At 38.6% G+C, this 72089-nt stretch overlaps 1 protein-coding gene and 1 long non-coding RNA gene across 2 annotated transcripts; both read right to left on the reverse strand.

The window, feature by feature from the left end:
- Positions 1 to 10476: 10476 nt before the first annotated feature.
- On the reverse strand, positions 10477 to 19634 carry LOC148210054 (uncharacterized). The gene is made up of 3 exons (XM_088126237.1): positions 19423 to 19634; positions 19071 to 19342; positions 10477 to 10675 (listed from the first exon to the last, which is right to left on the reverse strand). The coding sequence occupies exons 1-3, from the start codon at positions 19597 to 19599 to the stop codon at positions 10477 to 10479; spliced, it is 648 nt and encodes a 215-aa protein (XP_087982363.1). The 5' UTR covers positions 19600 to 19634.
- A 41173-nt stretch (positions 19635 to 60807) lies between these two features.
- On the reverse strand, positions 60808 to 65718 carry LOC111019854 (uncharacterized). The gene is made up of 2 exons (XR_002602585.2): positions 65529 to 65718; positions 60808 to 65436 (listed from the first exon to the last, which is right to left on the reverse strand). It is a non-coding gene; the product is annotated as an uncharacterized LOC111019854 (long non-coding RNA).
- Between the last annotated feature and the right edge of the window lie 6371 nt (positions 65719 to 72089).

Raw genomic sequence — 72089 nt, forward strand, 5'->3', positions numbered from 1 at the left:
TGACAAAACAACAACAATGACCAAAATAATTACTTTTTGAAAGAGCTAAATTAAATATTTTGAACATTCTATTAACAAAATGATATTTTTTATAAGTATATGGATTAAAATAGACATTTTAAAATTTTAGGGATTAAAATAGAAAGATTTAAACCTAAATCTTCAAAATCATATGTTAGGTTTAAATCCTATTGAAAAAAAAAAAAAACTTAAACAACCTCTGCTGTTAATTTCTTAATTTTTTATTAAATTATTATAAGACTACAAGTTTAGGGTTGTGTCTATTAACTTAGTATACATTAAAAATTTTATAATAAGTTAATTGGACTATAAAAGTTTTGTGTTTATTAAGTTTCTGTATTTCAAAAATAGAAAGTGTAGAGACTAAAACAGAATATTTGAGAGTTTAGAGACTACGAATTTGAAAACACACATTACATAGCCTTAATGGCATATTAGTTGTTATGTCTTGATTTTCCTTTTATTTCAAAAAAATAATAATAACTCAATACTCAACCAATTAAAGTTTGATGCAGAAATTTGGCCTTTCACGATTGTGCTAAATTTCCACCAATTGTTAATAATGAAATCGAGGACAAACGTCAACCTGCAAAACAAATAGCACTGAACACTGGTATGGTCTAGCCACACTGGCTCCGATGTCTAAATTAGAATCGAAAGTTTGTCGAGTATTGAGAATAGGGTTTTCAGTGTACTTTTAAGGTTCGACTTACTGTTATATTTATAGAGGTTGAATCCTGATGTCCTTAAGAAACATACCCTGTTGGGCTGTGGGCATCTTGTGGACCGAATGTTGAACCAAGGGACCAGTGACCTGTAGTAGACTTTCTAATAGTCGGACCTGATCAGCTGGATCTGGTCGGTTGAGTCTTGGTTGACCAGGACCTGGTCGGTCAAGACTTGGTCGGCCGGGACCTTATAGGACCCTGGACTTGATCATGACCTAGATTTGGTCATGCCCTAGATCTGATCATGTTGTGGACCAAATGCTGTGGATTTTGTACATCTGCCTTAGATCTGGTCATGCCTAGATCTGGTCATGTTGGACTGTGGGCATCTTGTGCACTAAATGTTGAACCAAAGGATTGGTGGTCTGTAGTAGACTTTCTAGTAGTCAGACCTGGTCGACTGGATCTGGTCAGTCGACGAGTCGTGGTCGATCGGGACCCTGGACTTGGTCATGACCTAGATCTGGTCATCCTCGGATCTGGTCATACCTACTTTGGGTCTAGTCATGTTCTAGCCCTGGTCACACCCTAGATTTTGGGTCATGAACTTTTGATGTAGTTTGCCTATCGGGTCTAGCTTTGTCTTCCTATAACATATCTTTTTTTATCTTTTTCCCATAAAAGATCGAAAAAAATGTTTGGAGAAAAAAAATACGAAAAAGTAAAAACTAAAATAACATTTAACCTTTTTTTTTTTAACTTTACATTTTAATCTTACTTTTACTTCTTGTCTCGTCTATCATACCTCTATCTAAAAAATTAATATTTTTCTAAAACTTTTCTTTCCTTTTCTGAAGCTTTTGTTTCTTTTTACCTCTCTCCCTCTGTATTTTTCTTTCTTTAAAATTTTTTTCTCTGCATTTTCTCTCTTTTCTAATTTATTTTTTTCTCTAACAAATATATTCTCATTTTTTTCTGTAAAAAATTTTTATTTTAAAATTTTCTCTTAACTTTTATTTTTGATTGTAATTATTTTGGATTCCCGAGCATACTTTTTCTCTTAGTTTTACTATATCTTCTCAATTTTTTCTTTTTTCTCTCTCTTAAACATTTATTTTATAACTAATATTCTCTCGGTTTGATCAAGATTTTGACCAATCTTCGACAAAGTTGCGATTAAGGTGTTGCCGATGAACGAGCGAAACTACACAAAGAAAGTAAATAGTTCCAATATTCAAATCAGTAATATTCTGTTCTATTACTTGAAAGAGAATATTTCACGTACCTGAGAAGTGAGGTGCAACTCTATTCGAGCACCTTGTTCGAGTAACGGTTGTTAGTTTGTGACAATAAATCATAGCAAGTGTCTGCTCATCTTTTATGAGGTAGAGCTGCTAGGACCTTTGTTGGTCAGCTCGACCTTTAGGAAGTTTTGGACAACCAACAAAGTTTACCTCGACTCGACCTTTATAGAAAGGTCCAAACGATTTATTTTACTCATTTTGATTCAATATTCTAAATGTGCAATTAAGATGGCTCGGTATCTTCTGACGTATAATACATTAACACGTGGCTGATGAGACTCTAACATATTTCTAAATCTCTAATTTTTTTTCCTCTCTAATCTTTTCCTTTATCACTCTAATTTTTTTTTGGTCTACAAGTTTCTCTCTATCACTCTAAATTTTTATTTGATGCATTTACATGGATTTTTCGGTCTCTAATTCTATAATTAAAAAAAATAGAAAACAAAAACGGTTCTTAAACATATTTAGTTTTCTAAAAAAAAAAACAAAAAACAGCTATCAAATAATGTATGATTTTTTTTTTATAAATAGAAAATCAAAAACAAAAATACCAAAAATAAGAAACAAAAATGTTACCCAAAAAACCTACATAAACTAACAAAAAATACCTAAGAAAGTAAAAATTTGGAAAACAAAAATTGAAAGGAGAAAATGTTTTGTTATACTTTTTTTTTTTCAATTAGAAGACAACTTTTGGATGTTAAGAAATTTCCCATATATATGAAAACAGGAGAGTGCGTGAGGAGTTGGCCATTGGCAAAGTCTCGTGAATTGAAACGACACATCGTTGGTTTGGATAGGTCGATTGCTTCTTTAGGTAACGACATTACAAAACCATGCGTTTGTACTTTTTTACATGATTTTAAGTACAATTTTCATGTGCAAACACTTACCATTGTTTTAGATTCCGATATATGTATCACAGGCAAGGTGTTATGTTATTATCGACTTGGGTTAAGAGAGATGGTTATTCAATTATCGAAAGATTCGAGATATAAATTCGTCTACTTCAAATATTTTTTCATTCTAGTCTATTATATATTATAGTTTTAGTTCTTAAAATTTTCCATAAGAGTTTCTACGCCTTCAAATATAATTTCATTTATGTATTCGTCATTAAAATATTGTTTAAATTACAAATTTGGCGATAGAGTTTTAAAAGTTTTAATTCAGTACCTATGATTTAAGCTTAATTTTAATTTAGAGATCTATCATTAGGGTGAAATGTAACAAGTTCACTTGAAGTCAACCAAAATCTAAGAGATGTGAGTCGAACTGTTCGAGTGAAGTCGACTGGACTAGACCACTCAATTAGGCTGAGCTGACCCGGTTGAATTTGTTCACCTGAGCCAACTAGAGGAGAGTCTTCCTCTGTAAATTGTTTGGAATTACAATCATGTTTAGAATCTTTTTTTTTCACATTAGGAAGATTCACAATTGGGACAGGGGATTGTTTGGAAAAGCGACTTGTAAATGATGTTAGATCTAGGAAGGTGCTTCAAGATTTGTCCTAATTGGAACCACTCACAAATCCAATTATCATCGCTAGTCCCATAAACTTCTAATCTTCTTCAAGCACTTCGGGAGTGCCCATATTTTTGGTGCTACTATTTAGACTGATCTTGACAAATCAAAAGTCAGTACTGAAATTGACCCTGACAAATTTGAGAAGGAACACTACAAGAAATTACGCTTTCAGAGACACAAAGAAAACGTTGCTTAAAGACAAAAAATGTCGCTAAAAGTTTTAGCAACGAAACTCGGTTCGTCACTGAGTCGCTAATAACGTGTATTTGTAAATTTTAGCGACTACATGCCTGCGTTGCTAAAAACTTAATTTCAATGACATGCTTAGTACTAATTGAATGCTCTTTTCAGTGATGCGACTAGTACTATACAAGGACATTAAGATGTATGAAATTCTTTAGGCGAATGTACTGCTCGAGGAGTTTCCTTCTTCCTAGAATGACTATTTTGCAACCATCTGAGAAAAAAAAGATTTGACTCTACAAGAATTGATCAGTCACATGCGCACAGAAGATGCTAATAGACAGAAAGATAAGCTAATTTCTCAGTCTATAAATTCTGTTAATGCCAATTTTGTTGAGTCTTCTAGTGCAATAGGCATGTTAAAAAATAAAAGAAAACATATTGCTAAGGATAGATTGCAGTAACAGTGGGATTTTAATTCAAAAACTCTGCTGGAAGAATTGAGAAGTCCAAGTTGATATATTATGTCTTGGAAATTCGGGACACAAATTCAATCAGTGCAACTAGAGAAATGGAAGCTAGACCAAAAACATGCTCTACAGGCCAACCTTGCGGAGACAGATGAAATCATTGTTGTCGTGGTCGTGGAGGCAAATCTGGTGGAGAACAAGTGTGGATGGATTCTCGACACTGGGGCTTTCAAACACTTTTGCTCGATTTGTGACCTTTTTCACGACTTCTTGGATTCTGCTGACAACGAGTGTGTTTTTATGGGTAACTTGGCTACTGTTAAAGTACCTGGGAAATGGAAAGTTCTCTTAAAACTTACCACTGGAAAAACTTTATTATTAAGTGATGTTCTGTATGTTCCTTCACTGCGTAGGAACTTAGTGTCCAGGAGTTTACTGAATAGGGTTAAGCTTAGGATTGTATTTGAGGTTAACAAGGTTATCATCACAAAAAATTGTGACTTTGTTGGTAAGAGATATTTAGCTGATGACTTATTTGTTTTAAACATTGTTTATGTTTTTGCCATGATGAACGAAAGTACTTCCGGTTCTGCTTATATTGTTGAATCTATTAATGTGTGACATGGTAGATTAGAACATGTGGATGGTGCATCAATTAAAAGGCTTAAAGCATTAAATCTAATTAATGCTTCTAAACTACATGAAATTGAAAAATGTCATGTTTGTGTGGAAGCAAAATTTGGTAAAAAAACCTTTTAAACTGGTTATGACAAGATTATTGAAATACTTAAATTAATTCATTCTAATTTAACTGATTTCAAAAACACCACTAGCAGAGGTGGTAAAAAAAATACTATTGTCATTTTGTTGATGATTTTTCTAGATATACAAAAATTTATCTCTTAAAATTAAAAGAGGAAGCAAGTAGGACGTTTTTGAAATACAAAGCTGAAGTAGAAAATCAATTGGATAAAGAGATAAAAAAGATTAAAATCCGACAGAAGTGGTGAATATAGTGATAAATCTCTTAAAGAATTTTGTGAATTAAATGACATTATTCATGAAGTTATTGCTATATATTCACCTCAACAAAATGGTATAGCACAATGTAAGAATAAACTTTAAAAGAAATGATGAATGATATGATTTTGAGTTATAGTTTATCTGAAAACATGTGGGGAGAAGCTGCACTTTATGCATATTTTATTCTTAACAAGGTTCCTCATAAAAAGCTGGATTATAGCTAGATTAGACACAATATGAACTTTGAAAAGGTTATTCACCTAACCTAAACTACTTGAGAGTGTGAGGTGCTTAGCAAAAGTGGCATTTCGAGAATTCAAAAAACCTATGGTTGAATCTAAAACTTTTGACTGCGTTTTTGTTGGTTATACTCATAATAGGCCTACTTATATATTTATGTTTAAGTGATTTATCAATCTGAAAGTACAGAGAAGTTGTATTCTTCAAAAATATTTTTTCTTTTGTTTAAGAATGTTGGAGAGCCTGGTGGTAATCAGGTATTTATTTCTTTTACCTCTACTCCCCATATTGTGACTGATTCTAAACCTGGGAGAAGTGGGAGACAAAAGATTAGTAAAGTCTTCCTATAAGAACACCTTATGATGTTAGCATGAGTCCTAAGAAAAATAAGGGTGATAGTGTATCTCAATCTAAATATGCAAAAGTTATAGGTAGTGTTATACATATTTTTGATGAACTATACTAAACCAGATATTACATATGCCGTGAATATATAGATCAAGTAGATATTACTCACAACCCTGGACTGCTCTTCATCGTTTATTAAGGTATCTTAGAAGTACAATGAATTATTGTTTGCATTTTAACAAATTTCCTATTGTTAGAAGGTTATTATGATGCAAATTGGGTAACAAATAACGATGAAGTGGAGCTATTTTATGGAAATCAGCAAAGGAGACCTATATAACACGTTCCACGATGGAATCTAAGTTCATAGCACTTGAGCTAGCAGGACAAGAAGCTGAATGGTTGAGAAGTCTTCTTGGAGACGTGCCATTGTGAGGAAAATCTGTACTAATATCCATTCATTGTGACTCACAAATTGCCATAAGAATTGCCAAAAATAGCGTATACAATGAAAAAAGAATGCATATACGCTTGAGACATAGAGGTGTAAAACACCCTAATGCTTTACATTTATGTTGTAATGTACTATATAAATTCATAGCCCTTTATTTTGGGTGTGATTTGTGTGGATTTGATGGATAACTTTTAAAGCTTTTACATCTCAATTTTTGAATGATTGTAAATATGAGGCCGCCTTTTATGAAAGAGTAAAAGGGTCTCCTTTTAGAGCATTTAGGATAACCTGAGATTTTATGTGCATGGTCATTAGTAGCACTTGAATTTATATCGTAGAATCGAAAACAAGGATTAAAACGCGTTGTGGGGGCTCAATCATACTTATTGGAAGTTTAAGAGGTAATTCACTTTCATTACTTAAAGTTGTTGTCTTAATTCACTATGCACTAATTCACTAATTCAAATTGAAAGATATTAACGCTTAAGTTTGTTTTCTTTTCTTTGCTCAGAAGAAACTTTTATTTTTACTATTTATCATTCGTGGGAGACGGTTGGAAATGACAATTATCTTTAGAACATTTTTTATTTTTATTTTTTGCACATCCATTGTCCGTGAAGATTCACAATTGGGACAAGAGTTCATATGGAAAAGCCTTTTAGTGGGCTTGTAAATGATCTTTGGAGTAGCTCAAAACATCTCTCTACACAAGCGTTGACGTCGACTTTCGTCATACGGGTTTGGGTAACCCATGCTTGCACGAAAATATTTTAATTATTTAAAATTAATTTCATTAACTTTATAATTAATTTCCTTCTTCAAAAAATTTTAGAACTTCTTCTTCTTTCTCTTTTCTTTTGAGCTTCTATTCCAATCCTATCTGACGAGTGCACATTTGAATAAGGTGTTGTATTGATCCTGGAGAGCAACCGACATATGTACGATTTGGTAACAAGGTCATGTTGAAATTGCTTTCAAGGTAGTGGTTCTTCCACAGCACAACGACATAGTTTTCTCCTATGTTTTCTACATCATTTTTCTTATTCAACATAAATAAGAGGAGAGAGATGTTTTACGCAACCTTAATCTTTGCTACCGAACTTAACCAAACCATTTGTTTGACTTTGGTATCGGAGCGTGTGTTGGGAATGCTTAGCACCACATTGATGTGCAAATCTCATTTTTTGTGCAGGTGTTCGTTTGTAGCATTCGACATTGGAACTCGAATCCAAATCTTGCATCAACACCTATTATTCTAAAAGTTTCAATTTAGTACATAGTTTGGTTAAAAAACCTAACAAATGGTCTCTAAACTGTTTTTTGTCCATCTACAATCTACTCATTTTTCTCTATTTTTTTTTTTACATAAATTTAGACCCTAATACGTCCATGCAGCTAACACAATCAATCAAATTATAAAATACAAGCTCATTATCAATATAAATAAATAAATAAATATCACAACATATAATTGTGTGTACTTTTTAAAATATTTTAAACTGAGATATATTTCTCACATGGAAGGTGGTTCCAAATAGGCTTAGGTTAAAAGACGTTTTTAATTCATCGAAATGTTTAGAGTATGAACTTTGTCTCATTCATATGCTCTTAGATAATGGACCAAGTTAAACTAACCATAATAAAAATATAATTTTCGTATATATTTGATAACATCTTCGTTTCATGTTTGTCGTTTCTAATTTTTAATTAAGAAAAACAAGAACGTATTTGTTAACTATTTTTTGTTTCTTGTTCTTTATTTTTTATTGAAAAAAAAACTGCAATGTATTTAATAATATTGTTTCTCGCTGTTTAAATTAAGCGATGTCATTAAAATATTTAATAAAGAACAAGTAACATAAATATTTTTTTAGCCATTGAAAATATTTTTAACCCTACCTATTCTTTGAATTTATATGAAAGTGACGTGTGATATATAATTATGCGTGTGTTGTCATCTTCATGTAATGAAATGTTAGTTATATGTAGATGTTAATTAGTTGGCAACAAAATAAATTGTCTATTAATTTGCTTAATTCCTTCTCATATTTTAATAGTAAAATATGAATCTTAAAACTTGATAAATCTTAAAACTTGATAAAGTAAAATGAAGCCTTTTGAATTTTTGAGGCATAATTAGACATAAAGGTAAACCTTTAGGGATTAGAATTATAATTTAACTTATTTAATATTTGAATTGAGATAGCTTGAGTTGTTGATAAATCATTTAAAAAAAGCCCCTTGAAAAGAGCATAAGTTAACCTTTGGTCAAAATATTGAGTTCATCAAACACCCAAAATAAGATATATGGGATGAAAAGGAAATTTTTGGGATTCTAACCTTTCTTAATTTTTTATTTTCTAATTTATGAGAATTAGGGACATGAGGTTGAAATTTGGATTAGGATGTTGTTACCTATAGAATTGACTTTAGAGTGGTGGTGAAATAAGGCTTTAAGCAAAATTTTGATAGAGAGACATTAATATATAATATATCAAGATTTTTAACGATAATAATTTTGATTAATACTTTATTCCAGTGTTTTATTTATTTATTAATTAATTATTAAATATCTTTATCAATTGTTTTATTTTTTAACAATCTAATTTGTAAATCAAACCAAACATTCATATTTGTGTTCATTACTAGATTCATGACTTCTAGAGAACTCAGATTGATCTTTAACTTCTTCATCCCCTAATGGACTGTATTAGATTTAGTACTAAATAACTTACAACAAAAACAATAAACTTTATCAAAATCCTTTGGGTAAACTATCCCATTTCTATAATGGTGCCGTTAGATAATTTTTTAGTGTGTAATGAATATTAGGAATGTCTAGAAATTTCATCCTTTGAAAACTTAAATAACTTTTAAATAACTTTCTCTAATGAGATATTTTTCTACCAATAAATTAATTAATTTAGAATCAATATTTTCTTATCTTCATGGATCATATATATATTATAATTAGAATGCATCATACATGATATTCTAATTAAAACTTTCATATACATTACAATAAGTTTTTTTATTCTTATTTTCTTCTTAAGCTTTTCATATTTAGATTTGTTATAGGAAGAAAATGGAGATCAGATTAAACAACCGAAAAGGAGGAATGAAGCCGAAGAAGAAGCGGACCCACGAAACAAGGTACGTGGGTCGGGACCCGACAACCCGGGCAGACCATAGCTGACCCGGGGTCGGCGCGGAGCAGTTGCCGACCAGACATCAACGTCGAGACCTTCTCGACGCTGAGGAGTTCTAAGTCCAATGGTTGAGAACCTCATCGGTTCTTCCCGACCCTCGCACAGCCCGACTCGAGTTGACTTGGTCTCGACCTTGAATGTAGCATGAGACCCACTTTGTATAGATTTTCTCAATGCACTAAGATTCGACTTATGTAAATTCTGAAGAGAATAGGATTCGACTGATGTAAATTCTGAAGGGATAGGATTCGACTTCTATAAATAGGAGGGTGAACCAAACCTAAAGATATGACTAAAGACCCTACTCTTTACTATGCTACAAATCTCTACTATTTGCCACGCTAAAATACCATACTCTCCATACTCGACTACTCCGATCCTAACTTAGGCATCGAAGCCTGTGTGGCAAGAGTCACACCGGTTTTTAGTTCTAGTATGTTTTGTAGGTCCCATCGATCCATTTATTTTAGAAGATTGATGTGAATTTAGCGAGATCCCAGGAGGTCAAATTTCTGCATCAACAATTGGCGCCGTATATGGGGACGACTAAGAACTAAAAGTCAAGACGATTGACAAAGAATTGACCGAGAACTACTTAGATCCAAGGAGATCTTGGGAGAAACAAATTGACATGTCTTCTGGAGGCAGACGCAACTTTTTGACGACGAATGTCGCACGACTCGGGGGCTTCGCCTACCTGAGGTAGCCAAGAAAAAGACAAATCAATAAGTTATGAGGCAGGACCCAGAATGAACAAATCAACAAATTCTAGGATAGATCCTAAATGAGATAAATCGACGGATTCCAAAACAGAATCTGGGATAAACGAGTCAACAAATACAGAAAAGAAAAAACAACCTACGCTCGTCCGAGGTCCATAGAAGAACAAAGCTACTACAAAGACCTAACAAGCAAACTATATAACTGGTCATGACCCAATCCAAGACATGACCAGACTCCAGGACATGATTGGATCCAAGGAATGACTAGGTTCAGGGCATGATCAGGTTTCAGCAGAGCAGGTCTCTACTGACCAGGTCTCTGCCGACCAGGTGTCTTCGGTCGACTAGGTTTCTTCGGTTGGTAAGGTCTCTTCTGCCGACCAGGTGTCTTCGGCCGACCAGGTTTCTTCCATTGGTAAGGTCTCTTTTGCCGACCAAGTCTCTTTCGCGTACCAAGATTCTTCGGCTGACCAGGCCTCGTATTCTGACCAGGTCTTTTTCGCCTACCAGGCAGATTCACTACTCGTGGAAAAGATAGTCCCTCTAAAGGTCAAAATTTTCTGCTATCATACAATACAACGACTCAACAGTTCCTACTGATCACCTAGATGCATACAGAGGATGGATTGACATCTACGGAGTGACAAAAGTTGTTAAGGGCAAGGTATTTTCATTCACGTTAACTAGTATGACTCACGTCTGGTTTCGACAATTGAGGAGGAAGTTAATTTTCTTCTTCAAAGAGTTGGCTAGGGCATCTGGAGGATGTGGCCTACTTTCTTACCATAAAATAGAAATTAATGGAGAGCCTAAAAAAATATGTGGCTCGCTTCAACGAGAACCTCTGGAGAGGTATACTCCAACGACAATCCCACTCGAATAGATCTTGATAAAAGATAAGGACCTACCTAGATGGCCCAAAAAGATAGAGGTGTCATCTCACAAAAACTAAAGGAAAATATTGCCTCTTCCGTCCGGGTCAGAGCCATCCAACACAAGGATATCATGGTCTCAAGGAAAAGGAGAAAGATCTCATTCGCAACGGTCTCCTCAAAAAATTTGTTGAAAACTCCAAGGTACTCCCAGCAACAAGCCACAACAACAAAGTCTCCCACCAAGGAGATAAGGATAATATTAAGAGGACCTGCAGTATGAGAATCTAGTTAAAAAAAACGAGAATAAAAAAAGAATGACGAGTATCACGAGAAGGCTATTACACTACCTTGAAAAGCAATTGATTAAAGTATGGAGTTTCTACTTCAGACAATGGTAAGTTTGCTGTGTAATTCTGGTTGTTTGTGATTATGAAAGTTTAGGTTTAATTTTCTGGTAATTGCATATTTGGTCGACCGCATAATTTATGACTGATTTTTTGGCAACTGCATGTTGATAAAGTCAAATATTATGTTTCCAAAGATACTTACTTGTTTGTGATTTAAAAAAGCTCATACCATCTGAAATTTAATTAATTCCTTATTACTTGAGCAATTATCTCTTAACATATTCTGAATAAGACTTTTGACATTTGAAATGTAACTAAACCTTTATTACTTGAGCGCTTATCTTTTATTCTAAATGAATATCTCTCAAGTGGGGGCATGGGTAAGTAAATTAATAGCTGGTCAAGGAACTCGAACTGGGACAGACTTAGAAGTAGGCCGAAAAGCTAGAAGCCAGTCAGTAAAACCAGGGAAAAGAATCCCAAAGATGCTAAAAGGCACGTGTATAGGCCCAACAAGGTTAAAACAAAAGACAGGCAAACCTAACCAATCAATAAAACCGAGGAGTAGAAACCATTTGGTAAAAATCAAAATAGGTTAAAAACCCAGGGGCATTAATTAACTTAGGGTAAAAAACCAACAAAAGCCAAAAGGTTAGAAACCTAAGGTCGACTAGACTCAGAGTATAAAATCATTGGCAAAAGCCAAATAGGTTAGAAACCCAAGAGTGAATCCTGGGGTATAGAATCATGGGCAGAAGCCAAATAGGTTAGAAACCTAATGAATTACCACCGGCCCTGCTGAGAAGTTAAATCCCAAGGCCAAAATCTAGCGGTAAAAACTAACCGTATAGTAGTGCCTAAGAGACTTGATTATAGCCAACTACAACAAAAGAGAATGGGGGTTAGGATAGCCAGCCCATAATGATGACAACTGACAGCGACAAATACTCTTAATATAGAAGTCCTAACGTGCTTTATGCCTTCTATTTTGAGAGTTGGGGCTATTGTTATAGGAAGAAATTGGAGATCAGATTAAACAACCGAAAAGGAGGAATGAAGTCGAAGAAAAAGCAGACCCGCGAAGCAAGGTAAGTGGGTTGGGACCCGACAACCCGGGCTGGCTATAACCGACCCGGGGTTAGCGTCAAGCAGTCATTGACCAGACCTCGGCTCTGAAACCTTCTCGACATTGAAGAGTTCTCGGCCATCGATTCTTCCCCACCCTCACACAATCCCAATCCGAGTTGACTCGGTCCTGAATGCAGCATGAGATCCACTCTGTCTAGATCTTTCGAATGTAATAAGATTCGACTTATGTAAATCCTAAAGGGAATAGGATTCGACTGATGTAAATCTTGAAGGGATTAGGATTCGACTTCTATAAATAGGAGGGTGAGCCAAACCTAAAGGTATGCTTAAAGATCCCACTATTTACTATGCTACAAATGTCTACTATTTGCTACGCCAAATTACCATACTATCCATACTCGACTACTCCAATCCTAAATTAAGCATCGGAACCTGTGTAGCAAGATTCGCACCGGTCGTTAGTTCTTATTCTATTTTGCAGGTCTCGTCAATCCATTTATTATAGAAGATTGATGTGAATTTGGCGAGATCCCAGGAGGCCAAATTTCCGCATCAACAAGATTCATATTTTCTTGTAGAAATATTGATATTATAAGTAAACTAATGTAAACAAATCTCACATATTAAGGTATTCAACAATCAACAATATAAAATATATTATAAAAATAAAAAATAAAAGAATTTGAACAAAAAACCTGAAACTTTGAAACCACTAGATTGATTGAGCAAATAAGAATTTATACTATAGCAATTTATGATCAATCATGTTTGGGGGAAAGAATACCCTGGACACGTGGAGGACCCCTATTGGTTCTCCAAGATGACTTATGAGTCATGCCCAGCTCGGACTGCCGAGATCACCACCGTTAGCGTTGATGGGTGCTAAGTATGAGGGCCGAGGTGAACCTGGCCAAGGTCCGACCTACCGGGAAGCTCGGTAGGGGCCGATGTGAGCTGCTGTCAGCGGCGTGATTATCGGGTGTAACCAACGGTCCCGAGATTATCGGGTGTAACCGACGGTCCCGAGATTACCGGGTGTAACCGTCGCGAGATTAGCGGGACTACCACCCATAAGTAGAGGACCTCACTCCACGATCAGGTACGATGATTTCTGACCTCGAACTAAACTAAGAATCCGACCTGTACTGACTTGATCGTCGGAGTGCTCACCTTTTTGTGCAGGTCCGCCCCAGGTATTCAGATCGGTCCGGGGGCCGAGTTCGAGCTGCAATCGGAAATACACTGCTGTGCATATCCTTGCATAAACATTTGGCGCCGTCTGTGGGGAACGACAATCTAAGTCATCCCAATCCTTTTAAACCAATACGCAAGCGAAAATGGTTCAACCAGCAAACTCGACCAATACGGCGGATCGGAGGACTCTAGCCGCCAGCGATGCCCACCAGAGGGAGGTCGGAGCGGCAGTGGTAGAGGGGCAAGGCCACGGCGGCCCGGCAACAGAACCCCTCCGCAGGTCGGCACGAATCACCGCGCCTGTTCTGCCGCCTGCGCACCCGAGGACATCCAAGACCACCCGTGGCCGAGGTGGGACCTCTAAGAAGGGCGCCAGGGGTCCAGCCCCGGCTCCAGCGAGTGAGGAATTTGATGCACTCCAGAGAGAAATGGAGGCAATGCGCACACAAATGCGGTCCATGGAGGAAATGTATAATGAAATGATACTAGCCGCAGGCGCAGGGTCCCGATCTGAAAATCGAGTGACGCGCGTTGACATACGGGAGCAAAGGGGTTCCCACCTCGGCCCAGCCGAGGAGGAACATCCCGAGGACAACGAGAGCGAGGGGCACACTCGCCAGAGAGGAGACCTTCGTGAGCACCTCAACAGAAAGAGAGACTCATCCCTCCGAAAAGGACAGTCACCATCCTGCTCACACCGGAGCTCCAACAAGCAGGCTGAATCCTCTCGCAACCCAGTAACTCCTGCAGGAATGATTACCAGGGAGGAGTTCGACTAGCTGAGGGGCCAGCTCGACGCTCAGGTGGAGGCCTTAAAGGCTAAATGTGAGCAGAAAGAAGGTCCACTGAACGATGGCGACTTGGGAGAATCGCCCTTCACCTCGGACGTTTTGGAAGCACCGATCCCTCCGAAGTTCAAAGCTCCTACTGTGAAACCTTATGATGGGTCGAAAGACCCCAAGGATTATGTTGAGGTCTTTGAAGGCCTCATGGACTTCCAAGCGGCATCAGACGCAATCAAATGCCGCGCCTTTCAGATCGCGCTTACTGGCAGCGCGCGATTGTGGTATCGGAGACTGCCAGCCAGGTCGATCTCGACCTACTCTCAGCTGAGAAGGGAGTTCCTCGCCCAGTTCTCTTCTCGGCATTATGACAAAAAGACAGCGACCCATCTCGCCACCATCAGATAGAAGGAGGGTGAGACGCTGCGAGAATATGTCACCAGATTCCAGGAGGCGCAGTTGAAGGTCGCACACTGCTCCGACGACTCGGCCATGTGCTATTTTCTCACCGGTCTAGCCGACGAGGCCCTCATGGTGAAACTCGGAGAGGAGGCCCCGGCCACCTTCGCCGAGGTGCTTCAGAAAGCGAAGAAAGTCATCGATGGACAGGAGCTCCTTCGAACCAAAACCGGCCGACCAGAACGAAAAATCAGCCGAGGCAGAAGTGGAAAAGATATAGAAAAGACAGATCCCAAGTCCAAGGACAAGGGATCCTTTTCCAGCGGCCGGACTGAGTATCGGAGGGCGGAGAACGGACCTACCAGAAGCCGACCTTACGAACGCTTCACCCCGACCACGATTCCAATTTTCGAGATCCTAACGAACATCGAGGAGTCTGGAATGGAAAAACTACTCAAACGTCCTGAGAAGCTTCGGAGAGGCCCGGAGAGACGCAGCAAGGACAAATATTGCCGCTTCCATCGGGAGCACGGCCATAACACGTCGGACTGCTGGGAGTTGAAGCGCCAAATTGAAGATCTAATTCAGGATGGCTACTTCAAGAAATTTGTGGGAAAACCCAGGACCAGCTCGACAGAAAAAAAGGAAGAGCGGAAGCGTTCGAGGACGCCGCCCCGGCGCACTGACCGAGCTGCGATCATCAATACCATTTTCGGAGGGCCAAGCGGGGGTCAGTCCGGACATAAAAGAAAGGAGCTAGCTCGTGCAGCCAGGCGCAAGGTGTGTATCATCAGGGAGCAGAGGCCGACCTGCTCAATCACCTTCGACGGTGCAGACTTGGAGGAGGTTCACCTGCCCCACAATGATGCACTTGTGATCGCTCCCTTGATTGATCATGTGGTGGTCAGGAGGGTGCTGGTAGACGGAGGCGCATCTGCTAACATCCTATCCTTACCGACCTACCTCGCCCTGGGATGGACGAGGTCGCAATTGAAGAAAAGCCCGACACCGCTGGTTGGGTTCTCCGGAGAATCAGTCGTCCCAGAGGGTTGCATCGACTTGCTGGTCACGCTTGGACAGGACCAAACTCGGGTCACCCAAATGGCCGAGTTTGTGGTGATTGACGGTAGATCGGCCTATAACGCCATCTTTGGAAGGCCCATCATCCATTCATTTCGGGCCATTCCCTCGACAATTCATCAAGTTTTGAAGTATTCCACCCCCAATGGCGTAGGCACGATCCGAGGAGAACAGACCGCTTCAAGGGAGTGCTATGCCTCCGCACTCAAAGGTACATCGGTCTGCGCCCTTGAAACTCTCACCAGTAGGGATGGGACGCTCGAGTCTGAGGCCGACCCGCCGAGGAGGGAGTTTGCCGCACCCACTGAGGAGCTCGAGCTTGTTCCTCTGCTTAGTCCCGAGAAGCAAGTGAGCATAGGAACCAAGCTGGGGGCCACCAACAGAGAGGAGCTAATCCACTTCCTCCGGTCCAACTCGGATGTCTTTGCGTGGTCCCATGAGGACATGCCTGGCATTGACCCGAAAATTATGACGCATCGCCTCAGCATAGATCCGTCATTCCGACCTGTAAAGCAAAAAAGAAGACCGGGCACGAACTACTTACCTTCATGGACACCTACTCTGGGTACAACCAAATCAAGATGCATGTCCCAGATCAAGGAAGAGTACCAAGCGAAAGACTCTCGAATGGAGAGGTATTTGGGCAAGGTCAGATCGTACCTCGCCCAGTTTCGAACTTACGAAGTACGCCGGGTTCCCCGAGCAGAAAATTCTAATGCTGACGCCTTAGCCATGTTAGCATCGGCGTACGAGACCGACCTGGCCAGGTCGGTCCCCGTCGAGATCTTAGATAATCCCTCGATCTCAGAGCCAGATCTGATGAAGATCGGCGCTCCAGAGTCCTCATGGATGGACCCGATTGTGGACTTCATTAGGGGCAACTCACCACAAGACCCCAAGGAGCGCAGAAAGTTGGCAAGGCGAGCAGCTCGGTTCGTGGTCCGAGGTGGAGTGTTGTACCGACGCGGCTTTTCCCTGCCTTTATTGAGATGCCTAACCCCTGAAGAGGGCCTGTACGTCCTCAGAGAAATCCACGAAGGAGTGTGCGGCAATCACTCAGGCGCCCGGTCGCTGTCAGCCAAAGTGATCCTACAAGGATACTATTGGCCGACCCTCAGCCAGGACGCCAAGAAATTCGTTAGAACTTGCGACAATTGCCAACGCTACGGAACCATAATCCACCAACCTCCCGAGCTGCTCACCCCCATCTCGGCCCCGTGGCCATTCGCGCAGTGGGGGGTAGATATCATTGGTCCTTTCCCTTTGGGCAAGGGCTAGACCAAGTTTGCTGTGGTTGCTGTGGATTACTTCACAAAGTGGGCCGAGGCCGAGGCGCTCTCCCACATAACGGAATCCAGAGTCACGTCCTTCGTATGGACAAATATCATATGTCGCTTTGGTATACCGCAGGCCATTGTGACGGACAATGGGAGGCAGTTCGACAACGGCAAGTTCAAAGACTTTTGCAGCAAGCTTGGCATAAGTCACCTTAGCTCGTCCCCCGCACATCCGCAAGAAAATGGGCAGGTGGAGGCAGTCAACAAGATCATCAAGCGAGGCATCAAACTTAGACTGGACTCCAAGAAAGGCCGGTGGGCCGAGGAGCTACGAGAGGTTCTATGGTCGTACCGGACCACCCAAAGAGAATCGACGGGTGAGACCCCGTTCTCCCTGGCCTTCGGCTCCGAAGCTGTCGTCCCGGTTGAGATCGGCATGCCATCTGACAGAGTCGAGCATTACGAGCCTACGGTAAATGCGGAAGAGCTGCTCCTCAACCTCGACTTGTTGGAAGAAAGAAGAGCAATGGCCCAGCTACGCCTGGCGGAATATCAGGGCAGAATGGCCAGACATTACAACGCCCGCGTTCGACCTCAGACCTTTCAGGTCGGACATCTGGTCTTAAGGAGGGTCCAAACCCATGTGGGTGCCCTTGATCCGACCTGGGAGGGCCCATTTGAGGTCAAGGGCATAATCCGACCTGGGAAGTACGTATTGGCCGATCTGAAAGGAGACGTCCTCGCGCACCCGTGGAACGCGGAGCACCTGAAGCGTTACTATCCTTGAAATGCCAAAAGGGTATTCAATGGATCTGTAACGACTGTTTCACAAGAATTATGATCAGAATAAATGAGATGATTTAATTTCATGGTTCCGAGTTCGACCAGAAATTAAATGGGGGCCACGGACTCCCACATGATCACATTCCAGTAGTCGATTAAAATCCAATCCTCCAAAACCTAAGGGTACGAGGTGCGATGCCAAAATCACTGACGAACCTAAAATTCAAACCTTCAAGGTAAAGGGGCGATGTGAAAAGTTCAAAATGATCAAGACTCCAAACTTGAGGGTACGAGGTGCGATATGAAGAATAGCTACGGACTTTGGATTTTAGCTTTTTAACGTTTTTAAGTTAAGGGTGCGATGTTAACAAATCCAGAGTTGGTGCAATGCATTGAACACTAGACAGATATTCGAATTCAAAATTTCAAGAATTTTTGAAGGCGCGACCTCAAAAGTACGAGGTGCGAGGTGACATTAGCTTTAGCTTAAAGAAAAAGCAAAGAAAGGAAGGCAACAAAGTAAGAACAAATAGGAGCCTCTTTATTGAATGGAGAGCAGAGCTAAGGCTTATAGACCTTGCAGCTCTGCCCTAACACTTACAAAAAACAAAAGAGAAGAGAAGAAAGACAGAGAAAAGCCTCTTGAAGGGTGGTCGCCTAAGCGCCTGCTTGAGGAGCGCCCTCTTGAGTGGTGCCGACCTGATCCTCTTCGAGGTCGGAGTAGTCAGAGTCCAGATCTCTGACCTACTTATCCACAACCGCTTGGGGGCCAGAGGTGTCGCCAGGCCCAGACGCCCACTGCTCGGCATACTTCTTCTTCAGACCACTGAGATCGATCTGAAGGTCAGGAATGTCGGAGGCAATGCCCTTCATGAGAAACTTGAAGCCCGCGTCAGAGAAGTCTTTGGCAAATCCATCGAAGTCAGGATGTTGCCTAAACGATTCCTCCAGTAGGACTCCATTGCTGAGACGCTCCTTCACCGTCTCCAGCTCGGCAGTCGCACGCTTCAGCTCCTCCTCCTTCGCTTCAAGCGCCTGGAGCATCTCGTCCTTCTCCTTGAGGAGTTGGAACTTCTCCTTCTCCAAGCCCCTAGTGATGGCATGAGCAGCTCGGAGCTGGGCCTTGCGTCTGTCCTCTTCCTTCTTCAGCAGCTCGGCCTTGGTCTCCACCTCGGCCTTCAAATTTTCCACCTCAGAGTGAGCCTTCAGTAGCTCATCCTTCATGGTGGAGGAAGCAGCCTCCAAGGCAGCGGAGAACTCCTCTTTCTCCCTCGCTGCCAGAACTTCCCTCCCATCCAGCTCGGCCTTTACAGCCAGAGCCGATTGAATGGAAGCAACGAACGCCTGAGAAAAGGTACAAGGAAGAGAATTAGACCGAGCTACCTGTTAGGTAAATTAAGCAAAAATGGAGACACTAGTCTTACCTCAGCAGCGTAGTCGATGGTCCTCTGCAGAACGGACCCTGGGTCGCTCACAAATTTGGACGCCCTCCTTAGGCAGCGGTCCAAACTTGCGGCCGAGATGCGGGACACCTGGTCCCTCACCCCAGAACTTGACGGCTCAACTCTGAACCGTGCCGTCACGTCGGACGTCCCGCCCATCCTGGCCTCGGGATCGTCCACCCGATCTGCGTAGCTCGCAGGCAAGACCCTATGAGCTCCGACCTCCAAGGGGGAGGTTGTCTTTTTCTTCTTCTTCCTTCGCTTCAGAGGGACTTCCTCCCTCACCTCCTCGCCCGAAGGCAAAGCGTCCACCGCCTTGGTCTGATCCCTGGGCCGCTTCTCCCTCGAGGGACCCCAAGAAGACTCCAGCTCGATCACTGGGGTTGGATCTTCCGAGGCTGGTCCTACCACAGCGGGAGTGGCAGGTTTCGAACTCTGGGCGGCCTCAAGAGCATGGGCTCGGCCCTTGGACTTGCGCTTCACGTTGCTTGCAAATCCGCAAACCATGCCTGCAAAATAGAGAACAGGGGGTCAGCACAAGGTCAGAGGAAAAAGGAGGGAAGCAAGCTCGGCATACCAAGTTCGGAGTTCGGCCTTGTGGATTCAATAGGACGAACTGCGGGGTTGTAGTCTAGCAGCCCGGACTCAAGCAGCAGCTTGTCGGTCACCAAGGTTCCGACCTTCCTACCCCTCAGAAAACGCTCCTTGTAGTATTTCAGCGTGTCGAAGGAGGCTTGCGTAAGCTCGGGGACTGGTCGGATTGAAACTGCACAAAGACAAAATTTGAGTTAGACCTGAATAACAAGAAAGAAGTTATCACAAAAATAAGAACTACTCCGTACCTAGGTTCCCAAACCTAGTGGGAACGTCAAAGAAGGAACGACCTGACTCGTCCTTTGCCAGTCATTCCCCAGAAGCGTAGAACCACTTCCTCACCCATCCCTTGATGGAGGTCGGCCCCTTAACTATACCGTCTGCGCCTTTCCTTGGGCACATATAGAACCGACAAGGCTTCTTAGCTATCATTTTCGCTTCGAAGCACGCAAGGAGCTGGTCTACGTCCAACAGCTCGGCCTCTTCACTATCCCGGGCTCATAGCCAAAAAAGGATGGCCAAAGCAAAAATGACACCCCACCCATTGGGGGCCACTTGAGCCGGAGCCAGCCCTGTTCGGAAAAGAAACTCTTGGACGAAAGGGTGAAGGGGAAGTCTGAGGCCGTACTCAAACATTTTGAAGTAGAGAGTGACCCATCCCTCCGGAGGATTGCCAGCTCTCTCCCCCTCCTCCGGCATCCTAAGGAGGACATTCTCAGGAATAGCGAACCCCCTACGAAGGGATCTGAGGTAACGCTCAGGTAGCCTAGAAGGGTATTCCAAACCCTGACCCGAGGTGGAGGCATCACTATCCTCCCCGTCATCGGAGAGCCTAAAGTTTTCTATCTCTTCGAGCTCGGACTCTAACCTACGAGCCAAATCCTCATCGGATCCTAAGTTGCTGCTAAAAGAGGACGACATGGCAACTACGTTCGAAAGAGAAAGTGAGGGAAGAGACCGACCTACCAAGGGTTCGAGCTACCTTCAGATCGAACTCCAAGAATTCAGGGAACGTAAGGTATGACCTGAAGGACTGGGGGTATTTATAGCTCGCCGGAAAAATTTCCCCACCGTACACGTGTAATCAAACGAGCGGCTAGGATCCTCCCTAAGATCCGAAGCGTCGAAATATTTGAATATTCCGACGATAAATCTACCGCAACGGTTATATTTTCCCACGAATAGGAAATCGCCACGCGTCCAAAGCAAGTCGAATGAATTTCTCTGCCAGGTCGAGATCGGACCAGACAGAGAGGGGGCCAATGTTTGGGGGAAAGAATACGCTGGACACGTGGAGGACCCCTATTGGTTCTCCAAGATGACTTATGAGTCATGCCCAGCTCGGACTGCCGAGATCACCACCGTTAGCGTTGATGGGTGCTAAGTATGAGGGCCGAGGTGAACCTGGCCAAGGTCCGACCTACCGGGAAGCTCGGTAGGGGCCGATGTGAGCTGCTGTCAGCGGCGTGATTATCGTGTGTAACCAACAGTCCCGAGATTATCGGGTGTAACCGACGGTCCCGAGATTACCGGGTGTAACCGTCGCGAGATTAGCGGGACTACCACCCATAAGTAGAGGACCTCACTCCACGATCAGGTACGATGATTTCTGACCTCGAACTAAACTAAGAATCCGACCTGTACTGACTTGATCGTCGGAGTGCTCACCTTTTTGTGCAGGTCCGCCCCAAGTATTCAGATCGGTCCGGAGGCCGAGTTCGAGCTGCAATCGGAAATACACTGCTGTGCATATCCTTGCATAAACAAATCACACTTGGAGTTGTGAGACGATAAGACATAAAAGTTGAGACTTGAGAGAAATCGAGAGAGAGAGTTAAGTTTATAATCTTTATAGATGATATACTTGTGTACTCTAGCTCAAGGGAGCAACATGAAAAACACCTCACGAAAGTTTTAACAACTCTAAGGTAGAATCAACTCTATCTTAAATTATCTAAGTGTGAGTTTTGGCTTAATAGAGTATGATTCTTGGACATGTTATCTCTGGAAAGGGAATCTTAATAGATCCATCAAAAATCTAAGCTGTGAGCAATTGGCCTAGTCTACCGACGTATTAGAGATACGTAATTTTTTAGGTCTTGCAAGCTACTACAGAAGATTCGTACAAGACTTCTCAAAGTTAGCAGCACCTTTGACTCAACTTACTCGAAAGAATGCTACTTATACGTGGAGTGATGATTGCGAGACGAGCTTCCAAGAGATAAAGAAAAGATTAGTTACAGCACCGGTCCTAATACCAATTGGAACAGAAGGGATGATAATCTATAGTGACGCCTCCAAGAAAGGCCTAGGTTGTGTCCTTATGCAACATGGTAAAGTAATAGCATACGCTTCGCTTTAGCTAAAGAGATACAAGCTGAATTATCCCACGCATGATCTTGAATTGGCAGCAGTTGTCTTTGCGTTGAAAATTTGGCGACACTATCTTTATGGAGAAAAGATCAAGATCTTTACTAACCATAAGAGCCTTAAGTATTTCTTTACTCAAAAGGATCTAAATTTGAGGCAACGATGATAGTTAGAGCTTGTGAAAGATTACGATTGTGAGATCAATTATCATCCAAGAAAGGCGAATGTTGTAGCCGATGCATTGAGTAAAAACACATCTCATATGACATCTATTACTGTCACCTCAAAGGAATTGGTAAATGAATTAGAAGAATTTGGAGTTAAGATAATTCCTGGAGATGCTAAAGCATTGTTAGCACAAGTTACAGTTAAACCAACTCTAAGACAAAAGATTATTGATGCTCAACAGACAGATGTGAAGTTGGTGGAGTTTTGAAATTTGGTTGGCAAGGTTGACTTTACATTATCCTCAGATTTTGCTTTACTTTTCCAAGATAGGTTATGTGTTCCTTCAAATCCTTCCATTAGAAGGGAGGTGTTGGAAGAAGCCCATAACACACCATTTTCTGTGCACCCTGGTAGCACAAGAATGTATCGAGGATTGAAACAACACTATTGGTGGCACAATATGAAGAAAGAGGTAGCGCTTTTTGTTAGTCAATGTTTGACTTGTCAACAAGTTAAAGCTCAGAAGCAGAAACCAGCAAGACTATTGCAACCTCTGAGTGTTCCTGTATGGAAATGGTAGAATATCTCAATGGATTTTATAGCCGGTCTTCCAAGGACTACTAAGGGCTATACTACTATTTGGGTAATTGTGGATAGACTCACTAAATCAGCGCACTTAATACCTGGTCAAGCTACTTATACGGTGGAAAAATGGGCAGATTTGTATATCAAAGAGATTGTAAGGCTTCATGGTGTTCCAGTTTCCATTGTGTCTGATAGAGATGCTAGATTCACATCCTCTTTTTTGGAAAAGTTTGCAAAAGGCTATGGGCACTAAGCTAGAATTTAGTACAACTTTCCACCCCCAGATAGATGGGCAGACAGAACGGGTGAATCAGATTCTAGAGGATATGTTAAGAGCATGCGTCTTAGATTTCAAAGGCAGTTGGGATACACATCAACCTCTAGTGGAGTTTGCATACAATAATACTTTCCAAACTACTATTGGTATGGCTCCATTTGAAGCTCTATATAGAAAGAAATGTAGATCACTAGTCCATTGGGACGAAGTGGGAGAGTGAAGTTTATTAGGACCTGAGTTAATTCAAACTACGAATGAGGCTATTCAATTGATTTGTAAGCGATGCAAACAGCTCAAAGTAGGCAAAAAAGCTATGTTGATAATAGACGTAAGGATTTGGAATTCAAAGTAGGAGATCATGTGTTTCTTAAAGTTGCTCCCATGAAAGGCGTTTTGCAATTTGGAAAGAAGGGGAAATTGAGTCCTTGAAATGTCGGACCATACAAGATTTTGGAACGCATTGGTCAAGTAGCTTATCGATTAGCACTGCCACCAAATATGTCAGCGATGCATAATATGTTCCATGTGTCGATGTTACGAAAGTATGTATCGTCCCCTTTCCATGTTTTAGATCCTGAGCCACTTCAACTGAATGAGGATCTTTCTTATGAAGAGAAACATATATGTATCATTGCCAAAGAGACGAGAAAGCTGAGGAATAGAGAGATTCGTGTGGTGAAAGTTATGTGGAGGAATCACTCAGTATCTGCAGCAACGTGGGAAAACGAGAAAGATATTATAGAGAAATATCTGAGCCTCCATTATGAACCGTAGGTAACTTTCGAGGAAGAAAGTTCCTTTAAGGAGGGTAGATTGTAATGCCCTGCATTACCTTTAAGAGTATTTTCGTGACTTTATATTATTATTGTCTTTCAGCTAAGCTAGTCAAATCTAATCAATTTTATGTCAATAAACTTTAATCCATCTTAGTTAATAATTGTAGGCTTCTTATGCTCTAACTAATTAAGCACAAGTTAATTTTATGTAGTTATCAAAAGAAACTTACAACGAAATTTATTGATTCATCTTATCAATGTTTAATTAGTTATGTATGATAATAAAAAATAAATATGCATAAGAGGTTAATAAGATTAGCAAGATTATAATTGTAATTAAGTAACAAAATTAGCAATAGTACTTTAGTAATTAGATAAATGTTGTGAATTATGGTAATTGTAATGGTAGAATTATTTGAGTATTTATAAAGTTTCACACATTTTACCCAGAGTTTCATTATAAGGTAATTAACCAAGTAAAGCCCCACATTACCTTTATTTTACTCTTTATTTTTCTACCTTAATTAAAATTAGCTTAATTGGGGGAATATAGAGAGTTTTACCTTCCATTAACCATGATTAGGCAATATAACCCACCTTCCACCCAAGAGACACATTCATTAACTAAGTTTGTTGGGAATACCAAAAATTTCTCCCCTTCCCCATTAAGTATTCGGCCATGCAAGAAGGAGAGGGAGGAGAGTTTGTCTCATCTTCCTAGATTTTCCTCTTTAAGTTTCATATGTATATTTCTTCCATCTTCCTCCTAGAATATTTGTAAACAAATCTGAAAATTTCCTCCCAATCATCTATCCTATGTATTAAATCACACCTTAGAGGAGTTGTGGTTGCTTTTCCAAGTTCCTTCAAGGATCGTTCATCGCAGTTTTGTCTTTTCGGTAAGAATAGTTTCTTTTAGTCTAGTTTTGTAGGTAGATTTTTCCTAATAATTTTTTGTTGGGAAAATGAATGGAACCAAAACAAATACAAATTAAAAGGAAGGAATTGGGCCTAAATACACATTAAAGCCCAATTTACCTCTTGTCTTTAGGTTTTGTTTTATAACGAAACTTTTTGTTGCTAGCCGTCTACCCTAAAATTTTGGCCGTGAGAATTGAAGGTTTTGTGTTGGTGCACCAACGTGGCAGTGGCGGCAAGTAGAGTTGGCAGAGAACAAAATGAGAACTTGATCTGTAGTGCCTTGTCGGCAGCCCGTTCTCGTGAGGTTAGTGAGGTTTTTCATTCTGTATTCCTAAGTAGCTATTGTCGTAGTGCTTAAAAGCTAGGTGACCATTGTTGCGGCATCTAGAGAGAGTTTTGTAGAGCGTTTGTGAGACCCGTTGTATTTATCCCAAAATCATAGTAGAACCCGTTGTTGCGAAAGACTGGACGTAGCCCATAGTTGGGGCGAACCAATATAAATTGCTTGTGTCGTTTTCTGTGCTTTCCCTATTTTTCTTAATATTGTGTGTGACTTAGTTTTCACTGACGAACTGTGGAAGGGGAAAATATTATCGGTGAGTAATTTTTCCCAACAAGTGGTATCAGAGCGTAGGTTTCAGAGTCATGGGAGACAAATATCACGTACACCATTACTATGAAGGGGTTCTGAAGTTCAGTGGAGAGAATTTTAGTTTTTGGAAGATGCAAGTAAAAGATCTTCTTACGTGCAAGAAGATACACAAGACTTTGGGGGAGAGACCAGCGGATATGACAGACAAATCTTGGAATGAGATGGATGAGCAGGCTGTTGCAAATATCAGAATGACACTATCAATGGGGGTATGTAGTCTCGTGGCGAAAGAGACAACTGCAAAAGAGTTGTTGAAGGCCTTACAAGACAGGTATGAAAAACTTCTGCCAATACAAAAATATTTCTATGGACGAAGTATTTTAATATCCACATGGAGGAGGGAATCTCGGTGAATTCCCACATTAACGAGCTTACCGATATCTTGAACAAGTTAGAAGTGATGGGTGTCAAGATTGAAGAGGAGGTGAAAGCTATGAGACTGTTGACATATTTGCCTAACAGTTGGGAGACGATGAAGATCGCGGTGTCCAATTCGCTATGAGAAAATAGCTTGAAATTTTCAGCTATTTGTGATGACGCCTTATCTGAGGAAGTTTGTAGAAAATTAGGGAAAATGTCTGCATCTACTTCAGGGGCAGAAATGAGGTTGAATAAACTTTGGTAGCTCAGTTTAAAGGGAATGGCAAGATGAAGTACAACGGGAAGTAAGAACATAGGAATAACAGGGGTAGTGAGAGTTCCAGTGGAGAAGTTGAATGCTTTTACTACCATAAGAAAGGCCACTTTAAGAAACACTGCAGGAAGCTTAAGGAGGATCAGGAAAATGAGGACACTCTAAATTACGTGTCAGCGGAGGTGTTAGCTTGTATTGAGGGTAACACGATACCTGTAGACCAGTTATCAAAAAGGGTAGTGGACAGTGCAGCATCGGTGCATGTATCTTTAGACAGAGTTAGTTCACATCTCTCACTACAGGCAGTCATGGCATGGTGAGAACAGGGAATGGTAGACTCTCCAAGGTCAGAGGAATTGGAGAGGTACATCTGAGGACTGACAGTGGGACTGAGTTAATACTGCATGATGTCAGGTAGTTTCAGGATGAATTTGATATCAACGGAGAAGCTGGATGACGAAGGCTACAGAAGTGAGTTTGCAAAGAACAGATGGAAACTCATGAGGGGATCCGAGGTAGTAGTTGTTGGCCACAGAAAAGCTTCAGTGTATGTGTTGAGGTTTAATGTTGCTAGAGGATTAGAGAAACATATTATGCACAGGGCTGCAAATAGTTCAGGGGGAGACTTGAAAGAACTAGCAGCATTGACAGTCAGAACAGATCAGGGGAATCTGCCATTAGTTCAAGGACAACAGCTGGGAAGTAGAGGAAAGCAAAATGGGAACAACTCAGTGAGGTGTTCAACAAACTGTCAGTTTCGAGCCCCAGTTGATAGACGGATTAGCGAGCTGATGAAGTCGCGTACGTGAAAGAGTGCATTGAGAAAGATTACAGTTGGTGTTGAGGTCGATGGTGAAGTCTCTAGGGTGGCAACGAACTTGGGTGGAAGTGCCAAGTCATCAGTGAAAAAGCTTTCCTTCAAGAGTCGTTGGGTGCGAGTGAAGAAGGAAGCGTTGGAGATCACTTAGTTCGAGTTGGAGCACGTAACTATGTCTCTAATGTCTAGGAGACAAGACCACGTAGGATTGCTTTGTCTCAGGGCAATCACAGATGGAGCCTTGGTTGGTGCTAAAAAGAAGTTTGAAACTGTCGGTGCAATGGGAGTTGAGCGTTGGTTGGTTCTAAGAGGATGTTGATCAGTTAGAATCTGTTGGTGCAGTTAGAACTGAGTCATGAGGGACACTGTTGTTGCAGTGGAAGGCAAAATTGTTGCTTTGTCTCCAAGTGGGAGATTGTTGGGAAAATGAATGGAGCCAAAACAAATACAAATTAAAAGGAAGGAATTGGGCCTAAATACACATTAAAGCCTAATTTACCTTACTTGTCTTTAAGTTTTGTTTTATAACAAAACTTTTTGTTGCTAGTCGTCTACTCTAAAATTTTGACCGTGGGAATCGAAGGTTTTGTGTTGGTGCACAAACGTGGCAGTGGAGGCAAGTAGAGTTGGTAGAGAACAAAACGAGAACTTGATCTGTAGTGCCTTGTCGGCAGCCCGTTCTCGTGAGGTTAGTGAGGTTTTTCATTCTGTATTCCTAAGTAGCTATTGTCGTAGTGCTTAGAAGCTAGGTAACCATTGTTGTGGCATCTAGAGAGAGTTATGTAGAGCGTTTGTGAGATCCATTGTATTTATCCCAAAATCATAGTAGAACCCGTTGTTGCGGTAGACTGGACGTAGCCCATAGTTGGGGTGAACCAGTATAAATTGCTTGTGTCGTTTTCTGTGCTTTCCCTATTTTTTTTAGTATTGTGTGTGACTTAGTTTTCACTGACGAACTGTGGAAGGGGAAAATATTATTGGTGAGTAATTTTTCCCAACATTTTTATAGAACCTAAGCATGTTCATATCCATTTTCTAAGGTTTCCATCATCATTTCAAGCTCTCCTAGTTGCTGGAAATTTTTCTCTTTTTATTCTTTACAGTAGAGAGGAAAACACACCAACGGTAAGCATCATTCTTCCTTGTGTAAATTATTTTTAGGGTTATAAAATAGGTACTGTTTAGGCTTTATTTTTGTTAATTTGAGATAAAATCAGAATTAAAAAGGTCCTAAAAATATTCATAAAATTGCTTCATAACGGTTTTTAACGGTTTATGTTATTTTCATAGTTTTAGCTTGTTTAGTATCCAAATTTGGATTGTTAATTCTGAATTTTTTAGACCATGACCAGCACCTTTAAACTAGCCCAACATGTATTTTAATGCATTAAAATTGATTTTTATGATTAGCTTTACTTAGGGCTTAAAATTGTGAAAACTAGTGCGCTATGTGTTTTCTCTAGTTTTTTGTAAATTTAAAAAATCAGTAAATTATTTTTATGGATATTATAGTATAAAAATCATAAGCTAATATGGATATTTAAAATTACTTTTCACAAATTTAAATATTAATTTTATGATTATTATAGGCTAGGTTAATTATTATGAGATTTTTACTAGTATAATAATGAACCTATATAGTTATGAGAACTTACTGGAGAAAGCTTAGTTTAGGTAATCGAGTCCTAATTTTAGTTGTGTTAATTGTTATTAGGAAGCTTTAAGGAATTACCTTTAGTTTACGAAGTTCAGGTAGGTGGATACTCTTATAAGTTATCGCATTGTATGTTTTGTTGTATTATTATTTGACTGTAAGTGAATTATGTTATTTGTTACCTTGTTTGTTATTGAATTATGTTATTCATGTTATTTAAATATATTTTGTTATTGAATGGTGATTGGGGTTAAAGTTCATACATTGCAAAGCATGTTATGATTATGTGGCTTTATCATGTTATTTTAAGTACGTTCAATAGCAAAGCCTGTTTAGATAAACATGACATAATGTGTGATGCATTGCATATTCGTAGTTAAGTTAGTAGTCTTATGTGTCATGGATTTAGGTAAGCTTAATGTTATGCATGAAATACCTAAATTAAGCAGTTATATTATGCAGCTAAATGTATGATATGCCATGTATGGTTTTTGCTAAAGGCTGGGCCCTAGGAAACAAATTAGTTCATGTTAATGGTATTTATGGATGGTAATTACCCTATAAATATTACATGCAGAATTGACGGTTATAGTATGGGGTATTTCTGCATAGCATGGCGCCAAATTAAGGATTTAGATATGTAAGTTTATGAGCAAGCACAACTATGTTAAGTTAAGTTGTTTGTTGGTTTATATCTTAGGTTGAGGTAGGCATGCATATAAGCAGGATGTGTGTGTTTGAGCATGAAAGGTTCCTTATGATGGGGAACAACTTACTGGGTATTTTTATACTCATCCATGTTGTTTCAATTTTTTTTATAGATAGTTATGTAGTTGACGAGAACAACGTCGAGGATGACCTTGGCATTGACGAGGAGGAGATATGAGACACAGTTGAATTTTATTTATAATCTATACTTTTAATTATGACTGTACCACATTTTTACTTGTTTTATTTAAGGATAATAATTTTGTGATTTCTGCTGCTAAAGATTTATAAGTTAAGTCTTATTAAGTTATCGTTTCCATTTTTAGATGAAAGAACATGTTTTTATTTTATTTTATTTTAATGAAATTATGTTTTATGAGTAATTATCTCAATATTATATTATTAATTACATATAAAAATTGGGATCGTTACAGATTTTTTAGCGCGCCTTTAGGGTTCAGCCTATCATTCTATTTATAGAGGTTGAATCCTGATGCCTTTTAGGAAACCTAGCTTTCTAGGCTTGAGTACCTTGCTGTGGACCAAATGTCGAATCAATGGGTCTTGGCTCGTAATAGGATTTTACTAAGACGGGACAAGTTCAAGCTCAGCTTAGCAAAATCATCAGAGAGCCCTCACCGGAGTTCTCGGCTGACAGCCAAGAACTGGCCGGTGTCGACCCCGGGTTGGCTTCGGCCAATCCAAGCCATTCGTCCTCCATGTGTCGGGCATTGGCTTTCTGACTGGGTTTCTGAACTTGGCCTTTCCACGTCGGACCCAATTTGAGTCTCTTATATCGTTGGGCTTGACTTGAGCTTTCCATAACAATTGCTCCCACTCTCTAGGTTGTGAATGTATTCCTTACCTTGAGAGTATATTTATTTAAATGAGCTTTAGGTGTAGATTTTCTAATAATTAAAGTAAAAATCCCAAGTTCATAAGCTTGTTTATGAGGCCCAATAAGAAGGGGGATTTAAAAAACTGGAGGGAAGGTTGCCATTCAACCATGCGTCTGGCCGAGTACGGGTCGGTCAGACCCGTGACTGATCAGGTCAGCTTTTCTGACTTGGTCGATTTGCTTGTATCTTCGGACCAGTGGTCAGCTGGTTATGGACCACTAGTCCGAGACCTTCTTGAATTTTTCCTACCTATATATAGGCCCTTATGCTTCCCTTGTTGATACACCTTAAATTCCCCATTCATCGTGCCTTATTTATTTTCCAAAAGGTAATTTGCTCTCTCTTATTTTTCCTCTCGATTTCCATGGACTCGAATGGTAGTTTACACGTTTGATGAACCACCTCAGATGATGAGTTCTCCTCGAGTCCATCCTTCGAGTCTGGAACGTAACGACCTGTCTGGCTTGATCGCTCCATCGTAATTGATGATTATTTACATCGGCTTTGTGTAAAGTATAGTATTTCTTATTCCATCAGCCTTAGAGCTCCTCGACCTGGTGAGAGTGTCGATAGGCCGTGGGAGAAGTTGTATTCTACATGGCCATGTTTAACTTCGGTGTTCCCTTGCCTCTTCCTATTTTTCTTCAAACATTTTTTTGGCTTACAATCAACTTGCTCTTGCACAAATCGTTCCTAATGGATGGTGCACTTTGATTAGTTGTTATATTTTGTGGTCCTTCCTTGGTGACAATCTCCTTTTAATCACCCCTACCATCATGTCGCTTTACTATTCGAAGCACAGTTCTGAGGACGATCTTCATTTTTATGTTAGCTCTCGGAGGCAAGCTTCCTCCTCTATAAAAAATTTGAAACACCAATGGTTTTTTGTTGGTGGCGGCTAGCTTGCCCGTTACGATAATAAGCTGCACTTCCTGGTCTCAACTGAGTGTAGGAGTTTAGGTCGATATCTTCCCTTGCTCTATCAGGACTGTATTCTTTTTCTTCATTTATTAACCTTGCTTCTTTTTTTACAGTCCCTCACCATCCAGATCTCTCTCCTGCTACCTTAGCTTTTTATAACATTATTATCCACTAGACGAAGGAGACTGGTGGGGTCCATCTCTGGTGAAAGAGCAGAATCTAGTTGACTTCAGCCTCGTACCTTCTCATTGGGCTTCAGGTAGGGATTTTTGTTTATGCTTCATGTTGGCCGAGACCTTTCATTCTTAACCTTACTGCTTTCAAGGATATTGAGGTGCTTGACTTCTCTGTTTGAACGAGAATAGAGGCGTAGTAGTATGAATTCTGGAGTCGAATCGAATCGAGCCTCAGAGGTCTATATTACGGACTTGACCGATGATGAGCCTCCACTGTATCAATATTGCACCCTTCTTCGATGCCCTCGGTTGCTCCTTACCGCTTGGCTCATCTTCATGGAGGGTCCACCCTTTCGTCTTCTAATGGCAATATAGATTCCACTCACAGCTCTCGATTTTTTCTTTCTAGGGACCGTACTCTTCTCATACTAGCAAGGTGGCCTACCTCGAAAGGACCTTCAGCCTGTGATAGGGAGTTGGTGAAACACCTATTGGGTCATATTCTGGATATTCTAATCCACAACAGGGCACTAATTCAAGCCTTGTCGATATCCATCGAGTTGGCATCACTCTATCTCTATCACATGCTTTGTATTTCTTCTCCTCTTTGTACTTTGATTAATATTCCTTTTTGTTTTTTAGGTGTTCACCTGCCTGGTATATTATGGTCAGATTGCTGACAAAATTGAACATCTCCATCAGAATTATGCCCCACAGGATGAGTTGAGTCGAGCCTCTTGCTTCTTTAAATCGAGTGAACTGCCTGTTGGAAAGCGCATAGCATGAGCTTGAGGTCGATAAGAGAAGGTCTCAAGGCGAATTTATGGACCTACAGATGAAACTTGATGAGGCAAAAACGCAGGTCTCTAACTCTGAATCTCCTAGTAGGGGAGTTCAAGAAAACTGTGGAGTATGTCAATCTACAGAATGCTGCTATGGAGTGCGGTGTTTCGTGGTCACTTCGTTAACTTTCCAATGAGCATACTCTGAATCTCCTGGTAGGGGAGTTTAAGAAAACTTTGGAGTATGTCAATCTACAGAATGCTGCTATGGAGTGCGGTGTTTTGTGGTCACTTCGTTAACTTTCCAATGAGCATCCTGGATCGATTATTCATTCCTTCACAAGCGTTTGCTTAATGCAATGTTGTTGATGATATGGATGACGATGACGAATAGAAGTGATCACTACCAGATTTTTGTTTTCTTCGCTTTATGTGGTTTTTCCTTTCCGACATGTTCACCTATGTTTGATGTATGGGCTCGACTTTTCTTATGTGTACTACCCTTTAACTGTTGGAAATAAAACTTTTAAGTTTACCATTTTCTTATCGTGATCAGCTTTGAATCAAGTATCTTAGGCATTACCACAGTTTAATTTATCCATTAGTCTTTTATTGGCCTTAGGCTCTAACTAGCTGGGCTCATTCGCTTGCCTTCAACACATTTGGGTTTCTACACCATTTTCGTTCTTTGCCATTGGTTTTATACCCTTGGTTTCATTGATTGGCTTCGTTCATTTGCACGCTTTCAATTTTAACCTTGATGGACTCGTTCGCTTCCCTTTTACAGCACCTTTGGATGTTTTATCATTTAGACTTAATTTACCATTGATCTTTTCCGGTTTCATTGACTGGCTTTTAGCTTATTTTCATGCTTATGGTTTGTCGCTTTCAAGTTCTTTGATCAACTTTTATTGTTGATCAACCTACCTAGCCTCCCACGAAGGAGTGCATATTTTAAAAATAAAAGATAAATGCTCAAGTAGTTGCAAAAGAAAAATTAATTAAATCTCAAATGCTAGAAATCTATTATGATTGGTAACAAGCAAATAATTTTGAAGCATAAAATCTAACCTAACCTGAAACGAATATACAATAATCAAAGTTTAGACATATCCTAATCAATCATTTAACAATAAACTAAAAACAAATTGTTGCAAAAAGAGAAAGTTTGCAAATGCTTGTCACTTTGCTTTGTTGCTTCTCAAGGTGGTGTAGTAGTACTCTCCTGACACTCACTGTTCCTCCGTAACTTCACCTACTCCACTTGGCGTTGGAAATTTGATAGACTGATGATATGTGGAGGGTATTGCCTTTAGTTTGTGTATGATTGGTCTACCCAATATTTCGTTATAGGATGAGGCGTAGTTGACGATAAGGAACTCAACCATCTTTGTAATGTTCCTTGACCTATTGCCAAATGTCTCAGGTAGTTCTGCACTGAAAATCCGATAAGTGGCGTTGGGATGCTCTTCAATTTCCCGTCACCCAGTCCTAAAGCTTTGTACACGCTCAGGGATAATATGTCTGCTGAACTGCCTCTGTCCACCAAGATACGATGAACTTGACTATCTTTAGAGTGAGGACCAATGTGTCATTATGCGGGTGATGTAGGTTGACCACTTAAGCTTCTGAGAACTAGATTTTGGGTACTTGCCCTGCAAAATAGGTTTGGTAGACCTCATGGGCTCCCGGATCAGCCGTAGCCTCCTTGACATATGCCTTTCTTTTTTTTGCCAAATTCTTCTTCTATAGGTCCTCCCAATATTGTCCTTATCTCCCTGGCAGAAGACTTGTCATCCTAGTCGATGCTTGAAGTTGTCTTAGATTCATCTACAAATTCTTTGAGATAGACATTTCCGAATGAAATCTTCTACTTCCTCATTGAAGTCGTAATAGTCTTGTGTCGAATGACCATGATCTCGATGGAAGAGACAATATCTAACTTTAGTTCTCTAATGAGATAGTGCCTTCATCTTCTCAGGTCATTTGAGTAGCTTTTTGTCCTTTATCTCCATCATAACCTGCTCGAATGGAACTGTTGTTTGGGTGTATTTTTCAAACCTTTTTGGGGGGTCCCGTTGACTTGACTGATGTCGCATATTGTTGTTTTTTCCCCATTTTGATCCAGATTGTTTTTCTCTAGACCTATCTCTCTTTCTGTTGTACTCTGTTTGACTGCACCTCCCATCGTAGTCTCGCTTTGAGTGGAGTAGTTCCCCTGCACTCATGTACTTTTGTGCTCATATTAACGCCTCTGAGAAGGTAGCTGAGGTTTTCTTCCCAAAAGAGAATAACAACTTCTCATCTTTTACATCAAACATGAATGCGAGAAGTGATACTCCATCGGTAAGACCTTAGATCTGCAATTTTTCCTCGCTAAACCGAGCTACATAATTTTTTAGGCTCCCTATCGACTTCTGCTTTATAGTAAGAAGATACGCCATGGGTCGACTTCTATTCTGCCCTCCAACAAACTATGTGACGAATGCTCTTGCTAGCTCTTTGAAGGATGAGATTGACTTCTTTTTTAGTTGTCGAAACCAGATGCGAGCATAAACCAATTAATGTAAAAGAGAACACTCGACATCTAATGACTTATGTCACTCCATAAATCTCCATCTACTCCCTGTATGCATTGAAATAGTTGATCGGATCTGTCGAGCTGTCATACTGTTTAATGGCTAGGAGTTTAAATTTTGGTGGAACTTTCTCCTTCATAATTTTTTTTATGAATGGTGAGTTTGCTTAATCCACCATCTCCTCTAGGTCGAACCCTTTGTCTTTTTCGTTTTCCATTGGGATTTTATAGCTTCTCAGCCTGTTCATGCCAGTTAGACTACAATTTTTTATCAATGAGAGTTTGTATGAGATCTTGTTGGTTACCCCTGTTGTTCTTGCTCCTACTGTGTGCCACAGATTTTTGTAGCTGTGTAGTTGTTGGACCTAGTCCACTGAAGACTTCATCTCGCAGTTTGTCATTTCCTCTCATCATTAACTTGCTTTGGTTTGGTGGGTTATTTGTCGACTCCACGACATCTTCAATTTCTGTGGCCTTGTCTTTTCACGGATCTCGGACCAGTGTAAGTTGTTTCAAATCTTGTTGCTCTAGTCTGCTCAAAAGAAGAGATAAATTATGGTGCATCTGACTTTCTTTTCTAAGGCAACTAATATGTCCCTTTATTGTCCTTGGTTCTCAACATCTTGTTCTTCTTGTTCTAAAACTCGTTGGCTTGTTTCACCCGACTTCCTTGGGTAAGTCCAGTTCTTGGTTCACCTTTCTCCTTGGATGACAGTCGTCGTCGTTGATTGTTTTGTCCTTTAGATCTTAGTCGTTCTCTATAGACGGTGCCAATTGTTCATACATAATTTTGGCCCTTAGGATTTCACTAAATTCGCATCAATCTTCAATAATAAAAAAAGAACTGACATCAACCTATAAAACAAATAAACCTGAATACCGATGTGGTGCTAGCTATAGAATCTAAGGTTGATGATAGTAAATAATAGAGTTTTTCACCGTACATTTAAGGTTCAACCTATCATTCTATTTATAGAGGTTGAATCCTTATGCGTTTAGGAAACTTAGCCTTCCACGCTTGAGTACCTTGTTGTGGGTCGGATGTTGAATCTAGGGGTTGTTGGCTCATTATAGGAGTTTACCAAGACGGGATAGGTTCAGGCCCACTATCACAAAATCGTTGGATAGCCCTTGTCGGAGTTCTAAACTGACAGTCGAAAACTGGTCGGTGCCGATTCGGTCATTCGTCCTCCGTGTGTTTGGCTTTGACTTTCCTACTGGACTTTTATACCTGGACCTTTCCACCTAGGGCTCAATTTGAGTCACTTGTAGTTTCGTTGGGCTCGACTTGATCTTTCCATAACATATCCGACCAACCCCTGATCAGCCAATTTTGATCGATCAACATTAATTTTATTATATGAAAAATAGACGAATCGGTGGATTATTGTAGTTGATAAATATGAAGCATTGCTAATTTTCTGAAACCACTTATAAAATTTTAAATAAAAATGGTTGTCCTATTGTCCTAATTAAACTCCCTAGTTTCAGGTCACTTCCTCTCACTTCATTAAGGGTGAAAGAACCTGAACCGAACTGCAAGACCGAACCGAACCGATACATTTCGGTTCGGTCTGACATAAATTAATTCGGGTCGGTTAAAATCGAAAATCGAAGCCCTAATTTACTTTTAAGTTTTTTAACTGTGCGCGGCCTCCCCTTCCCCATCTTACGCTTTCTCTCCCTCCACTTCCTCTTTGATCCCTCTCCCTCTACGCTCTCTCTCTTCCTCTTCTCCCTCCCTCTACGCTGTCTCTTCCTCTTCTCCCTCCCTCTTCTGAAAATATCGTGGCGCCGAAACAAACCCACGACGACGGTTGTGCGCGACAACCCAAAACCCTCTTCAACAATGGCGGCGGAGATACCACAAACCCACGGCAGCAGCGCACGACAACCCATAAATCCATGGTAGCGACTCCACCTCCCTCTAGTTTCTCTCGATAAATCTACGGTGACCCGTTGAGAAGGGATTTATTGTTTTTAATTTTTCATCTGATTTATGTGCTAGATGAATGATTTCACTCTCCTGTTTAGCTTATGTGAACGAGTAACTGTTTTTTTTTCTTCTAAGGTTGAAGGCTGCAGAAAGAAAAACCCTAGACTTGGGATTAAAGAAACATGAAAACGAAAACCTAGCCTAAAAAAAAAACTGAAACCCGAACCGACCCGACCCGAAAGGAAACCCAATAGTCTCGGATCAGGCCGGTTTAGCCCAGAAACCGACCCGAACCGACTAACTTTCACCCCTACACTTCATATCTAAACTTTTTCTTCTCCTCTTCTCTCAGCGTCCTTTTCTATTCAATAAAAAAGTCACAAGTAAAACTACCTTAAATATATCATTTTTTAAATAATAACTATTTTTTTTTTATCAAAACCTTGACCACCTATATTTTTCTTATCAAATCTCATAATTACCATATTGTTGTCTACTGCATTACTACTCTCATATTAGGAGAAGTCAATATTTATAAAGTTCAAATTCCTCGTTGTTTGTCTTCTTGTAATTCTACTTGTGGCGGCCATCACTACCAAGGTGTTCCCCACTAATTGTAATAGTGTGGGTGTAACAATTGGACCCAAAAGAAAAATAAATCTAGTATTCGAGAATCCTAGATTGTCTTTCTCAAATCTTTCAAGTAAGGGATAAAATATAACACAAAACTAATTTTACAATTTCAAAATCATCTTTAAATGGTGTGAGTTGCTTTTTTTGGCTTTAACAATGGGTTTGTGCAACGAAATTGGTTGAAGTCAAATACGGTCATGTCAAGGTATGACAGAGGAAAGAGCTTGAACATCTATAGCAAGTGAATGACCAGCACAAGAGAGGTAAATACTCCGACGTCATGTCAGTATAAGCTCAGACTTAATATGAAGTTCGAGATAGAATGCGATACTTGATGCTGGGAGTGAAACCCTCTATTTATAGGTTGGGGATCCGACTGACGGTTATTTGTATCATCCCCTGAAGGTCGGACGTGTCGAGTGCCTCGTGTCGAACCCATTTATCAACCGTACTGCAAGAAGGTGTCATTGCAGTGTTTTGTAGCTAAGTATAGTAGGTTGAACCTGTTCTAGATAGTTATTAGGTAAGATTTTTAGCGACATAGCGTTATTGTTGCTGAAAATTAGGATTAGCGACAACAACAATTGTCGCTAATACTCATTTCAGCAACAACTATGAATTATTGTCGCTAAAAATCAGTTTTAGCGATGTCATATTTTGTCGCTAATACTTATTTTCAGCGACGCGCAGCGGATGTTGCTGAAAGATAAAAAGTCGCGTTATCAGCGACATCCTTAACAAAGAATTGGCTTTCGTCACTGAAGATTTTAATGACATAATTCAATTTTCAGCAACATTTTTTTGTGTGTCTCTAAAATACCTTTTTCTTGTAGTGCATTGACCTTTTAGACTTTCCTCTATCCTCCATGTGACAGTAATTATGCAGGAATTTGCACAACGGTTCTTCAGGAATCAAGCTCGAACCCGGTCTCCGGTTCCGACCTGAACACTAGAGTGGACCTGCACAAGAGGGTAAGCACTCTGACGCTCAAGTCAGTATAGATCGGACTCCTTATTTAGTTCGAGGTGAGATTCGATACCTGAGCGTGAAATGAAGCCCTCTATTTATAGGTGACGGATCCGACAGCACACACGACCGGCGGTTACATGTCTTTTCTCATGTCGGACCTGTCGGGTTCCGAGCAGGTCGGTCCTCAGTCAGGTCGAACCTTGGTGCCCATACTTCATCTTTTATAACGGGCAAACCCGGTCTCCTCGGCGGGGCCGAGGTGGACCTAAACAATCCTTTTTTATTTAATTTCTTCAAACACTAATAAGGGTCCTCCACGTGTCTTGGGTATGTTTACCCCCAAACATTGCCCCCTCTCTGTCAGGTTCGATCTCGACCTGGCAGAGAAGTTTATTCGAATCTATTTTGGACACGTGGCGACTTTTCATTTGCAGAGGGAATATGACCGTTGCGGAAGACGTTTCGACCTGCCAGGTTGTTGGAGCACTCAAGTGTTTCGCCGTTGCGTATCTCGAGAAGATCCTAGCCGCTCGTTGATTACACGTGTACGGTGCAGAGGTTTTTCCGATCAGCTATAAATAGTCTCGAAACTTCAGGTCAAACCTTACGTTTCCTGAATTTCTGGAGTTCGATCTGAAACCAGCTCGAACCCTTTCTCTAGGTCAGTCACTTTTCCTTGCTCTTACTCTTCTTTCAAACATGGTAGTTTTCTTGTCTTCCCCCTCCAGTAGTGATAGCCTGGGTCGTGTAGGTCGGACAATAAGTAGTTCGCCCCCCAAGCCAAGTGACTCTGGGGAGGTCTTAGCTCGTAGGTTAGAGTCCGAGCTGGAAGAAATAGAGAACTTTAGGTTCTCAGATGACGGAGAGGATAGCGATACCTCCACCTCGGGCCAGGGTCTGGAGTACCCTTCTAGGATGCCCGAGCACTATCTTGGACCCCTTCGTAGAGGGTTTAACATTCCGAATGACATCCTCCTTAGGATTCCGGAGGAAGGGGAAAGAGCTGACAATCGTCCAGAGGGATGGGTCACTCTTTATTTGAAGATGTTTGAGTATGGCCTCAGACTTCCCCTTCATCCCTTTGCTCAGGAGTTCTTAAACCGAACTAGACTGGCTCCTGCTCAAGTGGCCCCCAATGGGTAGGGTGTCATTTTTGCTTTAGCCATTCTTTTTTGGTTGCGAGCTCAGGACGAGGATGAGGCCGAGTTGCTAAGTGTTGACCAGCTTCTTGGGTGTTTTGAGGCCAAGAGGATAGCCAAAAAACCAGGTCGATACTATATGTGCGCAAGGAAGGGCGCGGGTGGTATAGTCAAGGGGCCGACCTCCATCAAAGGAGTGGGTAGGTAAGTGGTTCTTTACCTCTGGAGAGTCGCTGACAAAGGACGAATCAGGTCGTGCCTTTTTTGATGTTCCCACTAGGTTTGGGAACCTAGGTATGGAGTCTTTCTTACTTTCTTTTTCTTTTAGTTTCTTGATATTCACATCTAACTCAAACTTTTTTACTTTGTGCAGTATTGATCAAGCCGATTCCCGAGCTCGGTCAAGCCACTTTTGACACCCACAAATTCTACAAGGACAACTTCCCAAGGGGCCGGAAGATCGGGACCTTGGTCACCGACAAACTGCTGCTAGAATCAGGGCTATTGGACTTCAATCCTTTATTTCGCCCGATTGAAGCTTCGAGGCCAAACTCCGAGCTTGGTAAGCCGTGTTCGATCTCAACCTCAATTTTAGCTTCAAGTTTTTACTTCTAACATTTCATCTTATTCGTATTGCAGCCATGGTGTGTGGATTCACGAGCAGTGTGAAACGCAAGTCTAAGGGCCGTGCTCATGCCCTTAAGACAGTTCAGAGCTCTGATCCATCTACTCCTGCTGTGGATTAGAATGCAGCTCAGGACCAGGAGGGTCCATCTTCTGCAGCTCCAACTCCGGTGATTGAGTTGGATTCTACTAGGGAGCGCTCTAGGGAGAAGCGCTCAAGGAGTGAGTCCGAAGCCTTGGACGTGTCACCACTTCGTGAGGTGAGAGAGGGCTTTCCTCTGAAGAGGAGGAAGAAAAAGAAGAAGACCACCTCCTCCTTGGAGGTTGGACCTCGTGGTCCCCTGCCCTCAAGCCACGCCGATCTGGTAGATGACCCGGAAGCTCAGATGGGGGGGACATCCGACGTGAAGATGCGGTTCAGAATGGAACCGTCGAGCTCCGGGGTGAAAGACCAGGTGTCACGCATCTCGGCTGCCTGCTTGGATCGCTGTCTCAGGAGAGCATCCAAGTTTGTGAGCGACCCAAGGTCGGTGCTGCAACGGACTATCGACCACACCGTCGAGGTAAGACCTGCTCTTTAGCACTTGGTTTTACTTATTTTGTGATTTGGTCTAACATATGCTCGCCTTCTATGTCTTACAGGCGTTCACTGCCTCCATACATTCAGCAGTCATGATCAAGGCCGAGCTGGATGGAAGGGAGGCCTTGGCAGCGAAGGAGAGGGAGAACTCCTCTGCTGCCTTGGAGGCTGCCACTACGCTAGGGCGAGCTGCTGAAGGCTCGGAGCGAGGTGGATATACTAAGGGCCGAGGTTGAAGCCAAGGCCGAGCTGCTGAAGAGGGAGGATGAGAGGTATAAGGCCCACCTCCGAGCTGCCCACGCCATCACAAAAAGGTTGGAGAAGGAAAAGTTCCAACTCCTTAAGGAGAAGAACGACATGCTCCAGGCCCTTGAAGGGAAGGACGCTGCAATTGGGCGTCTCAATGCTGAGCTGAAGGCAGAGAAGGAGCGCCTTACCAACGGAGCTCTCCTTGAAGCAGCCTTCAGGCAACACCCAGATTTTGATGGGTTTGCCAAAGATTTCACCGACGCAGGCTTCAAATTTTTGATGAAGGGGATTGCTGCTGATATGCCACACCTCCAGGTCGACCTCGGCGATCTGAAGAAGAGGTACGCTGAGAAATGGGCTTCTGGGCCTAACGGCACCCCAGGTCCTGCATCCCTGGTGGACAAATATGTCAGAGATCTGGACTCTGACTACTCCGACCTGGATGAAGACGTGGTCCCAAGTCAGGAACCTACTGAGATCGGCACCACTTAAGAAGGAGTCCCTTCTCAGCAGAACGGATCTTAGGAGGTCAACCTTCTAGGCTCTCAAGGCGAGCTATCTTCTCATCTCAGGAGCGGCTGAGTCTCCTCATTAGCTTTGTTGTTGTTGTTTTTTTTTTTTATTCTCTTGTAAGCCTTTGGGCTGGGCTACAAGGTATACAAGTCTTGGCTCTGCCCTTTTGATTAATGAAATTTCCAATTCTACATTTCCATTTGTTCTTCTGCTACTTTTCCTTTAGGCTTTTAAACTTGCTTTTGTAAATTGGAACTTACAAATGAATAAATTCATCTCGCACCTCTAACTTAAAGGATCGCACCTCTAACTTTAAAGATCGCACCTCTAACTTAACTTTGGGCTGAGCTTCAAGATAACTCTTTTCACATCGTACCTCTTACCTAAGGTTTGAATTTGAGAGTTTCTTTTATTAATCTTTAATATTTCTCCTCGAACTCGGAAGTTCGAAAGAACATTAAGCAATTGGAACTTTCTACATCGCGCCTTTAACTCGTTCGTTCAAAGGGTTAAATTTTGAGTCCCTAGTTATTATTCACATCGCACCTCGAACCCGTAGGTTTAGAGGTCCGAATTTCTTGAGCCTTCAACATCGTACCTTTAACTTTATCGTTACAAGGATTGAATTTTGGCTCGTTATTGATTTTAACATCTCACCTCGAACCCGTGGGTTTTGAGGTTGCCGATTTTAAATCTTACGAGAGTCTGTGGCCCCCATTTAATTTCTAATCGAACTCGAAGTTATGAAATTAAATAACCCCATTTATTGAAAGTTTCGCCCCTTAAAAATTTTTACAAGCCCATTTTGGGACTATTTTGACATTTCAGGGGTAATAGCGCTTCAAGTGCTCCGCGTTCCATGGATGCGCAAGCACTCTTCCTTCCAGGTCAGCCAGCATATAAGTTCCAGGTCGGACTATGCCTTTGACTTCGAATGGTCCCTCCCAACTTGGGTCAAGGGTGCCGACATGACTCTGAATTTTTCTTAAGACTAAATGTCCAACTTGGAAGCTTCGAGGTCGAACTCGGGCATTGTAATGTCTGGCCATATGGTTATGATACTCTGCTAAGTGCAGCTGAGCCATTTCCCTTTTCCCTTCCAATAAGTCCAGGTTAAGGAGTAGCTCTTCCTCGTTCTTTGTTGGCTCGTACTGTTCTACCCTGTCTGTTGGTATGCCGATCTCTACTGGTACAACAGCTTCGGAGCCAAAGGCTAGCGAGAACGGAGTTTCGCTAGTTGACTCTCTTGGGGTGGTTCGATATGACCACAAAACTTCGGGTAGCTCATCGGCCCATCTTCCCTTTCTGGAGTCCAACCTTAGCTTGAGTCCTTGTTTTATGATCTTGTTTACTGCTTCAACCTGCCCATTTGCTTTTGGATGCGCAGGGGACGAACTGAGGTGGCTTATACTCAGTTTTCTGCAAAAGTCCTTGAACTTTGCATTGTCAAACTGTTTTCCGTTGTCCGTCACAATAGCATTGGGTATGCCAAAGCGGCACACGATGTTTGTCCATATGAACGACGTGACTCTGGACTCTGTGATGTGGGATAGTGCCTCGGCTTCGGCCCACTTAGTGAAGTAGTCCACAGCGACAACGACGGACTTTGTTTGTCCTTTGCCTAGAGGAAATGGACCTATGATGTCTACCCCCCATTGCGCAAATGGCCATGGAGCCGAGATGGGGGTGAGCAGTTCGGGAGGTTGATGGATAATGTTTGCGAAACGCTGGCAGTTGTCACAAGCTTTCACAAACTGCTTTGCATCCTGCTCGACACTGGGCCAATAGTACCCTTGTCGAACCACCTTGGCCGACAACGACCTGGCGCCAGAGTGGTTTCCACACACCCCTTCATGAACTTCCCTAAGAATGTAAAGGCCTTCTTCAGGAGTCACACACTTGAGTAGAGGCAGGGAGAAGCCACGTCGGTACAACATTCCTTCTCGGAGTGTGAACCGAGCTACTCTTCGTGCCATCTTCTTTTGCTCTTTCGAATCTTGCGGTGGGCTTCCTTTGATGAAGTCCACGATTGGGTTCATCCAAGTGGGTGATAGAGTATCAACCTCCATTACATCTGGCTCCAAGATTGAAGGAGTGTCCAAGATCTCGACCGGGACCGATCTAACCAGGTCGGTCTCATACGCTGATGCCAATTTAGCTAAGGCATCCGCATTAGAGTTTTCAGATCTTAGAACTTGACTCACCTCGTAAGTCCCGAACTGGGCGAGGTGTGATCTGACCTTGCTTAGATATTTTTCCATTCGGGGGTCCTTTGTTTGGTACTCCTCCTTAATCTGATTCACGATTAGCTGGGAGTCACTAAAGACCTTAATGTGGTTGGCCCCCAGCCCTTTGGCAACGCGCAGGCCTGCTAGGAGTGCTTCATACTCGGCCTCATTATTTGACGTCCGAAAGTTGAACCGCAGAGCATATTCGAATCGCTCACCTCCTGGTGCAAGCAAGAGGATTCCTGCCCCACATCCCCTCTCGTTAGAAAATCCATCAACGTAGATCGTCCACGGGAGGTCGGACTTGGCCAACTGAGGTGGTGGAGTGAGCTCTGCGATAAAATTTGCCACTGCTTGCCCTTTCAACGTGGTTCTGGGCTCGAACTGGATGTCGTACTCGCTCAACTCTAATGCCCACTTCATCAGACGCCCTGATGTTTCAGGCTTAAGGAAGATATTCTTCAGGGGAAGGTTTGTGAGTACTACGACCGTGTGCGCTTGGAAGTACGGCCTAAGTCTTCAGGCCGAGGTGACTAAAGCGAGGGCCAGCTTCTCCATTTGGGGGTATCTGGTCTCGGCTTCAGTCATGGCCTTACTGGTGTAATAAATGGGGCTTTAGCTCGCACCCTCCTACTTGATCAGTGCCGAGCTGACGGCGCTATCAGATACTGCCAGGTACAAGTGGAGCTTTTCTCCTGGCAATGGCTTTGCGAGTAGTGGTGCCGAGTAGAGATAGTCTTTTAACTGCTATAGCGCTTGCTCACACTCTACTGTCCATTCGAATGGTCCCTTCTTCCTAAGAACCTTGAAGAAAGGAAGGCATTTGTCCGTTGATCTTGACACAAATCTATTCAAGGCTGCAATCCTGCCATTTAGGCATTGAAGCTGCTTTAGAGTCTTGGGTGCCTCCATCTCGAGCACGGCCTTTATCTTCTCTGGGTTAACCTCAATCCCACGGTTATTTAACATAAAACCAAGGAACTTTCCCGAGGAGACTCCAAAGGCACACTTGGTCGGATTGAGCTTCATTTGATACTTGCGTAGCACTCCAAAGGCTTCGGTTAGATCGGAAAGATGCGACTTTGACTGTTTGCTCTTGACAAGCATGTCGTCCACATACACTTCCATATTCCGACCGATCTGCTTGGCGAACATTTTGTTCACCATCCTTTGGTAGGTCGCACCTACATTCTTTAAGCCAAAAGGCATCACCTTGTAGCAGTACAGACCTTGGTCTGTTATAGACGCAGTATGATCTTGGTCTGGCAAATGCATTTTAATTTGATTGTATCCGGAGTAAGCATCCATGAAGGTGAGTAGCTCGTTCCCGGCTGTTGCGTCCACGAGCTGGTCGATCCTCGGAAAGGGGAAGCAATCTTTTGGGCATACCTTATTTAAATTAGTGAAGTCCACGCACATCCTCCACTTCTCGTTGGATTTTTTAACTAATACTACATTAGAGAGCCACTCAGGATACAGAATTTCTCGTATATATTCAGCTTTTAAGAGTTTGTTTACTTCCTCAACAATTACATCACTCCTCTCTCTATTTACAGGTCTTCTTTTTTGCTTTACAGGTCGGAATGATGGGTCTATGTTGAGGCGATGCACCATAATCTTTGGGTCGATGCCAGACATGTCCTCGTGAGACCATGCGAAGACGTCCGAGTTAGACCTGAGGAAGTTGATCAGTTCTTCCCTGACAGTGGCCCCCAGCTTGGTTCCTATGCTTACTTGTTTTTCAGAGCTAAGTAAAGGAACAAGCTCGAGCTCTTCTGTTGGCAGGGAGAACTGCCTTTTGCCTTCCTTGGGCAGGTCTGTCTCGGACCCTTGCAGTTTGCCACGATTGGCTTGCTCTTCCAGGGCGCATACCGCCGACCCTTTTAAGCGCGGATGCATAACACTCCCGCGAGGTTTTTTGCTCACCTCGGACCATGCCCACTCCATTCGGGGTTGAGTACTTCAAGACTTGATGCAATGTTGAGGGGACAGCCCGAAATGAGTGGATAATGGGTCTCCCAAAAATGGCGTTGTAGGCCGATCTGCCGTCGATTACCACGAACTCGGCCATCTGCGTTACTTGGGTAGCATCTTGCCCGATCGTTACCGGCAGGTCAATGCACCCTTCTGGGGAGACCGATTCTCCAGAGAATCCAACCAAGGGTGTTGGACTCTTCTTCAATTGTGACCTAGTCCATCCCATGTGGTCGTGGGTTCGATTCCCACAGACGGCGCCAAATGTTTATGCAGGAATTTGCACAACGGTTCTTCAGGAATCAAGCTCGAACCCGGTCTCCGGTTCCGACCTGAAGACTAGAGTGGACCTGCACAAGAGGGTAAGCACTCTGACGCTCAAGTCAGTATAGATCGGACTCCTTATTTAGTTCGAGGTGAGATTCGATACCTGAGCGTGAAATGAAGCCCTCTATTTATAGGTGACGGATCCGACAGCACACACGACCGGCGGTTACATGTCTTTTCTCATGTCGGACCTGTCGGGTTCCGAGCAGGTCGGTCCTCAGTCAGGTCAAACCTTGGTGCCCATACTTCATCTTTTATAACGGGCAAACCCGGTCTCCTCGGCGGGGCCGAGGTGGACCTAAACAATCCTTTTTTATTTAATTTCTTCAAACACTAATAAGGGTCCTCCACGTGTCTTGGGTATGTTTACCCCCAAACAGACAGGATTATTTTCCGCCCCCAACACAATGCTTCACACTTACACACCTACTTCTTCTCTACAATATTTGGTTTCTTATATCATATTGCTATGTTTATATGTTTCATTTGTTTATGGTTGGTTAGAATTTCAACAATTTATTGTTTTATTTTAATGATGATAATATAATAAAATACTAAATTTGTAATCTACAAAAGTTGAGAATTTTTTAATTAGTCAGGTTACAAATAGTTTGATTTGTTATTGATTTATTTTTTAGAATACATATTTTAAAATGTTTGACTATTAAAAGAAAAAGAGAGAGAGAGAAAATGAAGAAGGGAGGAAAAAAATGAAAAATGAAAATGACACGAAAATCATCAAAGTAGAGGAAAATAGATAGGTGATTGGCACATGTTTGGCATTGAACGTTTGAATTCCGCGACCTTCTCTCTGTTTGTGTTTCCTAACACGGCACTGTTCCTTTTAAAATTTATTTGGGGAATCTCGTAAAAATAATAAAGAATATATTTATATCTATATATATATATTTATTATTTTTGAAGGATGTCGATGGCTACCCAACACTGCAACGGACGTTACAGGACTCATCCTTAAATGGGAGGAAGTTCTGACTAGGCGCTCCAAGATTCAAATCGGGAGGGGTATCTCCATTCGGCCACAAGTCCAATATGTCACCGCCGAGCTGGTTATAAAAAATATATATATTATTTTATGTGGTTGATAATTTTGCAAGCCACCAAGCAAAGAAAAATCAGACGTGTAAAATGTAATTGCCTCAATCTTGTCAACCCATCATTTTGTATTTATCGGCCTAAGAAAACACCAAAACCCAAACCTAAATACATTTTTTCTCAAAACATTTGTTTTCGTATTTAAAATATTGCAAATTCAGTGTTTCAATAATTCAATATTATATTTTTGTCCTTAATTGCATATGTCATTTTCTTCTAATTTCGTACAAAGTTTTAATTTTATCTAATATTTGGGAAATTTTAATTTTTCAACCTGATAAAATAAATCAATTTTTATTGCAAGCTTTTAATATTTCTTTTTCTGCAAAGATAAGCTTTTAATTTCAACAAACTACGCCTAATTTACTTCAAAGAAGTTGAAACGGAGTAAATGAAATTAAAGTATTTTTTTAGGTCAACGATTCCAAGAGTGGAAGATAGAAACATCACCCTTTAAGTTGGTAATAACTGTCTTATCTACTGAGTTATGCTCGTCAATAGGCTCATCGATTGGCTAAAAACATACTATTTAATGGTGTTTACTAAAATGTAAGAATGTAAATTTTTTAGTACAATATGTGGGGTAGGAATTTGAACTCACGACCTTTTGATTGAAGATATGTGTCCAATTGAGTTATGCTCACAATGTAAGGATATAGTTAGCTCGAATGTGATTCATTACAAATTTGGAATTACTCTCTAAAAATGGGCTAGGCTAAACCCTAAAAGTAGGCTGATTAACCATATCCTCCAAACTAACTTAAGCATCCAACCTGTGTGGCTAGCACCACATAGGTATTCAATACTATTGATATATTTTACTAGTTGTTGACGTCTGTTTCCGTTTCATCATTAATAATTGATGCGAATTCGACAGAATTCAGAAGAGCCTAGCATCAACATAATTCAACAAAAAATTGTTCCTTAATAATTTCGATTTATTAATTCTAATGACATCATTAACACAACATATTAAATATATAAACATTATTCTTTCACTTCATAAAACTAATTAATTATGATTAAGCTAAACTATTCATAATTATTTTTTCATAAAATCACAAAACAATAAATTTAATATGCATAAAAAATTTGTTAATGAAAATTAAATCAAACAAAATTTTGGAGAGATGATATCTAATTCTTTATGCCAATACTATTTGTCAAAGGTTTGAGAATCACACCTTTCTTCCAACATAAGTTAAGCTTAATTTGGGAGGGCTATTTTTAATCTTAGTTTCATAAATGTGTTTAGTTTTTAAAATTTACACTTTTAGATGTTTGCAGGTACGATTTTCTGTTAATACCGATTGTACCTTATTTATTGCATTTTATTTTATTATAGTTTTCAAATTTAAAAGATTTCAATCCTTAATTTGTAATTATATTCATTTAGTTATCGTGAGCCCCATTTAATTTTTCAACACTAATTCCTAAAATCTCTTTTTTAAAAATTTTTTTTTCCTCTCAGCAATTAACAACTTCCAATTTTGTTAAAACAAGTTTTGAATATTTCCTAATGTTTTATTTTCGCTTAATCTGTCTGCTGCCATCTCCGTACTTTGTTTCCAGTCGTCTGCTACCATCTCCGTACTTTGTTTCCAGTCGTCGGTATATATGAGGATATATTTTATTTATGTGTATATATCTTATAGTTATATATACATAAGATATGATAATAATTTTTGGCTCGCATTGTCAAGTAATTTTGTAGAAAGGGTATAGAAAATTGAAGTTCTAAACATCTCATAGTTTTAGTCTTCCCGTTTATATTTGTATACATAGGGATATATTGTATATATGTTTATATATCTTATAGTTATATATACATAAGATATGATACTAATATTTGGCTGGTCTCAAATAGTTCGGTAGAAGGGTCCTCCAAAATTGAAGTTCTAAATGTCTCATGGATTTTTGGATTTGAGGATTTTTGGAGGTTTTCAAATTTGGGAGATTTAGAAGGAATTTGGGGGATATTTTGGGAGGTTTTCAAATTTGGGGAATTTAGGGTTCTTTTGATATTTTGGGTTTTTAATTAGTTTTGGAAAGTATCATTAAACTAAAATTATGGGATCCGTATAACCTTCCAATTAATCAATTTTGCATTTTAAAATGAATTTAAAATTAATTTGTAGATAGAAGAAGATATTTAAGTAATTTATGTGATTGGTACCCTCTTAGTTGTTTCATGACAAATGTGTAAATTCTATACATTCCATCCTTTTATGTAATTAGGATCTTTAAATAGCCCATAAATGTACTAATCCCTTAAGCTTAAGATGTCTAATCCACCCGTACTTATAATCTCTCGAGACTCTCTTAAAAAAGTTCTAGCAGCACCATGGAGAATTTCATCTCTCCTTTCAATAGGTAAGAAAATCTTAGTATTTTCTCCATTGTTCTCAATAGTTTTTAGGATAATAGTTTTAGTCACATGTTTGCTAGGGTGGTCCAAAAGGTACTTGGCCTATGTGATGCTCTTGTTTCAAATCAAAAGTACAACTTGTTTGAGTAAGGGTACATAAAAGCTTTTTTTTTTTCCTTTCTTTCTTAAATTTTGGTGATGTGTATGTTGAGTCAGTTATGTACTACACTTTGAGAGCTGTGAGGGTCCTCCCTCTTATTTTGCTTTGATGTTTTTTTTAATGTCTGGTCTTAGTTAATGTTGTGAGGCAAGAGCATAATATAAATATTTTACTTTCCACCAAACTACTCCACTTATTTAGAGCATTCTAATTCACTTCTCCTCAGGCCAACCTGAGTATAGGTGACATATTCTTTTCCAGTTATATGATCAATGGGACCAGTCGTTCCTTGAACGAGACTTTTTTCTTCCGAATGGTAGAGATTGATGCAGTAGTTCTTATAGTTAGCGACAAATTATTATAAGAATAAGGATAAATCCAACTTTTTGAAGTACTAGGACTCTTCCGATTACAATACTTATAAAAAATAAACAAAATATATTGAGAAGTCCTGTAGGCACTGCGATAACTCGTCTAAAGATGTCCTCAAAAGAGACTTCTAACTTTTTGATTTTGAAAGTTGTCAAATGTTGCATCCACAATTGTTGATGCTCATTTACCAACAATTCTATTTCGATTGGCCCAATTTTGTCCCTACTCGACGGGTGGGTCTAAGCTCCTTCAAAACCAATGTGATGCTCCTTGGTCAGATGACACAAGATGTTGGTGAATACCACATATGATCAAGAAAAGAGTACCTATAATCACATGAAGCTCGACTTTGCAGAACGGACCCATCTTCTGTATTGCCCCCTTATTATCGATCTCTATATATATGAAAAAAAAACCTGTGAAAAAAGGCAATCAATAAAAAATGGAAATAGCGAATCAAGATCTTTTAAGTCATTTATCCACGATCCACACACATTGTTGAACTTTAAAAAAAAATCTAATTCTTTGAAGGAATAACAACCTTGCATGAAGAATAAGAACTAACAATTGTATCTAAGACACTAGAAATAAAGAGTTAAGGAAGATAAAATTGTTAGTTTTACAAACTTCAATTATACGGCATGTTTTTTATGATAACAAACCTATATTTACTAATGATTTTAGTATTCCATAGTATCCATAGCTTAGAGTTTGGATAATTGATTCCACACATTTTGAATCATTTAAATTATATGTCAAATGGGAAAGTTATGACCAAAAGAAGATGGGAAGCAAAATCTCACCGATGATGTCGGCCACTAACGTGGATCAAGCAGCCATATTCCAAGAATGACATGTGGGATAATGATGACGTGGCACTAATGGTCAAATTTGGGCTGGCATGGCGAAAGATGTGTGCATATGACGTGGCAAGATAGACGAATAATATTACAACAAGTGGTAGCTTTTTATCATATATGGGAATGACGCAATAGATGTGTGACAGCTAACAAGTTAAATCTAATGAATCGTTAAGCAACACGTGGTGAGCTCAATTAGAAAATAAATATTAAAAAAAAAAGGAAAAGCAGGAAAAATAAAAGTAATTGTAAGAAAAGGAATTAGTAATGGAATATGGTATGAGAATGAAATTGATAAGGTTGTAGGAGATGAATGAGATTACACCTTTTACGCGAAGTGATTACAAAATATGAGAATGAAATTGATAATCATTTGATTGCATTCCTACCATTTAAGAAATACTATTAAGGCTATGTTTTACTCAACGGACTTAGAATCAATTTTTTTTATTTGTTTAATGGTGTTTACCCAATGGTAGAAACAACTCATCTCCTTAAAAGATGTAATTTCATTAATTGATTTCCTACAATCTCGTCAATGTCCCATTCTCATTCTTTATTTTGTTAGACTGCACATATTTATTATAATTATTTTACAACTCTAACATTTTTTTCTCCTCTATTAACGAAGTACATAATTTTTTTAATTAATTGTTTTGTACTTTTATTTTTTTTTTCATTTATGCGACTAATCATTTTTCTTCTAATATAAATTTATACCATTTTATTAGTTTTGATGATTTTATTATAAAATGTATTAAATTTCTTAATTTTACTGGATTATTATTAATTAATATCAATAGTTTCTTTTAAATAGAATTCATTATTATTAAATATTAGAATAATGAATTTAATAATATATTATATTAAGGGATCATTGTCATAATAAAAAAAATATTTTAGTTGATGAAAGTTTATTTTAATTATTTATTATTTTATTAATATTAAATAAATTGGTATAGTAAAAATATAATATACTAATAAAATAAATTAAAATTTATTATTTTTGTAATTAAAAAAAGATATATATAATTAGCTACAAAAAGTTATATGTAATTATTATATACATTATTCCGATTCGGATTCTAGTAAAATTTTGATTCTTATTTTAAAAATTTTTTGGCAAACGACATCAAAAGAATAATATTTTCATTCCAATTGATTTCATTCTGATTGATTTTTATTTGATTTATTCTCATTACGATTCCTGGTAAGTAAACAAAGCCTAATAGAAAATAAAAATTTTGATTCTCATTTCTTAGCTCCCCCTTAGTTCTAATCATCATGAAGTGTGATACGCCTCTTGACAACTTTTACAAATATTATAATGTTTTATGTCTAAATATCAAAATGAATTTAGAGAAAAATAAGGATCTTTCTTGGGCACCTTGATTCTGTAGTGAAGAAAGGTTTGAAGTTGAGAATGGTAGGTATTGCGCAATACAGTCTCTTTCTTTTTTTAATTTCTTTTGGTGGGTATGATAATGTTGGGAGTTTACACAATTCTAATCTCCCAAGAACGGGTACGTACGAGGTAGGATTGACCGAGCTATTCGAAGCAATTTATGTGAAGAGTGCCCTGCATAAATATAACAAATATTATGACGAAAGAATCTGATCTAAGCTATTAGAACGAGGCTCAACATATCTACGTACACAAATGATTTCCTATTTATATAAATTGGATATAGTAGGTCCCACAACTTTGGTTTTTTACACAGGTTCTAGAATTAGTTAGGCAACTCAATTACGGACGTTTTGCACGAGATACTTTAACGTAGGCCATCAGCAGAGTTCCGAGCTATATAAATATACTCATTGAGCGCAATAGCTTAGAACGATGGGTTATTTCAAAAGTTAGAGAATAGACCACGTGAGATGATCTTCCGTAATACGTCATGTGGTAAGTTGTATTTCACCCTCCAACGTACATTGAGTTTTGAATTCTAATTCTTTGAGTTTAGAGTAGTTTCGATGGACATTCATTTAGAGCACTTGGTTGTTTTCAATATACGATATTTGTTATATGTAGGTTTAGAGCTGACCACATGGACCACTCGTCTGGAAGCATGTGTCTAGACCTCTGTTCAGATAGGTCGTGGACGAAGTTGGACTGATAGAGTCACCTATGATCAACCTCATCCAAAATCTTGAATTCCGACTCTCCCCAATTCTCCACCTTGTATGTCAAGCCAAGTAAGACTGTCGAAAAGAAAAGTAGGAAGCAAGAGAGAGGGAAGAAGAAAGAATGAATGACATCACTTATTTTGTAAAATTTTAAAATCGAGACTGAAACTTTGTGAACTTTGTAAATTTTTGACTCATATCATCAATTATTAATTAATTAATTTTGTAGTCCCACGGCTTATAAAATGAATTTGTAGTGCTGTATTATTAGCTTCAAAGTATGTAAGTTTTTAAATACAATTAGTGATCAGCATTATGGGTGTTTATTGATAATTAACACATTGTGATATTGTATTTAATGGTTACATATATTTTGTGATTTATGGCTCCATTGACAACACTTTGAATGATAAGAGAGTGCTATTTGATTATCAGTTTTGAAATGCACTCAAGTTGGTTTCTTTCATTTGTATATTGTCCAATATTTCCTTAATTTGATTATCATATGGAATGAATTAAGCACTTTGGAAGTTGGTTTCCCATAAATTTTCTTACTTTTAACTCATCATTAATCTTTATATCATTTGATAGAAAAATCATTTCATGTGAACTTCAATTAAATTCGAAAAGTTCCAGTTCCACACGTAATTTAAAATGAATTGATTCAACCAATATGAGTATAGTTCAACGGTCAAGATATCTCATTATTTGTCTAGAAGTCGAAGGTTCAATCCCTAATTCCCATATTTGTACAATCTATCACTCAGTAGACCCAACAACCAATTGGCCATATGTTTTTTGACAATATATATTATCCAATCCGAGATTAAGGTCCGAATCCAATTATAGTGGAATTAAATCACTTCGAACTTGTAGCTTAAAAGAAAAGACAAACCATCCTAAAATTTTTAAGAAACAAGAACACGATAATAATTCAAGATAAAGGAAAGAGAAATCTAATACTAAGTTTATACTGGATCACTTGGATCACTTAGTGTGGACTACATTCCATTATATACTACCATTGCAGGTTGTGCTAAAATGCCAAGGAGAAGCAGTACAATAGTTTACAACTGCTTATGAATGATTTCTCACTTTTCTCTCAAAGGAAAAGATTCAGCGAATTATTTTACACAACTCTCTCAAACTCTCAATAATTGATGTTGACACACTCTCTCGCGTTACAAATAAAGTCTTCATTGCACCACTCTCATAAAAAGAATGGTTGACGTTCCACTTTTATATTTGCACTGCCAACTTAATCAAACACAAAAAGCAATGTTCATGGTACTTTGAACTTAAAGTTACACCTCGAACTAGTGTCGTGGCGTCCTCCGTAACAACGTCAAGGCGCTTTGGGCTCAGGATTTCTTGCTCTGTAGGATCTTTTTGCTCTATATTCTCAATGTGTGACCCACTCTAAAAAGTAACTCAAGATCTAGGAAAAAGCCAGAAAAATCTCCATGAATTCTAAATCAAAAGCAACCTAAAAAAATCTCTCAAAACCCACTCATTTTAATAAAAGTTAAGCCCTAGCAAACCAATACGCAAGATCAACTAGTAAATAAAAATCTCTCAAAACTCGCTAATTTCAACGCAATTCAAGGATGGTCAAATTTACGAAGTTTTAATGTCTAATTAGTAAGAAAATCTAGAGTCAGTTTATACACTCATAAACTAATCTAATTTAGCCGTATCTATAGTATATATTATAGTACATAGTCTATCAAAATAGACTACGGTCAAATGACTATAGTCTAAACCAATTTTTGTAGTAGTATAATCTCATGAGACAGCCCACCAACTTTACTATTATCGTGATTTGAACACATTCTTTCTAAATTCTTTACTTTTCTCATCAGCTCGGTCTCTCCAACGATCCGACCTCGACTAACCAACGAAAATAGGTCCTTCAATTAACTAAATGAGTAGTCTCAATGGGGCGGTCATGCATTCTTAATTATTTACTCGAATGAAGAGTTTTGGGTTTGGTTACACATTTGGCCGACCATTCTTTTATTAGATAATCTTAGTGCTATCTATACAAGTGAGGGTCGGAAAGTGTACAATAAAATATTTTATCAAATGCAAAATCAAATTTCTGATTGCTCAAACTCAGCCAATAAGATTCTGCACAATCAAACACTCCCAACTGCATAATAATGGGACTGAAAAAAAAGTGTTTAAAAACATTAAATAAGTAAAAGCTTCTGTTTCTGGAAACTTGATTTCACTTTTGACACTGCAAAAGGGAAGAAAATATTGACTTTTGCTCTACAATCTATGGCTGGTTTGGCTGTCAAGCCGTAGGTCCATGAATTTTGAAAAAGCGCGGCGGACTCGGAGACCTGAGACCTTAACTTAGCAACAAATGAAGGGGAGCTCTTCGAACTTTCTCCGCTAGTGGCTTATGTAGTGGTCAGTTTATGTAGTGGTCGGCCAGCAAAAAGCTCGCGAAGCTTTACGAATTTATAATGTAAGTGGGTTATTTTTTTTATTGCCAATTAATTTTTAGATGAAAACCGTTAATAGTGATATAGTATCGAATCAAAAAAAAAAAAAAAACTCAAACAAGCCTCCGTAGAAAGATAAGGAATATATGATTGGTTTTGAGATGAAGTCTGCGTAATGTTGTTTTGCTGAAACTATCCACAATTGGAATATGAATCAGTAACAATTATTAGAATACTATTTTCTTATCTGTAGCAAATTAGTGGTAGATTAACTAAATAATGTTACTATTATTATTATTTAAATAATAATACATTTAAATTTATTTTATTAATAGTAATATTTTTTTATTTTAACAATTTTTTAAATATTAAATAAATAATAAATAATTAAAATGAATATACATCAACTAAAAAAGTTTAATATAATTTTTATTGGAAGACGATCATTAATATAAAATGTTATTAATCTTTTTTATTAAAATATTTAATAATAATAGCTACTTTTAACATTTTTATTGAATATTAATTAATAAAAGCAAAGTAAAATTAAATATATATTTGTAATATTTTATAATAAAATACATTAATTAATAAAAGTTGTATTATTTTTTATTAGAAAAAAATGATTAATAATATAAATAAAAAATAAAAAATTGTAAAATTGTAAAACAATTAATTAAAAAGTTAGATGTTTTGTTAATAGATGAGAGAAAAAAAGGTGAGTAAAGAAAGTGAGGAAAGTTAGAAAGGGTGAGAGATTCTTGTCTCCAAAGAGTGTTTGTATTTATACTTTTCTAATAAAAATTTCTTTTTTCACGCGATTGTCTCTTTCTTTCTCTGCTAATTTATTCAAATCATTCATGCATTTTAGTAAACACGATTATATGCCAATTTTATTTCTCATTCCTTAACTCACATTCGGTTGAACTTTCTTATAGAAAGAGAATATCAATTGGAGACATTGTAATTTATTCAATTAGGAATAGCGAGCTCAAATAATTAGTTTAGACTTTTACTTTCTCTGAGTTGATGTCTAAAATGAGTACTTTTATATTCAAAATCAAGTGTGGTCAACCAAAAGTCAAATCGTTGCTTACACTTTCAATTTGTTCATCTATCTTTTCAAAAAATAAAGGCGAAGTGTATTACTCAGCCTCTAACCTTTTTTTTAACTTAGCTATCATAGTTGAGCTAGAATTTAGCTCTTCAAGGCCCGTTAAATTCACACCAATTATTAATGATGAAAACCAAAACGAACGTCAACCTGCAAAATAAATAGTACTGGACACCGGTGTGGTGCTAGCCACGCGGAATCTAATGCCTAAACTAAAATCAGAAGTTTTTTGAGTATCGAGGGTATAGTTATCCAACGAACCTTTAAGGTTAACTTATTCTTCAATTTATAGAAGTTGAATCTTGATGTCCTAAGGAAACATATCCTTCTGGGCTTGAACACCTTGTTGTGGGTTGGATGTTGAATCGAGGAATTGTTGGCATGTAATAGAATTTTACTAAGATAGAGAAGATTCAGGACCACCTTTGCGAAGTGGAAGAGCTTCATTGGAGTTCTCAGTCGTGGTCAAGAACTGGTCAACGTCAACCACGATCAATCCAGGTCAAAGTCCTCCGTGTATCGGGCCCGGACTTTCCTATTGAGTTCCTTCATTTGGCTCTTTCCATCTCAGGCCAAATTGAACCTTTTTTAGTTTGTTGGGCTTGATTTTATTACCACATCACAATCTAGACGTTTTCAATTTCATTCTATTTTGAAAAAAAAAAAAAAATTAGGTCCTTAGTGTCACTAAAGTTAATGAGATTATCTATTTCTAATATAATAACGTTTTTAATGAATCCACCCGAGCACAAATTTTAATTTTAAATTACTACAAAGTCAAGTCATATAAAAGTGGGTAGGTTATTAACTTTATGGATGGACAAGGTATTTCTAATTAAATCTATAAAATTTATTTTCACATCACAATATTTTATCAATAAATTATACCCCATTGCGAGAATAAAAACCTAATTGAAAACTGATGAATATATAATATATATTATCACGTGTACTCAATGAAGTATAAAATGCACGTCTAGTACGAAATTGATGAAATTTCAGAGAAACACACAACACTAAGTTTAATATTTGTGTTAAAATTTTAGTTTTGATATGTATTTAATGTTTAATCTTATGTGTATTGACCAATCTTAGTTTTGTGCTAGGATTATTTTCATGGAAATTAATGAGATTTGGAAGAATTTTTATTTTTTTTTCTCTTTTATTAATATTAGTGGATAAATATAGCAAGAAATTTGAAAAGTGAATAAAAATTCCAACATTTAGAAGGTTCAATTTGATAAGACATCAATTACGTATCGTCTTTGATATCAAAGGTTTTGTTGAGAAATTAAGTAACCTGAATAATTTCTCCTTCCACAGAAAATATCCAACACAACCAAGAATATGTAAGTAGGAAGAAAAACAGTAAACACCAGCAAACGACACAGCAAATTATCAGCAAATTATACTGGTTCACCACTAAGGGCTACGTCTAGTCTTCCACTCAGATGTGGTAATTCACTAATATTGTTAAGGATTGGATATAATAACACTCCCTAAAATATCCCCTAGAGGTCTCAACAAAAGCCTTCTAGCTTCTAAGTATTTCACACAATTAATACTTAGGAACAGAAATGAAAAACTCACAATAATCAAGATCTGATTACCCCGAATATGTTGATCTTGATGAGCCTCAATGCCTTTGCCAATGCTCGAGCCTCTCCCTTGAAACTGCCACAAAACACTCTGAAAAACAGCTGAAAATCGACTGGACAATAATCCCTTTTCGACTGCAAAACCCTAAACCCGAAACTGCACTTATATAGACATCAAAACAGCGCCATGGTGCTACGGACAAAAAAGTCTGCATGCGCCCCCATTTGGACAGCGCCGCGGTGCTGCTTCCTCGGCCCGTGTGGCCTACAGCTTTTGTTTTCCCCTGTTTTCATTTCTTCTTCGATCCTGACGCGTCCCGGCTCGATCCCGACTCTTCCCTAGCTCGATCCGACATCGTTTTGACTCCACCAATCCCAACGATCTCCCACTTGGAGACAAAGCAATAATTATCTGCTTCCCATTGTATCAACAGTGTCCATCAATTTCTGGACACCCTCTGTCAAGGCACAGTTTTAACTCCTCTATCAACAAACTGATCAACACTTCTTGGCCCTACCCAAACATCGTCTGACTCTGCCCCGAGACTGGGCAGCTCTACGTGGTCTTGTCCCCCAGACTTAGAGACACAACCACGTACTCCCACTTGATCTAAGTGGTTCCCGCTGCTTCTTTCTTCGATCGAACCCACTGACCTCTGAAAGAAGATTTTCTTTCTGCATTAGGCTTGACACTCCCATCCAAGCATGTTGCCACACTAGAAACAGAACTCGTACCCTTCAATGCACTAATTCGCCTATGCGAATTCACTAGCTCGCCTGAACGTCTGACAGTTGAGGTATGAACTCGATAGCCTATCAAATTCCCATTTCCCTTTTATGTACTTGATGTAGTCGATAGTTCTATTATTAGTTTACTTGTTATTTAGTTGGGTTGGTTAGTTAAAGCTTTCCTAGCCTCCTTGCTTATAAATAACAAGTTTTTTCTTTGTAAAAGATCATCTTATCAATCTTAATAAAATTCTCCCTTTGGGTTTACACAGTACTTCTCAACTGTTTAATTTGAGCTAATGACAGATTCTCTCATCTATTCTGGTTATTAATGCTGCTGATTCTCTAAGGTCTCACTATGAACCATCTGCAACTACTCTGTGCATTGTCTGTCTCAGTGAACCCTTGGCAACCCCAAACTCTGAACATAAACAGAAGATCTCTTGTAGCCTGTTGCCACCACCCTGGATTCCCTCTTGAGCTTCCAAAAACCCCCACTAAACTTACTGTTGTAGCCATCGTCGTCTAGCTTTCCTGCAGATAACAAATTAAATTTGAAACTAGGAATATACCTGAAGCCTCGTAGCACCAACTTGGCCCCTTCGCCTATTTTCAAACAAACATCTATAATTCCTCTGACTTTGGAGATACTCTCATTCCCCATCTTCACTGAGCCATAATCACCTACAGTCAAAGATGAGAACCAACGTCTATCTGAAGCAACGTGCGCTGATGCTGCAGTGACTACTACCCACTGGTCTACAGATATGTTCCTCTTAACACAAACCAGAACTCTTCAATCTGTTCTTCTTCTGTTACAACATTTGCAGTATTGTTCCCCTTCTCAAAATCTTCTTTGAACTTCCTGCAAAAGCGTTTAATGTGTCTCTTCTTGTGGCAGTAATAACACTCAACTTCCCCACTGGAACTCTCACTACCCCTATTATATCTCTGTTGTTGCTTCCCATTGTAACTCATCTTTGCCTTCCCTTTGTTCTAAGCTACCAAAGCTAATTCAACCCCGTTTTCTGCTTCTGAAGCAGATGCAGACATTTTTCCTAATTTCCTCTGGCTTCCTCAGATAAGGCGACATCACAAATAGCTGAAAATTTTAAGCCATTTTCCCCTAGCGAATTCGACACAGCGGTCTTCATCGTCTCCCAACTGTCAGGTAAAGACGTCAACGGTCTCATAGCTTACACCTCCTGCTCAATCTTGACACCCATTCCTTCTAATTTGTTCAAGATATCGATGAGTTCATTAATGTGGGAATTCACCGAGGTTCCCTCCTCCATGTAGATATTAAAATACTTCGTCCATAGAAGTATTTTTGTATTGGCAGAAGGTTTTTCATACCTGTCTTGCAATGACTTCAATAATTCTTTTACTGTAGTCTCTTTCGCCACCAGACTACAAACATTCATTGATAACGACATTCTGATGTTCGCGACGGTCTGCTCATCCATCTCACTCCAATCCTAGTTTGCCATCCTTTCTGGTCTCTCCCCTAAAGTCTTGTGTATCTTCTTGCACGTAAGAAGATCCTTTACCTGCATCTTCCAAAAACTGAAATTCTCCCCGATGAACTTCAGAACCTCTTCATAATAATGATGTGCGTGATATTTGTATCTCATGATGCTGCAACCCTACAGTTCTGATACCACTTGTTGGAAAATTAACCGACCTGAATAATTTCTCCTTCCACATAAAATATCCAACACAACCAAGAATATGCAAATAGGAAGAAAAAAAGTAAACACAAGCAAACGACACAACAAATTATACTGGTTCACCACTAAAGGCTACGTTCAGTCTTCCACTAAGATGTGAGTAATTCACTAATATGATTAAGGATTGGATACAATAACACTCCCCAAAATATCCCCTAGAGGTCTCAACAAAAGCCCTCTAAGTATTTTACACAATTAATACTTAGGAACAGGAATGAAAAACTCACAATAATCAAGATCTAGTTACCCTGAATATTTTGATCTTGATGAGCCTCAATGCCTTTGCCAATGCTCGAGCCTCTCCCTTGAAACAGCCACGAAACCCTCTGAAAAACGGCTCAAAATCAACTGGACAATAACCCCTTTTCGGCTACAAAACCCTGAACTCGAAACTGCACTTATATAGACATCGAAATAGTGCCATGGCGCTGTCCCCGACGCCATGGCGCTACGAACAAAAAAGTCTGCCTGCGCCCCCATCTGGACAGTGTCGTGGCGCCCTGCAACGGCGCTGCCTCCTCGACCCGTGAGGCCTGTAGCTTCAGCTTCAGCTTTCCCCTGTTTTCATTCCTGCTTTGGTCCCGACGCATCCGGCTCGATCCTAGCTCTTCCCTAGCTCGATCTAACGTCGTTTTGAGGTTTAGCCACCACCTCACATTTGTTGTATTAAGAAAAAGTTTGCTTAGTGTAAATTTTGATACAAAGTTTAAGTGTAAAAATTGACCTTTTATTTAAATAAAATTAAAGGTCAATTTTTACACTTAAACTTTGTATATTTGACCTAGATTAAATTATACTTCAGTGATGGTTACCAGTCAAACTTTGATACGAATCCATTTGTGACCAATTACATATATCAAAGGAGCAATTATTACAAGAAAGGCAAGGAAGATTCAAGAGGCTTTCACACTGCACCTTCAAAAGCTTGTTAATGCACAAGAACCAACAAAGAGTTTTGAGCCCGAATTTATTCATAATGTTACTTCAATGAGTCAAGAAGAGAATGGAGCAAAGATGGCACGGGAAAAGTTGTCTATTTTGAGAGATGGCACGGAGGACAAAAAAAGTGTGCAGATTCGTGAACAGGTGCCTTTGCAGATTGCACCTCTTTGGAGTTTGTGAAGTCAAAAGTTGTCAAACCATATCCAAATGTGAAGCGCCTCCTACAGCACATAGATAAGACCATTTGAAGCATGACTACGTTTTCTGATCCGCATTTAAGTGTCTAGAATCATGTGCAATCAAGTTTTAATTTGCATGTCTTATTTTCTACAATTTGCATTAAGTAGTATTTTGAAAAACTTTTGGTGTTCTTATGTTGAACGACCATTTGGCCTATTTAAAGGCTTGTAATGCTCTTGTTATGGGGAACTTAAGATTAAAAAACATATTGAAATTCAAGAACTTTTGTTCCTTAACACTTTTGGTGTTGCTTCTTTCAAATCTTGCTTTAGGTTTGATGTTAAACCGATTCATTGGATTAGTCTCGATCAAGCTAATTCTAGAGTGAGTCGTCTTAGGATCTAGGAGTGTCTATCGTAGATTCTAAGTCCGATTTAAGAGTGATTCATCTTCTAACCTTACTCTTGGTTGGAATCATTCGGTAAGTTAGTCGTTTTTGTGAATGTTTGCAAGGATCCTAGAAGGACCTCTAGCTTTGTAAACACGAGCAACCTTGGTGCTTATCAAACTTCAACACTGAAAACTAATGAACAGAAAGCAAAGGGTTGACAAAATGATCAATTACTAAATTTGACCTAAAAACTGATTGCTGAGGCTTCTGAAGTGACCGAGATCTTAATATGCATACTTATGCAAAGAGATCAGTTGAAAGAAACCACAAAGAGAATACGAGCAAACAAACAGAATTAGAACGATTTGAAGTCTATTAGCTTTCTGGAATAACCATTCGATCCGTGTTCAAACCAACTTTTCATAGAAAATAAGAATAATTTTTTTAAAAAAGATGGTTCTCGAAGAATACCTCTCAAATACCTAATCTTATATGAATTTAGTTGTTAGAAGTATTGTATTAGAGAGGGGGCTACCAACTTTGCCACGTAAGACTAATCAAATATTTTCAGGAATATTAAGCAAGAAGTTGGGAGTTCTTCAATTCACCTCAATTTGCATTGTTCAAGAATTTTATTCTAGTTTAAAATAGTTGGAGCTCTAAGGTTTAGCAAAACAATGGCCTTCTTGATTTTTCGATCATATCGATTACCAGATATTGATTAGGATGAGTACATGACTTATGCAACGATGGATTGGATTATGATGAAGTTATCGCGATGCTACGTAAGCCAGGAACCCAATGAAAAACTCGCAGTAATAGACCTTTGCCCACAACCCATGTGAGTGACGTCACGAAAGATTAGTACTTGTCTATGTTATTGTCACAGGCAAAGCTATTGATGTGGGTCGGATTATTCAACAATCGCGACCTTGATCACCCCTTGTTGATTATAAATACATGTAGAGGTCGAGTGGGTGTGGGGATTGGATGAGGAACTGCAGCACACAAAGCAATTATGAGTAGCAACTACAAGTCTACACCCTAGGATTAGCCCTTCAACCAAAATATTTGAAAGTAACGGTAGGATTAGTGATTTTGAAAAAAAAAAATTAAGTATAATTGATTTTTCAAAATCATCATCAAAATGATACCTTAAAAATTAATTGAAAATGATTTTAAACTTTCTTAAAATTAATTTTTTAATTTCCCAAACATGACCCGTGAAAATGACAGAGAAGGGTAGCAAGGGTAAAATGCCTTACCCAATATGATAAGATGTGAGAAGCAACCTTGGGGACAATGCATGCTTCAAAACTGGAGTGATGTGTTTTCTTTTCGTAATGGATAGACAATGATAGTTGATGGTAGTGATAATAGTTCGGTTTTATTTGCTCTTATGAATAAATGATAAATTATAAATTGAGAAGCTAATTAAACCTCATTGTTGGCTCTCTTAAGCTTTATTCAACACAAAATTCTAAATACCTTATTTTGATGCATAAGAAAATTTTATAACCTAAGAGATTGTTTAAATTTTTGGAAGACTAAAACTTTATGGAAAAATCTTATTTTAAAAGATGATTTAGATTATGCTTGTTTTATTTTTGAAGGGTTAGAATTTTAAATTTTTCTTCCATAGTAAAAGAAAAAATTATGATCACTATCCCCAAGTATTGTTGTCTACCAATACTTCACAAGAAGTCGCACCATCCCAAACTTGCAAAAATAGAATAAAGAATATTGAGACCACTAAGTAGTGTGCCCTAAATTTCATCATCATAAGTATGGGACGGGTGAGGAAAATGAACCGACTTGAGCATTGAGCCTTGTTTGTGTACGGAGAAAAGTTGTCCATATTAATGGCTCCTATACATTCTTGCTATCTCAAGTTGACCTACAACATAAACGCTATAAAATGGGAAACAAAGACCTTCGAATCTCTAATATACCTCATAATCGCAACGACCAATAGTAAAAGCTCGAAGTCAAGTGGGGCCTAAATGGAGGGGTCACACCCACGTCAAAAGATTTACATTGGCATAGAGAAGTACTAATCCATCCTTCATGACATCAATCAAATGGGTTGTGGGCAAAAATCGAGCTCTAAAAAAAATTCACACCTTTTAGTCATACCCAACTAAAATGTTCTAAAACTCAACTTCTCATCATGGCGATTTTTTTGAGGTGATTCGACTAATTCCTCCCAACCACTCAACCTAAATCCAAATCGGTGTTTAGAAACACGTTATTACTTTTTAAATTGGACTAAAAACTGAAATATTTTTGTAAGAATAATAAAAAAATACCACAAAAATCAAAGCATACTTTAAAAAAAAAAACTAATAATAGGCATAATTTTTAAAAATTGAAAACAAAAACCAAAGTACCTGACTATTTATAATTTTGAAAAATACTGCGGCTCCTTAACAATGAAGCATTAAATACAATATTTGACAAAAAAAAAGCAACAATGAAATATTAGGCAACTCGTTATTATTCAAAAAAAATCTGTAAGCCAAAGTATTTTCCTACAATATTTTTATAACTTTCTCAACCAAACCATCCCTAATATTCAACTCGTGAGTTCGAAACCCCACCACGGAACATATTGGCAACATATTGTAGTAAACAAAACCTCACCGTAAGATCTACGCAAAAGAAAAAATGAAGAACAAAATGTGGTTTTCAAAACTAGTTTTAATTTTTAAAAATTTAACAATTTGTTTGCAGAAATTACGGAAAACATACTGAAGCTTAATTTTTAACACCAGAAACCTAAAACCAATGGCTGACCTAAGGATCTACAGAAGAGAAAAATGAAGAAGGATCAGTGTGAAGGCATGATCAATGAAGGAAGAACGCAAGTAGAAAACAAATGTTTGAAGCAGAGGGAGATGCTACAGAAGAACAAATGTCGGGCGAAGTCTAGGTTATCATCCAATGCTAGAATGCAACCCACGCCTTTTATTCATACCCGTTGCTCTTGCTCTTAAGAAGTAAGAACATTCTCTGTAGAAGAGGTTGCGAATGTTCAAAATGCGATCGCTCTCGCAAGAACAGGGGCCCTCTTCTGTAATTTTCTCCTCCCTCCACCTCAAACATCGTCTCTACCTACACAATCTTCCTTCTCAGACCTTTTACTTGTTCAACATCATGTCCTCGATCAGTGTACTACGCGAAGATTTATATACAGAAAGCGAATCAGATTTCGCTTTGACTCGGAAAAAGAAAAAGAATCGCGGAACAATGAACAGAAATCGTACATGTCAATGGAAATTAGTAGGTCCAATGGCTGCGTAATTCCAAAATGTTGAGTGGATTAGAACGTAGAACCTGAATGACGAACCGGAGAGAGCCGATTAGAACGCTGGTTCATGGTGGGAGTAAAAGCTTTTGAAGGCCCTGCTATGGCGGCTACTAATTCGGCTCGCAAAACCCTAGAGAGTTCGTTCGTTCTTATTTTGGCAGAATAATATCGGGTTGGGTTTTTGGGGAAAGTGGGCCGGAACTAAATGGGCCTTTCAAGTTTGATTCATAAAAGAAAGAATTTAAAATTACAAAAATAGCCAAGGTTAATTGGCAAATATATATATTGTTTTTGGCTAAAAATTAATAGGCAAATCCCAAAAGTTTTATAAATTGCAATAATGTCCATGGGTAAAATTCAAGGGAGTATATATTTGTGATATCGTAAAATACCTTTGAAAATATTTACGGTTGAGAATAGCATTGTGTTTTTTTAATACAAAATAAACTAAAAGAAAAAAAAGGTAATACTAGCTATTTAAAATAGGTAATTTTTTAAAATGGCCAAACAACCTTAATTTTCAATAATAACCATAGTAAAAACAGCAAGATCTCTAAGTACAAAATTACCCTCCCTAAAATGTTTTAAAATTAATATATTATTTCTCCTTTTTCACACGAAGAATCCTACCTATATTTTTCGTACCATTATTATAGGTTAATTCAAATATTTTTAGAATCTTGTCTATATTTTCTAATTCAAAATTTTCTTAACCAATTTTTAGGAGAATTATACTAACAAAAATATTCATTAAATTAAAATCTAAAACAAAATTTAAACAAGAAAATTATTATTGAAAATTATACTAAAAAAGGTAAAATGTAAACAATAAACAAAATAAGGTGAACGGAGGAATAAATACGACCAAGGTGAACGGAGGAACAAATACGGCGAAGGTGAACAACAGAACAAAATACGGCGAAGGTGCACAACAGAACAAATATGGGGAAGGTGAACGGCGGAACAAATACGGCGAAGGTGAACGACGGAACAAATACGGCGAACGTCAATGGCGGAACAAATAATTTGAAGAAATAAGGTGTATTTTTTTGAACAATTAATACAAAAATCAAAGCACTCTACCTCAAACCAAAAAGCAATTTGTAGAAACTCAACATACAGGTCTCTCTCTCCTTGCAATACGCTCTATGACCCAACGCGTTGTGTTGCCCCATCGCTTGTGTCCACTTATCAAGTTTATAACAATAGTGGTTGAAGTTGATATTTTGTTTTTAAAAATAATAACGAAATAGAAGGGTAAAAGTATAAAAAACAAACCTGCAAAATAGTTAGAAAAATACAAATGTACATTTTTCATTATTAGTGATTATTTGGTCATTTTTCAAAACCGGTTATAAAAAAGGGATACGTGCTATAAATTCTCAAGAAAAAATGGGGAATGATATTTAATGGGCCAAAAGCTCAAGTTAAGATTGACCTAGTTTTTTATATATACTAGTAGAATCAATGTGGTTTTAAAAAATTTTTTGGTGAAACTTAAAATCTGAATAAATAAACTTTTTATTGAGTTTAAATATGAAATATTTTGACATGAATTAAAAAAAACAAAAAAAGAAAAAAAAATGATAAACATCATATAGATAATTAAAATTTAATTACATATAATGTAATTCAAATGAAATTTGTAAAGTAAGATTTTCATAGATAATTGTTTGGTCTTTTGTGAATAGTTTGATTTTTGAAAAAAATGATAAAAATATATTTAATAATAATTCTATAGGTTAACATAAAAAACAAAAAATTAAAGAAGTATATAATAAATTGAATATTTATTAAAGAAGAATCTATCTATAAACAATTTTTTTTTTTTTTTATGTGAGGAGGGACAACTTTGATCATCCGGTGATTTAATAAGAAAACAACAATGACTCCTACTTCAATTTAATAAACAAAATACTCGGAATATATCACACTGCAAAATAAAAAATATATATATAAATATAAAATAAGAAATCCAAAAGTTTTTAAGATTGTTAAAACAACAATGGTCAAGAGAGATAAATATGATTTTTTTTTGTAATTTTCATAGTTGTCTCTCTTTCTATTTTTAATTGGAATTGTGTTACTCTCAATTGAAGATTTTATTGTTTAATTTTTTCTATTTTAGTTGAAGCTTGGTGGGAACTGAAAACCATCTCTTGGGTTAAAATTCGTTAAAGTATATCTCCATTTAAATCAACAAAACATGTTTTTAATAAAAGAAATATAAATATAAAATAAGAATTTCGAAAGTTCATGAAAACAACAATCAAGGAGATAAATACAAACATTAAATTTAATTTTATAGGAATATCAAAAGTAGTTAAAAGATCAAGAAAACAGCCGTCAATAATCACTCAATTTAGAAAACAATACAGTCATAATATTATATACAAAAATTCACATTAGGAAACAAAACCCTTATAATATTATATAAAAAATTCACATCAATTTAGAAAACACAACTCTCACAGTATATCATAATACAAAAATTATTGGTCAAAACTAATCGCATCAATTTAGAAATTCAAATTAATTAATAAAAAAGTATAAATATAAAATAAGAAATCCAAAATAGTTAAGATCATGAAAACAACAATCAAAGGGATAAATAGGAACATTAAATATAATTTTTTACTTTACTTCTTCATTTTGACATGTTCAATGTTTCCTACGAAGAAAGAAAACTTTTAATTTTCATTATTTTTGGCAGCAGCTCGAGTGTTGGCATCATAGAAAAGGTAGGTCGAGATCGATATTTTTGAGGTAAATTGTTCTTGATTATTCTGTGAGTTTTTTCATTCTTGTACTTAAGTATTATTGGGTTTAGAATACCTTATAAGCTAGGGGACTTTTGTTGGGACCTCTAGGGGATATTTTTTGGGAAAGTTTATTGTATCCAATTCTTTACAATATTAGTGAATTACCACATCTGAACGGTGAATTACCATTTTTATATGATGGTAATTGAGACCAAAAAATGTCTACAACAATTTCAAAGTCACTCAAATGTCAGTTCATAACGACTATTTTATCTCATCTCATCCATGCATTACTAGGAATTTTCATTTTTTCGACGAAAAGAAAGTTGCACGCCTATCGTCATATAGGAATGTTGAAAACAAGTCTGTATTATTAGGCTATCTGAAGATAGGGATGTGACATGAGTTCTACTGATTCTATGGAATGAGTTGGGGAACGATTGTTGCATCGTTGAGGATACTGCCTCAGTAGATATATATATTGAACCTACAAATGGGAATATGACACCACCACTATAAGTACTGACATTAACTCCAGAAATGAAAGTGTGATACCACTGCAAACTATTGTAGATATTGCAATTGACCCCAAAAATATAAGTGCGACACCATTGTAGACCACAGTAAATACTGTCATTGACTCGAAGTGCGACACCAGTGTCGACCACAAGTCACCATTAACACAAGGAATTTAAAGTAATGGTCCAATTCACATTCATTCTTTTCCATCCAACTTTGCACTAAAAAAAATATGTGTTTTCTAAAGCGTGGCCAGAGAGGAAGAGAGAAGACATTAGAATTAGGGATCGCAAAAAAATCGGTGGGACCCGATCCCTCGCTGGTACTCGATCCGATCGGGTCGGGGAATCCCTGGTTTGATCGGGGACGGGGTCAAACCGGAGATCCCAATTGGGGTCCCCAGCGGGGATGGGGGGAGGATTCTGATAACTCTCCAAAAGAGAGTTATTCTGGTATTTATTTGGTTGAAAATGTGCATTAAAATGTCAAAGTGTGTCGGTTTTAGGTCATAATTAGCATGAATAGTGTTAAAATGTAAATTCTTAGCTAAATACCTTAGTCTTGAAACTTTGGCCAAAAACAGCATATATTCTCGTATTTGTGGTTCATTTGCACAGATTTTTAAAGAAGCGCTAAGAAGAGAAGGAAGTGTTGAACTAGAGAAGAGCAGTCAAAGCATTTTCAAGATAGAGCATATAAAAGTTGGGGCATAGCGATACCAAAGCATGGAGTGACCGTACAGTTAATTCCAAAAACACGGGATTTACCGTGTTCGTATAATCTTCGGCTGGGTGCCCTAAATTTAGAACCCGATATAAAAGGGGTGTATTGCCCTAGCCGCCAGGGACGTAGATCCCAAGGGAGACAAAATTTGAGAGCTGAAAAGACCAAGGAAGGGAATATACCCATTTTCGAGAGGAGAGCTGACGCTAGAAAGGGGAATCTCGTCTGCTGTTTTGCGCTGACTGCTCTTCTTCTCTGTCATTTAGCTAATTTTCTACTACGGGTTGTATTTCTTCTTCTTCCATTTTGTTTTCTTCACCCATTATGAGTTAAACCTCATTTCGGGGGAGGTTCATATGCTGTAACTGACTTGAGACCGAATCTCTAGCTGCTACATTTGTTTTTAAGCAAATCTGAATTTATTTCTTAAATCTTCTACTGTTGGCCGATGTTTCGTGTATGCTAGCTTCTATATTGACCCGAAAGGGCTCGTGGGTGCTGACTTGTTTTACTTGTGATTAGCGCTTTTCTATAGCTATAGGGATACTCAGGAATGAGGTCCCCTAATCATGCCTATAACTTGAGTTTATTGCTTGGGTATTTAGCAACGGAAGTTGTACTTACTCATGTTTGGGGTGTCTCGGAAGGGAACCGAGTCAAGCTGGGCACTAATATATGTTAGTTACGCTAGAGTATAGGTTGATAACGTGTTAAAGTATGCTGAATCTCCCCCGCCACCTTCGTATCTTTTAATCCCCTATTATCGCTTCCTGTGCTGCTATTTCCTTGCGTCGATAGCCTTGAAACTGTTGTCTCTTGCAACGTTCTATCGTCCTGTTATTCCTTTGTTTTAATTCTTCTAGATAATATTCATACTCAACTCTGTATAACTTTTTTAATTGTTGGTATCTGCTTTTATCATTAAAATATAAACCAAAAACCCTATGGATACGATCTCGTTACGTACTACAATTGACTATTTATGTATACTTGCACGCATTGTCGACATAGTTGTGTGGATGTAACAGATTCCCAGCACTGTCCACGCCCCGTTTAATGAATTACATATAATAATATTAATATAACTATCAATGAATTACACATTTATCAACAGTTTATAACTGTCATTGAATGAGCAAAAAATATACTCTCCAGTCAACAAAAATGAATTGACGACAATTTATAATTGTCACGAACAATATTTTTATGATAATTAATAAATGTCATGAAAATTTTTATAATAACAAATTAAAAACGTCATGGAACATTAAATAATGACATTTTTATACACGTCACGAATAATTGTATAACGACAATTTAAAACTATCATGTTATATTTAATAATGACATTTTTTTTAAATCACGAAAAATTATATAATGACAACTTTTGTGTTTTAGACAAGAGTTCATAAATGTCAAGAGAGGTTCGATAATGACATTTTTTAATTGTCACAAAATAGTTTTCAAACACTTTTTTTTTTGCCACGAAACCTATTTTGTTGACATTTATAATTGTTTATGGTACTTCTTTAACACTTATGAAACTTATTTTGTTGACATTTATGAATGTAATTTTTTCATATAAACATATCATGAAATGTATTAAGAAATCATTTTTCATAATTGTACCTAGTACCTGTCAATTGTGACGTATTTTACAAACAAAAGCATATGTATTAGTACAATAACCCTATACAAATACAAAGTATTTATACATATAGTAAGTTATATATACATAAACCAAGTATTCATACATAACATAAACAAACTATATTGAAATGTACATCAACCCCGTATATAAACAAACTATATTCCAAGTAACTGTTAACTCAACAAAAAATGGCCCAAAAGTCATTCTTCACTTCTAAGCTCGACATGGTTCTTCAGGCTCTTCCTATAAGACCTAAGCAATGGAAAAAATCTAAAATATTGCACAATAATATATGTGAAGGGTAAAACTACAAAATGTAGCTAACATATTACTATTATATATATGTTATTAGAGTTCATACTGCGTACACGTGAAAGGTCGTGAAGATATTTTCCTTAACATCGTATAAAAACTCTCGCTCCTGCTTTCTTGAACCCTCGCTCCCACAAGTTAAACAATATATTCAAAACAAACAATTAACAAAACATGAATCTAACTTCATACATTAGTTTGTCTAGAATGAATACTCGTTCACTAATTTCCTAATAGGTACCTTTCTTTCAATTCAACCTGTGTAAAAGAAATTGTGATTTGATTCATGCATATCTACAACAATTAAATATCTTTCTCCCTTACTATACAAACATAAAATACAAAAGACATAACTATTTTTTTAAAGGGAGGGGGGCATGGTGATGTTTGGGATAAAGTATATCTCCTACATGTTGTGGTCAACAAAGTGCATGATCGTGTGAGTGGGGAAGCCAAAAAACAACATCCCACATATACTATGAAAAATATATGTGTGAGAGTATGAACTCTACCAACTCCTCCCGAACGACATCCAGGTGCTCTTGTGTGT

Source organism: Momordica charantia, assembly GCF_013281855.1.
Source record: "Momordica charantia cultivar OHB3-1 chromosome 7 unlocalized genomic scaffold, Mcharantia_2.0 BLBB01000007.1, whole genome shotgun sequence".
NCBI classification, from domain to species: Eukaryota; Viridiplantae; Streptophyta; class Magnoliopsida; order Cucurbitales; family Cucurbitaceae; genus Momordica; species Momordica charantia.

Excerpts from the sequence above, each read along its gene's own strand:
- LOC148210054 (XM_088126237.1), bottom strand. The coding sequence starts at position 19,599 with ATGGGCGGGACGTCCGACGTGACGGCACGGTTCAGAGTTGAGCCGTCA. Across the intron at positions 19,343-19,422 it reads CCATCGACTACGCTGCTGAG|GCGTTCGTTGCTTCCATTCA; the intron begins GTAAGACTAGTG and ends ACCTTTTCTCAG. Across the intron at positions 10,676-19,070 it reads AGGGGCTTGGAGAAGGAGAA|GCGAAAAAGACCTGGTCAGA; the intron begins GTTCCAACTCCT and ends TCTGCCTGGTAG.